Below are 72,089 nucleotides of genomic sequence, written 5' to 3'. Positions count from 1 at the left end.
TAAGAAACATAAAATCAACGGAACTTTCATGAGTCAAACAACATTTGTGTAAAAACATGCAATATCCAAAATGATCGATACAAAATAACACAAACTTTGCAACTATAGGATGTGACGACATGGGCATAAAATTACACGATCAAACACTGCAATATTCTTCGGCTGGTTGAGAAGTTTTGGTCAGGGTAGTAGAGTCGGATCAAATATAAAAGACTGAATTTTTTTTAAATTAACCTATTTCTAATGGACTGTCTTTAAATTTAGAGTTGTTGGAATTTTTAAGGTTAGAAGTGGCCGTTTTGTGCAGTTTATGGCACAACGCTGGAGTTATGCAACTATTTTGATCAAAATTTATTTCATATTATTTGTATATCAACATCTGAAGATGATTTTTTTCATTTTAACATCTCCATTGCGTATCTCCTCTCTGCATACTACTGTGCTAATTGTACGAATTACTTTCAACAAGCAAATAAATGAACAGTTCTTCTGTCAGTGCAGTCTGTTGTGGCAACATACAACGAAAGCGCATAAACCATATCAAAAAGTGAACCTTCAGTTTTTTCAAAACTTGTAATTCCCTTAGAAAATTTAATTCATTGTCATTTGATCAAATAAACATATTAATCTACTGGGTAGCGGATGAGGGAGCAAGATTTTGGGGCGACTGTAGTTTTAGCCCACACTAACCAAACAGGATAAAGTAGCTTTAGGTTGGAGAAAGATCAGGAGGGAAATGTTGGTAATTGGCTTGTGTTGAATATTTTCAATTTCAGCAAGACACATGACTATGCCTGTTCAAATATTTTATTTTATTGAACTGAAACCAAAACAAAGAACTTTATGTCGAAACGGAAGCAAATATTTTAAAATACTTCACCCGTTGAGATCTGTCACTGAGCTTACAAGTAACCTATTTAATTTGGGGAAACATGACTAGACGAAAAGTCTGTAGCATTGAAAAATATGAGAAAATATTGAACAAGGTAGCAAAGAACAAGATAACTTATTGTTTCTCGTTTTCTACCAACCCGAAATTGGAGTCGCGTTTTTCTACCAACTCTGCCAACTTTAAATCTTTCCGACTCCACAATCTTGGTTTGCTCAAGATCTACGCAACGATTGATGTGTTGGAACAGAGAAAAGCAATGCAGGGTTGTCAGAAGATGTGAAATGATTGGCGATGATTGTATTTAGAATACTTGCTTTAATTTTAAAATGACCAATTCTTTTCAATGAGATTTGATTTTGATGAGCTGATTAATTGTTTTATGTTGAAAAGCTTTTAGACCCACCACAAAATTTTATTCTATTGTGACGAAAAATAACTTGCCTTTCATTTCGACATCATAGCAATTTGGTTGCGCAATGCGCTTGAAAAAATGCTGGAGATTGTTACAATCCGTGACTACAGAAAAGGGACTTCTCTGTAGTTCCGGATTACAACGCAGAAAGCGTCAAAGTGCAAAATGATTGAGCTTGCAAGTGAATTGTGAAGTGCTTAGCTAAAATGTATGAGCACTGTTTTAAGTAAATTTAGTCACTACTATCAAAATAACCTTTACAGACTGTTTCACCCTTTGCAGTATCGTCCGAAGGTTATTCAAATAAGCACCTTCTGAGTTCTGACTATCTTCTAAGGCAGGGTTACTTAACCAATGTTAAAAAAGGTCCAGTTTGACAAGTTGAATATTTTTAGCGGTCCGGTAAATAAGTTATGTCTCACGCAACCACGAAAGTTAAATTTATACGTACCAAACCACTTTTTTAGGTAAAATGTAACTCGAATTAGATTTCTGAGAAAGTGTTGGGAGTCTCGGAGTCGAAGCCCCCCGGCAACTAGGATAATTACAGTAAAAATTGCTTCCTCCCAATAGAAATATGTTTAAAGAAGCCCTGAAACGTGGCAATGAGGTTATTCTTCCAAAAGCTCAAGTTCCACCATCAACACCAAGAAGGTCCGGACTCGGACCGCGGTTCGCCAGTTGAGTAGCCCTGCTCTAAAGGGTGAAACAGGCTGTAGATGCTACTTTGATAGTAGTGATTCAATTTACTTGAATTAGCTGATGCAAAACTAAGACTTAACTAATGAATAAACTTATGCAAAACTAAGTGAACAGCTTGCAACGAACTCCTTACCTATTTTGTTCTAAATTCTCTCATAGTACGGTAACATCTTTGGTAACACATAACAAGAACATAATATAGTTGGTTGGTTCGAAACATTAAACTATAACTAATCAAGACAAAGTGTTTATGGGCTTAAAACTGATTTTTCCTTTATATAAGTTTAGGAAGATGAGCAAAAGTAGTTTTTTTTTAAATTTTTGCTCTACTAATGACATCATTGAATATACTGCAAATTGTGCGACAAGACAATCAATCAGCAAAGTCTTACAGTGAACAAACAAACAAACATATTAAGTAATTCTTTCAAAAAATCCATAACTTTTTTATTTATCAAGAATTTTATTTATTAATCTCTGATAAACAGCGATCCATGTTGTCTACAATAACAGCCACACTTGCATCAGTTTCCTCATCTATTGACATTTGTTTCGTGATTTCCAGTGATTTTTTTAAATAATCCATGGCTTCTTTGTATTTATTTGTATTTAACAAACAGCGGTCAATCTCATGTAGAGTGATAGAAACACTTTCATCAGTTTTTTCATCTATTGACACTCGTTTCGTGATTTCCAGTGAATTTTGAAAATATTCCATGGCTTCTTTGCATTTGTTTGTGTTTAAGAAACAGCGACCAATCTCATGTAGAATGACAGCGACACTTTTATCAGTTTTTTCATCTATTGACACTCGTTTCTGGATTTTCAATGATTTTTGAAAACAATCCATAGCTTCTTTGTATTTGTTTGTGTTTAAGAGACATTGACCAATCTCATAAAGAGTGAAAGCAACACTTGCATCAGTTTTTTCATCTATTGAAATTCGTTTGTTGATTTCCAATGATGTTTGAAAATAATCCATGGCTTCTTTGTATTTGTTTGTATTTAAGAAACAACGACCAATCTCATGTAGAGTGATAGCAACACTTTCATCAGATTTATTATCTATGGAAACTCGTTTCTTGATTTCCAATGATGTTTAAAAACAATCCATGGCTTCTTTGTGTTTGTTTGTGTTTAAGAAACAGCGACCAATCTCAAATAGAGTGACAGCAACACTTTCATCAGATTTATTATCTATGGATACTCGTTTCTTGATTCCCAATGTTGTTTGAAAATAATCCATAGCTTCTTTGTGTTTGTTTGTGTTTAAGAAAGAGCTACCAATCTCATGTAGAGTGACAGCAACACTATCATCAGTTTTTTCATCTATTGAGACTCGTTTCTTGATTTCCAGTGATTTTTGAAAATAATCCATGGCTTCATTGTGTTTGTTTGTGTTTAAGAAACAGCGACCAATCTCATGTAGAGTGACAGCGACCCTTTTATCAGTTTTTTCATCTATTGACACTCGTTTCATGATTTCCAGTGATGTTTGAAAATAAACCATGGCTTCATTGTATTTGTTTGTATTTAAGAAACAGCGACCAATATCATGTAGAGTGACAGCAACACATTTATCAGTTTTTTCATCTATTGACACTCGTTTCTTGATTTCCAGTGATTTTTGAAAGTAATCCATGTCTTCATTGTGTTTGTTTGTGTTTAAGAAACAGCGACCAATCTGACCCAGAGTGACAGCAACACTTTCATCAGTTTTTTCATCTATTGACACTCGTTTCCTGATTTCCAGTGATGTTTGAAAATAAACCATGGCTTCATTGTATTTGTTTGTATTTAAGAAACAGCGACCAATCTCATGTAGAGTGACAGCAACACATTTATCAGTTTTTTCATCTATTGACACTCGTTTCCTGATTTCCAATGATGTTTGAAAATAATCCATGGCTTCTTTGTATTTGTTTGTGTCTAAGAGACATTGCCCAATCTGACACAGAGCGACAGCAACACTTTCATCAGTTTTTTCATCTATTGACACTCGTTTGTTGATTTGCAGTGATTTTTGAAAATAATTCATGGCTTCTTTGTATTTGTTTGTGTTTAAGAAACATTGACCAATCTGATCCAGAGTGACAGCAACACTTTCATCAGTTTTTTCATCTATTGACACTCGTTTCTTGATTTCCAGTGATTTTTGAAAATAATCCATAGCTTCTTTGTATTTGTTTGTGTTTAAGAAACATTGACCAATCTGACCCACAGTGACAGCAACACTTTCATCAGTTTCCTCATCTATTGACACTCGTTTCGCGATTTCCAGTGATTTTTGAAAATAATCCATAGCTTCTTTGTATTTGTTTGTGTTTAAGAAACAGCTACCAATCTCATGTAGAGTGAAAGCAACACTTTCATCAGTTTTTTCATCTATTGACACTCGTTTCGCGATTTCCAGTGATGTTTGAAAATAATCCATGGCTTTTTTGTATTTGTTTGTGTTTAAAAAACAGCAACCAATCTGATGTAGAGCGGCAGCAACACTTTCATCAGTTTTTTCATCTATTGACACTCGTTTCGCGATTTCCAGTGATTTTTGAAAAGAATCCATGGCTTTTTTGTATTGGTGTGTTTTTAAGAAACATTGACCAATCTGATCTAGAGTGTCAGCCAGAGTTTCATCAGAATTTTGACGACCTTGTTTTTCATCAATTTCTATCAGATTTTTATAGTTTTCAATCGCATCTGCGTATTGATAAACATTTCTATGACAGCTTGCCACAATTCCAATGGCTCGTCTTCTAGACGCAAGTGCGGCTTCATTTGTTGCTGATAGTTTAGTTTGATTGAGATATTTCTCTCCATACTCTAATGATTCTCGGTATTGTTTAGTGTCATATAAAATTTGACTGATTTTTAAATACGTATCCTTTGCTTCTTTATTTTGTGATTCATTGCTTTTGCTTTGAATTATTTCAATAGTTTTGTCTAATTTTTTGAAATTTTGTTCTAATTATTGCATACTTGTTTGTTTCAAAGTCCATCAGTCTTGTATCGGTAGATGGATTGTCAACAAACAATGTCATCAGATTAGAAGCTCGAAGTTCGAATCTAAGAAACTTGCAAATTTGTACATTCAGCAATGTTATGTTGGGATAAAAATGTAATTTTCTCATTTCGAATCGTTTACAGATGTCACACTGCAGAGAGTAAGCAACTTGAAAGAAACTGATGCAACATTTTTCTCCAATAATATCAACCAAAGAAACTGAATTGCCCGAAATTTTGCTCGAATTAGTGTTTTCTAAGAAATCCGCTTGTCTCTTGTTGGTCATGTAGACTTTTAATCGTATCTCACATGCAACTGCGACGGAAATTGATAACTTGTGTTTTGTGTACTTGCTAATAGATTGTTGGTCATAAAGTTTAGAGATGATGTCGAAACAAGAATTTGCTGAAATCTTGTGTAGTCTCTTCAGCGCTGATAAAAACAATGTTACACTTCGATAGGCAACTCGTTTGTGGTTGAAATTGTCTTTTTCAGAAAATGTTGAAAGGCTTGGTTTTGTTGCAAAATTTTCCAAATCTTCTTTAATTTGCTTGATAATGTAATCTTGCAAAGACTCTTCAGAAGCCGAATCTAATAATGCTTGTACTCCATCAAAAAAGTCATCATATATTGCTTGTTCTCCAGCAACAAAAATAGTTTCAGTAAGAATATCACTGAGATGATAACCATTTTTTAGTGATTCCTCTGTGTTTAGATAATGCAGCATTCCACTCACAGGCTTTATGAGCTCAGTCTTCCAAGGTTTGTCTTTGGTGAGTTGTTGGCGACCGAGAGGAGATTTGCAAGCATGTGGCATCATGCCGTCAAAACACACTCCCCTTGTCGTCAAAGCATCAAAGAACCAATACTCACCTTCTTTCGATTTACTTTTCAAACTGTCAATATCTACACTTGGTAATATTGTTTCTTGCAAGTTGATTAAAATGATTTGATACACGACCGCAAACCAACGAAAGTACTCCAGCACATCTTCATAATTGTCAAAGTTCTGGCAACCCTCCTCTAAAACAATGATATTCTCGAAATCAGAGAAAGGAGTAATCTCTTTTCTCGCCAACGATCCCATTCCAACAAGAGCATACTTGCAAGGTGGTTTTCCCATCACGGATACGCAGTAGTCATTGATCTCTTTCATGATTGATGTGTATTCATCACTTATCTTCTCTTGAATGGTTTTAATGGTTTCAATTTTTTCAACTTCCAGTTCATGCAAAATATCATCTTCAATTATGTTCGGAATTTTCTTTACTTTTGACAAAGAAATTTCAACAGATTCTCTCATTTTCCGGAAACTTGTCTTCACATCTTTTGATTTTTCAACTAAATCTGGATCTTTTTTCTCTGCATTAGCTTGATGAAGAACGTGTGAACACAATGCTTCTAAGTCTTTTTCTATTTGAGCTGCATTGTCAGGTTTTCGTGCGATGGAAGCGTTCAATAAAGCAGCACTTTTTATCAAGCTTATTTTGTCCGGAGTGCGTTTTTGATAAAGGAGTCCCATTTGATGCAAAACATTTGCTGATTTTGATACGTCTCTTTCCTTCCCATTTGCGTAGCAGGCTTCTCGAAGGTCTTCAGCAAGTTTGATTTCGTTAGCTTCTGACATGGTTTTATTTGCTCTTACTTAAAACAGAAACTTAATCTTTAAAAAAATCATCATTTTTCAAAAAAACTTGTTGTGAATTTATGTAAAATATATTGAAATCTAAAGCAAAAGTGTAAACTTTTTTGATTAGAATAATTTTCATAATGAGAAAGATAAATTACCGTATAATTCATAAATGCCATGAAAGTTTTAGAAGAAAATCTTTTTTGTTAAACAGGTTTCATACCTGTTTCTGTCTCCATCAATAACGCATTTCAGCATCGTAGAAAAATTGAGCAAAATTGAAACGCTTGCTACTCTAACTATCCTAAGAGTGATAAGAAGTAAAAAAACAACATTGTTGCGCTTTTTATATCGACAGCATTGAACTGTTCAGGCTAGAAGTAGCCTAGACCTATACACAGACAAAATTAACTTTTTATTCACTTCCACATGAAGAACAGCCTAACAAAGCAGACCTATTATACTTGTTCTAATCTGTTATTAACCCGTTCAATGTGTAATTAATTTTTCCAAACTCGAGTTAATATGCGCATTTAATCTGGAGATTCCCAGCATTTTTCGTCGCATTATTACTTTGTATAGTATTGTGGAGTCCCCAGCCCACAGCGCTTTGAGTTTTTGGTTTAGTCATCTTTGTAGTTTTTGCTTCCTTTTGTCGTTTTGACTATTCCAAAGAAGTCAATATTGGACTGTTTATTGTTTTCTGATATAATTGAATTATCGCTGCATTATATTTCTGTCAGACTGTAATAGACCTTTTCCACAGCTCTGTGCAATGAAGCGTGACGTGGAAAGCAATCACGCTGGCTGCTTCATTTGCAAGCACCAGATTGCTTGCGAATACTTAATAACTTGTTTAGCAATTAGTAAAATCTTTGTAATAACGTGGAATCACCGTTAAAAAATAAGGAACTGACTGTTACATTTTCTTCAAGTTACTTTATAAAAAAAAAAACAGGCCAAGTGTTACAAAGATAAGCCACTTATTAACAAGCTCTCGTAACTGCGCATAAACTATGGCGTTTGAAAGAACTGCTGGTAGTGTGTTACTGTGTTGGTGTGAAAGCAAAATGCTGTTAGTCTACAATTCTGATAGACTTGAAATTCCTTCCTGCGTTACAGTGTCTTTATAATAATAAGTGAGAATTATTGTCTCATTTGCTACAATAATTAAGTTTCTGTATGCAGCCTTTTTTGCTTCTTTACTTGTGAAAATAATGTACTTGGCCTAGTTTGGTAATTAATTTAAGTTTGAAATCGAAGCTACGTTTTAAATATTTTTTTTTCCGACCACAGAAAGATTTCAATAATTTGTTTGTTTACCCAGTTTCATAAACCCAGTAATGTTGACATGGAAACTCTTGAGCGATGTCGAACCGACGTTCTTTGCATACGTCGTGCAAACATTCTCACCACTCAACTATGCAGCCACTACATCACTATAAATTGTAGTTAATTAGAGTTTTATCATGTTAAAAAGTTTACTAAAATTTTAGACAACAGTTTTAGTAAGCTAATAATTTAATACAATTGTAGTAGCCTAATCAAAAACTATGGTATTGGGTGATTCCACCTGCGCTGTAGTCAAGTTCAAAATGAAAGCGTGTGTGTTGCAAACATGTGTGATTGTTTCTATTTCGACAGAAAATAATAATTGCAAAAAATACAAATTCTGTTTGATTCTGTATCAATGTATTAGTTCCATAAGAGCAACAAGAAGCCGAACCAAACAAAAACATTAAGTGACTAGAAACCTGGAGTGACCCTAAGCATAGGCCAAGCTGAGACAAATGCTGCACGAAGAGATTATAAGCGTAGATTCTAAATGAAATAATAACAAGTTTAGGCTACCTACTTTAGTTGTTAACTGAAATATTTTAAAATAAATTATCAATGCGAGGTCCTTTTATTCAGTGGCCCTGCGCAGTAAGCTATAGCGCTGTGCCGGCGGTAGTTAGCTAGGTCCATGGGCTACGGCCCTGTAGTAAATTGAAATTTTTTTAAAAATAAATGACTTAGTTGTAATACTCAGTCAATAAAGTACTTTTAGTACAAAATGTACGGCTAAAATGAGCGATTATTCGATCAAAACAACAACCAAAACGTTCAAAAACTGTGCTTCACCGCTATGAACTCAGCTTATGAAGTGCTTTGTTTTCCACGTCACGCTTCATTGGTTGGCTACGGAAAAGGTCTATTATGATCATTGGAAACATTTGTTCCTCAGTTTCTTCATAGCGCCATTCAGACAAAGGCGAATAGCACGAAGCGAAATTAAATGCGCCATACAAAGCTGCGGTATCGAAATCAACTTACTATTTAGACCGAGAGCCTACGACAGAAGATTTCACCCCATAAGGTACAAAAGGTTTGACCCCTTGAAGTTACTGGGGTCAACCATGTCACTCACAAAAAGTATGGAAGATTGACCGCACCGGGTGGATCTGGACGCTAGAGCCCCCTAAAAAGCCCAAAAAGGGGGTTAATTTCACCCCATAAGGTACATGGACCAAACTTGGTGAATACGAAGTTTTATGTCAGGACATCACAAAAATATCAAATCTAACAATATTTTCGAGTGGAAAGGTGATGTAAGACCCCCCCGAAAGTGACTCCCCGGGGGGTTAATTTCACCCCATAAAGTACATGGACCAAAGTTGGTCAAAACGAAGTCTTATGTCAGGACATCACAAAAATATCAAATCTAACAATATTTTCGGGTGGAAAGGTGATGTAAGATGCCTTCAAAGTGACTTCCCTTAATGTGACCCCCTCGGAAGGTTTATTTCACCCCATAAAGTACATGGACCAAACTTGGTCAAAATGAAGTCTTATGTCAGGACATCACAAAAATATCAAATCTAACAATATTTTCGGGTGGAAAGGTGATGTAAGATGACTTCAAAGTGACTTCCCGTAATGTGACCCCCTCGGAAGGTGTATTTCACCCCATAAAGTACATGGACCAAACTTGGTCAAAACGAAGTCTTATGTCAGGACATCACAAAAATATCAAATCTAACAATAGTTTTGGGAAGAAAGATAATGTAAGACTCCCCCAAAGTGACCCCCCAGGGGGTTAATTGCACACCATAAGGTAGGCTACATGGACTAAAGTAGGTTAAATCGAAGTCTTATTTCACGGCATAACAAAAATATCAAATCTAACAATATTTTTGGGTGGAAAGGTGATGTAAGATGTCATCAAAGTAACCCCCAGAGGGTTTATTTCATCATAGAGTACATGGACCAAACGCGGTCAAAACGAAGTCTTATAGGTCCTAGGACACCACAAAATATCAAATCTAACAATACTCTCAGTTGGGAAGATGATAAAAGACCTACCCAAAAGTGAATCTCCTCCTATAGTTTAATTTACTTCATTCCTTACTCGAACCAACCTTGGTGTAACGGAAGTGCTATGCCAGGACAGTACCAATGGATTAAATCTAAAAATATTTTTTTATAGGTTTTGGTGAAATACATTCACAAGCTGTCCCATGATGCATGAAATGGAACTATAGCCTAATTTACAAAAAGTTTTTGTATAAATCATATTCAGTCAATCGAAAAAAGGCAACAGGACATGACAATACATGGCTTTGTAACACCAAAAACAGAAAGTACATGAGAAGCATATAGGCTACAGTCATGGGCACCGATCGCTCTCTAAGATTGGTGGGGACATTTACTAGGAAAGAAAGGGCAGACGAGCGAAGCGAGCTGAAAGATTGGGGTCTGTTCAACAAACAAACAAATAGGCCTACAGTAGATAGGCTACAAGTCTAATGCGATGTATTTTAATTGTCAGTGTCAGCATTGGACAGCAGAAGTCTAAAAACTGCAACTCGGCAACAAGTCTCCGTCGAATTAAAAACGAAGTCTTGGTTGATCCTTGGCTTGTAATGAAGGTTGATCGAATTCAAAACTTTATTGTGCACACAGCAGACCATTGCATGATTTGGCCGTTTCTGTGTCATGGTAGATCGTAACAAAGTTTTGATACGTCGCAAAGTTGAAAATGAGCGTTCAGCTGAACACGAGCGGGCTGGTGATATGAGCAAAAGTTCCACTTGCGGAAACATTTGCCGAACAGCGGATGGTATCTTCTTGAATATCATTCGAAAATCTTGTGCAAGGGACTTTGTGTCAAAGAACTGAAGATAATCGTCTACCAAATGTCATTGTAGCTTTCCACTAAAGAGTGATTCTTGTAGAATTTTGTAGTGCTCAAGATCGGTCGACTTGAAATAGTCAGTAAGATTTTGCTGCGAGCTGTCAATGACTGCAAAATACTCTGACCGATCGATCTTGAAGTTTAGGAGGTTGACCATGGCCATGTCCAATTGTCCATACTGAAGACGATTTGGAACGTGACAAGTCTTTTAAAAATTGGGTAGGGTAAGAGTTTTTTCAATTGAAAAAAAGCTGCCTGCCAGCCTTCCAACTGCTAATTTTCCTATATACAATTTTTTGCCAAACCGGTAAAGACATTTCAGCAGCTCTTAACCTCAATGTAATAATAACTGAAAAAATAGCTTTTTCCTTATACAAAAGTAACACAAGCTACACTTACTGCACTACATGCTTGTACGACTCTTTCAAAGTAATTCTAAAACGTTGCACTGTGTGGCCCTGGCGTAACCAAATTAAATACAATTTGCGAGTTACACCAGGGTTTCTCTGCCTAATAAAACATTTCTACTACGGTTGGGGCTTCCTCGCATAAAACAAAAATGTTGTCCCCTCCTTTCAATATATTTTAAACGTTTGACTGGTAAAATTGTGACATTCGGGTAATATTTTCCCTTTTACGTTACAAAAATAATGTAAAAAGATGATGGGGGCATGTAAAAAGATGGTGGAGACATGTAAAAAGATGGTGGGGACATGTCCCCACTGTCCTATAGGAATCGGCGCCCGTGGCCACAGTAGCCAGAAAATTGATCCAAGATCTTGATACGACCACTAAATGTTGACTTAATTGAACAACTGACTATCCAAATAAGACGAAGAATAAGACGAAGAAAGTGAAAGCGACAGCAGTGACAATGAAGAATAAAGAAACGACCGTTTACATTTACACAAACAATCTCTTTATGAATGAACAGTTACAATAACTGATTAGAGACATGAAGCAAATAGCATTAAACAAAAATTTACTACATTGGGTTTATTGGGTTATTTATTGTAGCAGCTGGAAAATGTTCATTACTGCCTGAATTAACGTTCCAAATGGTTCACTTCGAAACGTTTTGATTTGGATAGTCAGTTGTTCGATTAATTCAACATTTAGTGGTCGTATCAAGATCTTTGATCAATTTTCTGGCTACTGTAGCCTATATGCTTCTCATGTACTTTCTGTTTTTGGTGTTACAAAGCCATGTATTGTCATGTCCTGTTGCCTTTTTTCGATTGACTGAACATGATTTATGCAAAAACTTTTTGTAAAGTAGGCTATAGTTTCATTTCATGCATCATGGGACAGCTTGTGAATGTATTTCACCAAAACCTAAATAAAAATATTTTTAGATTTAATCCATTGGTACTGTCCTGGCATAGCACTTCCGTTACACCAAGGTTGGTTCGAGTAAGGAATGAAGTAAATTAAACTATAGGAGGAGATTCACTTTTGGGTAGGTCTTTTATCATCTTCCCAACTGAGAGTATTGTTAGATTTGATATTTTGTGGTGTCCTAGGACCTATAAGACTTCGTTTTGACCACGTTTGGTCCATGTACTCTATGATGAAATAAACCCTCTGGGGGTTACTTTGATGACATCTTACATCACCTTTCCACCCAAAAATATTGTTAGATTTGATATTTTTGTTATGCCGTGAAATAAGACTTCGATTTAACCGTGATCCATGATTTAACCTACTTTAGTCCATGTAGCCTACCTTATGGTGTGCAATTAATCCCCTGGGGGGTCATTTTAGGGGGAGTCTTACATCATCTTTCCTCCCAAAACTATTGTTAGATTTGATATTTTTGTGATGTCCTGACATAAGACTTCGTTTTGACTAAGTTTGGTCCATGTACTTTATGGGGTGAAATACACCTTCCGAGGGGGTCACATTAAGGTAAGTCACTTTGAAGTCATCTTACATCACTTTTCCACCCGAAAATATTGTTAGATTTGATATTTTTGTGATGTCCTGACATAAGACTTCATTTTGACCAAGTTTGGTCCATGTACTTTATGGGGTGAAATACACCTTCCGAGGGGGTCACATTAAGGGAAGTCACTTTGAAGGCATCTTACATCACCTTTCCACCCGAAAATATTGTTAGATTTGATATTTTTGTGATGTCCTGACATAAGGCTTCGTTTTGACCAACTTTGGTTTATGTACCTTATGGGGTGAAATTAACCCCCCGGGGGGTCACTTTCGGGGGGGTCTTACATCACCTTTCCACTCGAAAATATTGTTAGATTTGATATTTTTGTGATGTCCTGACATAGAACTTCGTTTTCACCAAGTTTGGTCCATGTACCTTATGGGGTGAAATTAACCCCCTTTTTGGGCTTTTTAGGGGGCTCTAGCGTCCAGATCCACCCGGTGCGGTCAATCTTCCATACTTTTTGTGAGTGACATGGTTGACCCCAGTAACTTCAAGGGGTCAAACCTTTTGTACCTTATGGGGTGAAATCTTCTGTCGTAGGCTCCCAGACTAATTGTGGTCTTACCCACGGTGAGAGCGACAAGCTCGAACAACAATTGTGGTAATCCGCACTTAACAGCTTAAGTTTAGTTTGTAGTCTTTTATTGCGTTTTATTTTATTATTCGTTTGGTTTCACGTTTTGTTAGGTCTACTAAATCATTAATATTAATAGGCTAGTGATAATATGATAGGCTACAGCGGACACAATCGCAGAAATAAAATCTCTTGGTGTTAAGTGGTTTAACACATTTATAAAAGTAAAATGTTAATCGGTTGATTAGTTACCGGTATATTAATGTAATGACAATTATAATCGTTACTACATGGGTACCACTTACCAGCACCATAAAGGCTAAACTGAAACGATTCTAATTTCTATGTATCTTGAATACGCGAATTAAATTGTAATCCTGCATAAAACTGAACTACTAAAACACAGACTAAGTATTTCGAAAACACTTTCAAGTTTTAAGCATTACAGACTTAGAAACCTTCGCTACATCAAATCAAGCGCAACGTATCAGCCTCCTCAATCCGATACAAAACATTTTGTTTGCGATCAACTCACTGTCAGTCTGTCACCATGACCAAGCGTTTCGAAGGTTGCCTTGACAACAAGCATACGTCTCCACTGAACAATGAACACGGTATTCCTTTTAAGGCAATAAGTTCTTTCTAACCCAGGAATACATTGATGCTCTAAAAACACAAAGAGCTCCAGGACCAGACAACATCACTAATGATCTTCTAAAAGATACTGGAGAGACCATATTCAAAAGGCTAGCTAATCTCTTCACTGAATGCCTTCAGCAGGGAAAGACTCCGGAAACCTGGAATACTGCTATCATAATCTTGCTTCACAAAAAAGGAGATCACAAAGATCTGAACAATTACCGACCAATCAGTCTACTTAGTAGTGTCTACAAACTTTTCATCAAAGTCCTTTCCTATAGGCTAGCTAATCAACTAGATCAGTGGTTCTCAACCTTTTTGTTGTCACGGACCCCTTTAGACAAATTATTAATTCTCCGGACCCCTACCTACATTTTACCTGAAACTCAATTAACATACTATATTGACTATTGTAATAATTATGCTACTCAACTACTGTACTGTGTCATATTGCATTGCAGCTGTGACTCCTGCGGCAAATATCTCTGCCTTATTCCTCATATCTATTTAACTCCATCCTGATGTTTTCATTCAAATATTGACTATGACTATGCATACCACTCACCTATATGCTTACCGGTACATGTCTACTGGCCTACCAGTACGGCGTAGTCAGTGGCGTATTTAGAAAGTTTGTTAGGGGGGGGGGGGGGGGCAAGACATTGTGTCAGTCAGCCGTGTAGCGGCTGACTCGGCGGCTGGAGGCCAATGGGAGTCTGGGGGTAGTAGGCTACACACGGGGTAGTTTCAACGGTAGTACACAGAAAGCTCAAATTTGGTGAAAATTTGGCTGTTGATTTGTTCAAATTTTTTCTACTTGGGTTAAAATTAGACTTGTTTGACCCTTTAAACAGGGGGGGGGGGTATACCAAAATGTCATATGATGCGTCAGAAAGGAGGGGAGGGGATAGCTGAAATTGTCAGAATACCGTCAGATAGGGGGAGGGGTCCAGAATTAAGAGCGAATCCGCAGAAGTAAGTTAGCCTACTGTTCCAATCAATGAACCAACAAAAGATATCAAACACTTCAGAACATAAACAATAAGTTACCGGTAGTCCTTTCGACCTCGAATAACTTTTGAACATTCTTGGCGATTCGCAATGACAATTTAGGCTACAGTTTAATGCGATGGCTGCGCTTGGCAAATATATCAATGACTGCATCATACTCGAGTACAATATCCTTGTTTAAATACATCTGACCTAGACCATCCAAACGTGGCTCGGCCATGGTCGTGCGGTAATAATTTTTCAGGTACTTATTTAGTGAACTGAAACATCGCTCATTGGAGGCAGCTGTAACTGGAAGCGTAGCAAAGATTCGAAGTAATTTATGGATAATCGTATAAGTGCAGAGTTGTTCAGCAGCTTGACACGCATCTACAAGAGCCGCAGGTCGTTTATCCACAGAAACTGCAAGCCAATTCGCTCTCCATCTTCGCAATTCAATACATTACAAAAAGTATACCCTTCCCCAGGGCCGGATTAAGGGTACTGTAGGCCTAAGGCTGTTTACTACGGTAGAGAAGGGCCTAATTTTGCAAACCAAGGTACAAAAAGAAATAAAAATACATACATAAAAATTGAAACTATTTACTGGAAAATAACATAAACATAACAGAAAAATGGCTAATGATGGCGCATAATTGGTTTTGGAAACAAACACAATTTTTATTGTCAAATTTGAAGCAGATGGAAAAGATTTTGGAAAGAGAGAAATAGATAGTAGGTACCTATGGTAATACTTTACCTAATGACACTCTAAACCAGGGGTTTTCAACCTTTTTTCCACCGCGACCCCCTTAGAGCAATCAATGTAGTCTCGCGCTCTCCCATAAGAGTATTCAACAAAAGCATATTTAATGCAAAATTCAACCAAATTTGATTCATGCCGACATCCAATTATGTTTAGTTTTGCTTTACCAACGTAAACTTTCGAAAAGAAAAACGTTTTTTTTGCGATGTTATTACGGCTTTTATTACATTTCCTCCGATTGTTATTTCCATTTTCTATCAAGCTTAGCTAGATAATAGGAGAAAAAATAATGAGAATAATCTACGTTTTCGCACTTTCATCGGTTGAATTTATTGCAATCTTTTATGGATTTATTTAAATCAATTTCAGTGAGATGATTGGTGATGCATATTTTTAACTATCAAGTTTGTCAATTCCCGCACCTGTTGCTAAACGAACTTTCAAACAAAATAGCCGACACTAATTTTTTTCTATGCCATTGAAAGCGATAGCCTACTGAGAAATCTATATTTTGCATAGGATTCTACATAATTTTGCTTGTTACCACAGCGTTGTTACTGGTTAACTTTAGTCTGCACAAAGCAACGTACAAGAACTTGGTGAAATATATCGAATGCTTTCCTATAGTTAAAGCCTTGCAACGTCTGAAAGCTTAAACGATATAATAACCTCAAGTAGATGAATGCTCAATTGCGAAAAAAAACAGTTTTTATATTTTCTGGCAAAAAAGAATTGAAAACAATACACTGGAATTTCAAGCGCCTCGCGACCCTCCGAAAAATGGCTCGCCACCCTCGAAAAACGGCTCGTGGTTGAAAAGCCCTGCTCTTAACTCAATTTCGATTAAAGTGGCGCCTACGTGGTTTTGGAAATGGGCTTTTCATATGTATTGACTCAACTCAGTCATTCCTTTTTAAGCAAAAACTGTAGGGCTACTGTACTAGATCTGTATCATTACCAGCCTTACAAAAATTTAACCTTAAAAAAATTGAGGCCGAATTTTTCCAGGGCCTAAGGCTATAGTCTTATTAGCCTAATGGTTAATCTGGCCCTGCCCCTCCCGCGCTAGGATGAATCATCAAAGCAATTGTGTCTTGCGCTACTACTTTTTTTTTTTTTGCAAAATTTGAATTTTTTTCCAAAATTTGAATTTTTTTCCCTGATCATTAGGGGGGGGGGGCATCGCGCTTTATTCTCCCACCTAAATACGCTACTGAGCGTAGTCTCCAACTGCAAGCAGTGGTGTCGTTCACGCCACTATGAGGTAAACTTTGGTTGCACCGCATGCTTGCTGTTACGTAATAGACGAGCCAATCCTGATTTGACTGTAATCGACATGACTGTAATCACCACAATAGCAAAAAAAATCTGAAGTGTCCTTACTTTTGATAAAATGTCACTTTTTCTGATTGTTAGTTTTACTCAAAGATTTTCTGTATAAACCAGCATAGTTTTCTATTAAACGTGTAAGCAATCTAAGCATGCAAACACAAAAAATATTTTGCAAATATAAGCCATATATGCATCATGCAAAGATGAAAACACTTCAAAAGTGGTCACATTTGTGTGACTTGTGTCTAAAAACTGAGAAATCTTCTCGTATTACAGACCATACGTGCCCCCCTCCTTCATGTTGCAAATCCACAGCCCTTGATATTTTCTTTCCATATAAGATGAAACCTTTCACCACGTTTTCCGCTTCCACCAATCACCCATACAAGGATCAAAACAATCAAGATGGGAGTGCAGGAAATGCATTTTTATGGACATGAAACACACCATTTTTCATATTATTCCATCACATTGTTTCCAAAAGTTGGTAATTATTGCTTCGTTTAGCCTAGGCCTATTACCAAAATTCTGAATTTATGTCTGTTGGCCTATTAGGTATGTTGAATTCGTCATGAGAGAATTTTTCTATATCTTGAGACACTACCGTGTCTTATGCAGCTTTTTTGCTAGAGGGTTTGAGAAGTGGCAACTCAACTTCTGAGTGCTATGCGAAACAGGTGCAATAGAACATAATATGGAAGAATATGCAATGTCATGTCGGTTTTTTGTTTTTCTAAACCGTGAACTGTCAACCATATAGAAACAACTGTCTTCTGTATGGTTTCGGTGTTCTCTCCAAACTCTTGAAATAGCAAATAGTAGTATCAAATGTCGTCTTCCCCTTAGCCAGCCATTTACTCTTTCGCGCCCAGCGATTTTGCGCGGTTTGACCGCAAAACCCAGGCATTTTTGCTATTTTTTCTCTAACTTTAACGAGTTGACACGCATGACACCGATTGTGTATCTTAACATGGAATATTTCATTGGAAAGGTAATTTCATGTTCTAACTATAAATGTTAGAACCTACTTTCCTAATACAACATATTTGAAGATACAGTATTTTCAAAATGTGTACTTTTTTCAACATTTTTTTTGTTAAAAATTTTGTGAAAATGAAGCATCTTACAAAAAAAATACTCCCACCTTTTCTATAGAACCTAAAAAGATTTTTTTTTTCAGTTGACTTCCTAATGTTATAAAGTGCCAAGGAAAAATCAAATATGCCTTATTCCTTTAGTACATACTTTTCTTTTAACTGCTGTTGTCTACTCTAAAGTAACCAAACTTTGTCAAATTTGAGCAATTTTTTTTTTTTAAAACATGAGAATATCAATAAAATAAGCATTTTACAAGGGACCAGTAAATTTATAGATATTCTGCTACAAAGACAAAGTTTTATATCACACATCAGACAGCATCATTTTAAAATGATGCTGGGCGTTTCGCATTAAACCTCAAATCATTTTAAAATGATGCTGGGCGTTTAGCATTAAACCGCAAATCATTTTAAAATGATGCTGGCGCGAAAGAGTTAAATTGGAGAGATGTGTTCTGCAGATCACATGGGGTGCACAGCTTTTAACTTGGTCACTAATTTCCATACCAAAATACATTTCATAAGTATAAAAGCTTTGCTTCTAGCTTTGTCTCACTGCACATTTCGCTTGTTAGTCTGATGTGGTTACTGATATAGATAGACCACAGACATAGCAAAAAGTTTCAAAAACAATCAGTAGAAAGTTTGCGTTCACGTGATGATCCAATTCCCAACTTATCTGCAATTTAGGCTAGAGCTTTTTACAGAACACAGTAAGAAACAATGAATGATTGAAACATTTTAAGTTCTATATTTTCTGATTACATTGATAGTAAATAAAAACAATTAAAAATTTCTGTAAAAATAATGAAAAAGGCAATATAACGCAAGAGAACAACTGCACGCCCAGCAAGCTGATGCAAGAGAGAGGCCCAATTACGGATCCATAGGATGCACTGCCAAATAATTATAAATTCAAGACAAATGTACGACTAGTCCAATTGATGTCAAGTTATCTTGTTGTGTATCGCGATTTCGAATAATAAATCCTCTTCAGCACAACTTTATAACAGGCATAGTAAAATCTTCAGTAGGTCAGTTTAAGAATGCAGCAGTTAAGTTTAGAAAGAAATCAACAATAGTGTTTTTCGGTTGCTAAGAAACAAATAAATTTAGTCTGCGAGCAGTAGTGACAATATTATGTAAATTATGAAGGGAATTAAGTCATACATTAGTAAAACGGAGTGACAACGCCAGGGAGGGATTCTGGGGAGGCAAGCCATCCTCGCACAAAAGTGACACAAAATTGCCCTATAACGGATCAAATTGATACAGTCACTATCAATTAAATGCAAAAATAATGAAAAAGGCAATATAACGCAAGAGAACAACTGCACGCCCAGCAAGCTGATGCAAGAGAGAGGCCCAATTACGGATCCATAGGATGCACTGCCAAATAATTATAAATTCAAGACAAATGTACGACTAGTCCAATTGATGTCAAGTTATCTTGTTGTGTATCGCGATTTCGAATAATAAATTCTCTTCAGCACAACTTTATAACAGGCATAGTAAAATCTTCAGTAGGTCAGTTTAAGAATGCAGCAGTTAAGTTTAGAAAGAAATCAACAATAGTGTTTTTCGGTTGCTAAGAAACAAATAAATTTAGTCTGCGAGCAGTAGTGACAATATTATGTAAATTATGAAGGGAATTAAGTCATACATTAGTAAAACGGAGTGACAACGCCAGGGAGGGATTCTGGGGAGGCAAGCCATCCTCGCACAAAAGTGACACAAAATTGCCCTATAACGGATCAAATTGATACAGTCACTATCAATTAAATGCAAAAATAATGAAAAAGGCAATATAACGCAAGAGAACAACTGCACGCCCAGCAAGCTGATGCAAGAGAGAGGCCCAATTACGGATCCATAGGATGCACTGCCAAATAATTATAAATTCAAGACAAATGTACGACTAGTCCAATTGATGTCAAGTTATCTTGTTGTGTATCGCGATTTCGAATAATAAATTCTCTTCAGCACAACTTTATAACAGGCATAGTAAAATCTTCAGTAGGTCAGTTTAAGAATGCAGCAGTTAAGTTTAGAAAGAAATCAACAATAGTGTTTTTCGGTTGCTAAGAAACAAATAAATTTAGTCTGCGAGCAGTAGTGACAATATTATGTAAATTATGAAGGGAATTAAGTCATACATTAGTAAAACGGAGTGACAACGCCAGGGAGGGATTCTGGGGAGGCAAGCCATCCTCGCACAAAAGTGACACAAAATTGCCCTATAACGGATCAAATTGATACAGTCACTATCAATTAAATGCAAAAATAATGAAAAAGGCAATATAACGCAAGAGAACAACTGCACGCCCAGCAAGCTGATGCAAGAGAGAGGCCCAATTACGGATCCATAGGATGCACTGCCAAATAATTATAAATTCAAGACAAATGTACGACTAGTCCAATTGATGTCAAGTTATCTTGTTGTGTATCGCGATTTCGAATAATAAATTCTCTTCAGCACAACTTTATAACAGGCATAGTAAAATCTTCAGTAGGTCAGTTTAAAAATGCAGCAGTTAAGTTTAGAAAGAAATCAACAATAGTGTTTTTCGGTTGCTAAGAAACAAATAAATTTAGTCTGCGAGCAGTAGTGACAATATTATGTAAATTATGAAGGGAATTAAGTCATACATTAGTAAAACGGAGTGACAACGCCAGGGAGGGATTCTGGGGAGGCAAGCCATCCTCGCACAAAAGTGACACAAAATTGCCCTATAACGGATCAAATTGATACAGTCACTATCAATTAAATGCAAAAATAATGAAAAAGGCAATATAACGCAAGAGAACAACTGCACGCCCAGCAAGCTGATGCAAGAGAGAGGCCCAATTACGGATCCATAGGATGCAATGCCAAATAATTATAAATTCAAGACAAATGTACGACTAGTCCAATTGATGTCAAGTTATCTTGTTGTGTATCGCGATTTCGAATAATAAATTCTCTTCAGCACAACTTTATAACAGGCATAGTAAAATTTTCAGTAGAACACTAACCGAAAAACAACCGAAAAACACTATTGTTGATTTCTTTCTAAACTTAACTGCTGCATTCTTAAACTGACCTACTGAAGATTTTACTATGCCTGTTATAAAGTTGTGCTGAAGAGAATTTATTATTCGAAATCGCGATACACAACAAGATAACTTGACATCAATTGGACTAGTCGTACATTTGTCTTGAATTTATAATTATTTGGCAGTGCATCCTATGGATCCGTAATTGGGCCTCTCTCTTGCATCAGCTTGCTGGGCGTGCAGTTGTTCTCTTGCGTTATATTGCCTTTTTCATTATTTTTGCATTTAATTGATAGTGACTGTATCAATTTGATCCGTTATAGGGCAATTTTGTGTCACTTTTGTGCGAGGATGGCTTGCCTCCCCAGAATCCCTCCCTGGCGTTGTCACTCCGTTTTACTAATGTATGACTTAATTCCCTTCATAATTTACATAATATTGTCACTACTGCTCGCAGACTAAATTTATTTGTTTCTTAGCAACCGAAAAACACTATTGTTGATTTCTTTCTAAACTTAACTGCTGCATTCTTAAACTGACCTACTGAAGATTTTACTATGCCTGTTATAAAGTTGTGCTGAAGAGAATTTATTATTCGAAATCGCGATACACAACAAGATAACTTGACATCAATTGGACTAGTCGTACATTTGTCTTGAATTTATAAAATTTCTGTATTTGCTCTATTCCGCGACTATGACCAAACAAAGATCATTGTTATGATACAAGCTACAATTATGAAGCTAAAATGATAGCCACTATGACGTCACACTTTATCGACCTTATAAGGAATTTAGATTAAGAGCTTGAGAAACAGGGTACTAAAAGTTCAAAAACCTTAAATAAATATTTTTTAAACGACACTTGTGGAAAAAAATTGCTAGAAGCATGTTTTAATCAGCAATATCTTTCAAAAAATACTAAAAACTTGACACAACTAATTTTTTGTTACATGGTGTAATCAATGCATTCTCCCAACAATGACATACGGAGCAGAAACATGGAACTTAACGAAAGCACTAACACTTAAGCTACGCACTGCGCAAAGATCACATGAAAAAGTACTCTTAGGCATTACATGGAAAGATAGGAAACCAGCCAAATGGATACGACAACAAACAAAAATCAAAGATATCATTCAAAGAATAAAAAGTTTAAAGTGGAATTGGGCAGGACATATCATGCGAAGAACTGACAACAGATGGACAAGAGGAGCTACTGACTGGATACCGCTTGACAATAAACGCAAAAGAGGGAAACAGAAAACAAGATGGCGAGACGAACTCTACCAATTCGACAAACACTGGACACAAACGTGCAAAGACAGACAAAATTATAAAGATATGGGGAAGGCCTTCATCCTGCAGTGGCACAACAATGGCTGACAATGATGATGATGATTGCTTGATTTAGTTCTGAGATCAAGTGATAATAGTAGGCTACGTTTGAAAAAGTGTAGACTATGACATGTGGCTAAAAAATAACTTGAAACAGCTTTTTTTGCGGTGGTTTCATCTCATTCTCTGCAAATATTGAGACAAAGCAGACTTTTACAATTCCTCCGGCAAAACAACAAGCAAACGCAAGTCGGACGCCAATTACGATTTCATTGCGTGAAGCGTGGATGACGTCCACGCGTAAAAAATTAAAATCAAACACAAAAAAATTGGTCCGTCACACTCAATTATAAGATAATTAAGAAGCGATTTCTGAAGTCAAATAAAAAAATATGACCCACCATCAAATAATGTAATTTTTCAAGTTGTGTTGTTAAACAAATTGCAAAAGATTTTCAATGATGTGTTGTCAGATAAATTATATACAGCATGTGAAAATTTGATTGATCTATCTTGTGTAATTTTTAAGTTACACGAGCTCAAAGTGCTAGTGTGGAAACTACCCCGTCGGCTGGTCAACTGGCCAAAAAACGCCACAGTAAATAAGGATAACACACACCATTTTCCATTACATGTATGCAATTATATGCAAACTTTTACTTCAATAAGCATTTTCAGTTATTTTTGTTCTTCTACCGATTCGCTTAACAGTAGGCCTATTAGTTGACATAGAGCAGCAGACGAATTGTCCAGAAAAAATCAATCCAAAAAGTAGTCACATAGTTTGAACAAATGAAAAATTTAATGAAAATTGAGAAACAATAAACATGTTTAGAAACTCTTGAAATCTTCTCTTTTGTTGTCAAAGTAAATATCAGAGCACTCGGTAATTAGCAATCGTTTAGTAGGCTATCTTCATCAATGGGATGGTTTGTACACAGGACAGGTTTTTATAATGTGAGTTTCGTCTGCGCTTCTCCACATACACACGTAGCACCCTCTGCTCAAGACCAACGCAATATTTCAACGCCAAAAGGTTCGACATTGGTAAGCAATCGGTTGAATGTAGGCTACTGTATTTTTAAAATTGTAAAGCCTCTAAAAGTAGCCTACGCGCAACTGTCAGCAATAGGCCATGCTTTTTAATGAGAAACTCTCAGTCCACGTAAGCTAAGAAGGATTAATCAACTGGCCAGGAGTGCGTGTATGCCGTTAAAATTCTGTCTCTTCATTTTTACAGTAGTTGATATTTTAAAACGTATTTCCAAAAACATTTTCTGTAACTTATATTTAAAAACCAACAGTACAATCAAATTCAAAAAATTACCGCCATAAATTTCGATTTTACCCCATTCAAGGTAATTTACCCTGACCGACCGACCATTGCGTTAGGCCTACGTCTATTTTCTTGTTTCAAAAACTTGCAGACAAGTAAAAGTCTTGTTTTAAAACATTCGTTCTATTGTCAAAGATCTTGAGCATTCACAATTTATGAGTTAGAAAAAGTTATTACTGCAGCAGTATTGAACAATCAAAATTGTGAGCAACAGATGGAGAAAAATAATGCGCGTTAAAGTTATGTGGAGGACTGCAATCTGGATGGGATGATGAATCGATGATAGAATGTTTGTATTTTGTTAGTGCAACATTTCAATGTAATAGCTACAGTAGCCTATTCCACAAATAACAACATTCAGTGACTTTGCATTGATTTATTGTGATCATATTGAACCAATATAATAACTCGTTTTATCACTTTAACAAAACAACATTAGAAAAGTATAACAAATTAGCATCTTAAACGGACTGTATGAGGAGAAATCGGTTAATACGTCCACTTATTTTCAACAGAGGATTTCCATTGTGATAATCGGAATTCTCCCAAACTGCAACTAAATAAACTCCTATGCATTGCATTATAGATACTTTATAAACTACAACACAATCAAATATACGAAATAGAGTTTGTTTAAGTACAAATATCTTATAAAAATTACCATCTAATGATGGTTCCACACCACTAAGCAGAGTTTACTTGGTACGATTTTATGGGCTATTATTATAATGCATAAAAGCCTGAAGAAAAACTTCCCTGCTTGCCATCGAAAGTGAACGTGCCTATAAAGTGGTGGCTTGACTACTACACAGGGTTTTTATGACGAGGTATCAAAGAAAAAATTTCTGCAAGCCATTTGGATGCAATATACGATTGGTTGTGTAAGTTATGAATGTATTAACCGAATTTAAATAGAATACTGAAAACCATAAGTTCCAATCCTGACTGATCCTAGGTCATAGAGTGCATAATATTACTGAAAAATGGACAGAAAGAATTGTGTCAAAGCCAAGAATATTCAAAACGTCAATATTATAAAAACACAATCAAAAAACATTTTTTGAAAAAAGCGACTTGTCAACTGTTGTAAAAATAAAACATTAACTGCAAAACCATTCAGTTTTAAACCATAAACAGACATAACTAAGCAACAACACTACAATACACTGTAGATTGGGTTTCGCTTTTAGCAGCATGATCAGTACAATACCGACTAGGGAACTGTGTTCCGAAAGCTAGTGCTAATAGCTATTACCACAGCGAACTCGCGGCATCAGGCTAAAACAGGTCGTTAATATCTACATTGTGAATAAACAACAACACTACATTTAACATTGTAAAAACAAAAACAATAATAAGCAAACGTTTTCGGCTATTCAAATGGCCATTTTCAAGTCTATAAAAAATATTGTAAAAGAAATACTAGAGAATCATAGCAAAAACAAAAATATGGCCGAAGCTCAACATTTCAGAAACTGTTTAACTTGCTCACAAATTTATAACTGAAAGATTACGCAGCACAACGGGTCAAGTATTTGAGAGAGTAAAACTAATTGTTCAGAAAAGATTCTTTAGTATTTCTAAGTATTACTGCATGATTCTTTAGTATTTCTTAAGTATTACTGTATGATTCTTTAGTATTTCTTTTACAATATTTTTTTAGTATAGATTTGAAAAGGGCAATACGAATAGCCGAAAACGTTCGCTTATTGTTTTTACAATGTAAAAAACGTTTGATTTGCTGCCTGGGGTTTGACCATCAACATTAATATTCACTTCATGTTGCGCTTGTAGGATTGTAAATATTTACACAAGTTTGGAAATAATATCAAGTTGAAGGCTGTTTCGTTTCAGGTTTACTGACGCTCGTTTACGTTGAATCAACATTGAAAAGTATTTCAAATAACTAAGTTGCTATTTGCAGTTAGTCCTCAACACGACACGTCTTCAAAACAACTTTGAAGTTGAATAAGAACTTTTATCCCAATTTTTTATGATTTATCGTTTCTATGAAAAAACTAACTATAGAAAGCAAACGCGGATGATTGCAGCAAGCAAAAGGTGCATTTTTACGTCGTTTCAACGTCGCCAGACAACGTTTGATGGCTGGGTTAGAGACAACAAAGCAAAACCACCATTTTAAAACAATCTAACGTCAAGAAACATAAAATCAACGGAACTTTCATGAGTCAAACAACATTTGTGTAAAAACATACAATATCTAAAATGATCGATACAAAATAACACAAACTTTGCAACTAGGATGTAACGACATGAGCATAAACTTACACGATCAAACACTGCAATATTCTTCGGTTGGTGTAGAAGTTTTGGCCAGGTTAGTAGAGTCGGATCAAATATAATAGACATAAATTTTTAATTAACCTATTTCTATTGGACTGTATTTAACTTCAGAGTTGCTGAAATTTTTAAGGTTAGAAGTGGCCGTTTTGTTGCAGTTTATGGCACAACGCTGGATTTATGCAACTATTTTGATATCAAAATCTATTTCATGTTATTTGTATGACAACATACCCTCTAAAGATAAACTTTTCGTTCTAACATCCCCATTGGACATCTCCTCTCTCCATGCTACTGTGCTAATTGTAGGAATTACTTTCAACAAGCAAATAAATCAACAGTTCTTCTGTCAGTGCAGTCTGTTGTGGCAACATACAATGAAAGCGCATAAACCGTATCAAAAAATGAACCCTCTGTTTTTTCAAAACTTGTAAATCCCTTTGACAATTTAATTCATTGTCATTTGATTAAAGAAATAAGTTAATGTACTCGGTAGTGGATGAGGGAACAAGACTTTGGGACGACTGTAGTTTTGGCCCACACCAACCAAACAGGATAAAGTAATTTCAGGTTGGAGAAAGATCAAGAGGGAAATGTTGGTTGTGTTGAATATTTTCTATTTCAGCAAGACATGTCGTATCGGAAGCAAATATTTTAAAATACTTCACCCGTTCAGATCTGTCACTTAGCCTACAAGTATTTAATTTGGGAAAAACATGGCTAGACGAAAAGTCTGAGATGCAGAAAGAGTGAACAAGTTAGCAAAGAACAAAATAATTTATTGTTCCTCGTTTTTTATCAACCAGGAATTGGAGTAGAGCTTTTCTACCAACTCCGTCAACTTTAAATCTTTCAGACTCCACAGTCCTGGTTTGCTCAAGATCTACACAACGATTGATGTGTTGGAACAGAGAAAAGCAATACAGGGTTGTCAGACGATGTGAAATGATTGGCGATAAATAGAATGCACAGTAGGGCGGGTCACGAAATCACTTTTTTTTTATATCCACCTGCCTCATACGGATTTTGATAGATAGACACCTAAAATTGTTGTATACAAAATTTAAGCTCATTTGAACAATGGTTTGGGATGAGGAAATCGTGTTTAATTTTTGCCGAAAATCGCAAAATTGGGTAAAAATGCGAAATTTTAGATTATGTTCAATCTATATTTTTTCAGTGAAATTTGTTTGCTGTGGCTTTATACTTATTTTTTAGACAGGTATGGACTTGCTGAAGTAAGTTATAGCTGCAGAGATTGCATTTTATTGTTTATTGTAGTAGTATTAAAAATTAAATTTTTGCCGAAAATCGCAAAATTGGGTAAAAATGCGAACTTTTGGATTGCCTTCAATCTATACTTTTAAAGTAAAGCATGACTTTAAATTATTATTTATGGAAGATATGGACTCACTGCAGTTAGTTATAGCTGCAGGAGACTGCATTTTATTATTTATTGCAGCAATATTAAAAATTGAATTTTTTGCCGAAAATGTCAAAAACATAAACTTTGGAGTGTCAAGTGTTGGCTGTCATTGTCAGTGACATAAAATCCTGCTTTGATTCAGATGATGCATGGAGTTTTCGGGAGTTCAATTGGGAAAGAATCATTCCCTCTCTTCTTCTAAATCCAGAAACGGTTTTGCTTGCTTCTGTAACAATCTTAATAGCCCTTTCAATTGACTGGGTGTGATTCGCAATTTTACCAAACAGTAATGGAACCTTTCTGATTTTTTCCAACTGAAATGATCCAAGCTCCGTTGTTAAAACTGGTTCCGTTGGATTTTTCCAGTTTATCATTTCGGTATAATCCTCCGCTTTAAAATTGAGTGTTGGTACATTGAACTGTCTCACACTGTCATCTCCAAATCTATTTTGACCACGTATCTTTCTTATAGTATCGACCGCTTTTCCTCGTATTATTGGGTCATTGTCAGCGATCATTGCCAGAAGGAGGTTCTTGCTATTGGCACTGTATGCATTTCTTTGCATATAAGGTTTTACAATGTCTTGAATTTTTTCTGGAAGCAGTTTAACTCTTTGCAGTGATTCAAATATATGGCACGGAGCATCTTTGTAGAGTGGCTGACATTTGATCCTAAACCACAATGGAGCATAATTTGTTACAATGAAGTTAACTAAGTGTAGAAGATTCTCACTAGATTTTTCATTCAAATTGTGTTGACTTATATACAAACGACAAACCCTGGATGCAAGTGTAAGCCAGCGAGCATGATTTAGTGGCCTAATTTTTGATTTAATATGTGGTGAAATTTGTCCCGTTGTAATGGTGTGTGTGATCTCGTATAAATATTTTTGGTCGCATGATAAATCTTTAACAACATCGCCAGGTAATTCTGGAAGTGGAAGCCCAGCATCATCAGTGATTGGGGTGAAGTTATTATTGATAGACAAATCTTCAACATTTTTACAAAGACGACCAATAGGCCCTTTGAATGATTCATTTCCAGTGGTTGGCCCGTCCAGTTCAATAAACAAGTGTCGAAATGGCAGTTCGTTTGTGTGTAACTCACAAATCAACCATACTAATCTGTGACCTAATTCTTTTTCAACAAGAGCAATTACTCCACCGAATCTTCCTGTGTTCACATTAGTTGAATCACAACCAATAAAATGCATACATCGTGTCATATTCTTATTTTTGATCACATCATATATGCAATTAGCTACATCTTGACTGCGTCCACTGTCTGGAGTCACATGTGTTAGAAACTCTCCACCAGGCTGTTTTACGATTGTATAATGTTCTCTTCTTACGAGATGGTGTCCACCAGTTTCATGCCTTTTCTCCATTGTTAGATCTTTTCTCCCATCAAAAAATAAGCCCTGATGTAAAACACATTGCAATGGACTTACAGCTGATTGAACATTTTCGTTTCTTATTGCTTCTTTATCTCTTCTAATTTTGTTGTGATCAATTATTAATTGTGTGTCATCTTTCGTGACCACGCCCAAATCAACAAGGAGCGCAGTACAGATGGCTGCTGTGGCGCGATTCGAAATGCCAAATCTCTCCGATTCGATCACGGTAGTCCTTAAAATGTTTTGATGCCAGTCCGTTACAAATCTCTTTTTTTCTTCACTCTGTGATGTTGTTGGAAAATTTGCTTCATATTCTGATTCTGAATTCACAACTGATGCCAAACTTGATGAGTCAGAAAAACTATCAATAGCCTCGTTATTATATGCCTGCGTTGATTGACGTGATCCTTCCACAGCTTTAGAATAATTTTTTTTTGTAGGTGTGATGTTTCAGCACGGTGAATATTCTGTATCTGATAGCTGCTAGGTCTATCAGAATTTCTTAGTCTTTGATCCATAACAAAATGAAGGTCTACTAATGGGAGTTTAGCATCTGTTGCACATTTGCATCTTGTGTGAGCCTTGTATTTGCAACCATCGCAACCATAATCACTACAAAGCCAAATCGGACAATTACATTTGATGATATCTACAATTCTATCTAATCGTTCCATAAACAATTTCTCCTTCTTTGCGGTTAGACTTTTTCTCTTCAAACTGCTATAATCTTTAATGTGACGTACCAATTTATTCCGAATGGATTTATCATCCTTGAGAGGTATGTTGGAACCAGCCTTGATAAACATATTCTTAATGGGTTGAATGATATTTTCAATTTCCTTTATCTCATTAAAATTCCCGACACATCTCTCTTTCAAAAGATTTAAGTAATTAAAAACATCTCTTAGTGTAGGCAGTTCAGCCAGTGGAAGTGGCTTAGATGGTCCGACAATATGACAAACTTTATATCTTGTACTTCTTGGAGTTCTCGGCATTTCCGTTTATACAGTTTTGTAGGTATTATTTCATGTGGAATTACTTAATAATTAGATATTAATAAATCTGAAAAATACAAAATTATGATTAGTGAATAGTGATGTTCTACGATCATTAAAGCAGTAGATTTTCGACAAAAATCCAATGTTAATACTACTGCAATAAATAATAAAATGTAATCTCTGCAGCTACAACTATCTTCAGTAATTCTATAACTGTCTGATAAAATAAGTATAAGGCCACAGCAAACGCATTTCGCTTGAAAAATATAGATTGAACATAATTCAAAATTTTGCGTTTTTTGCAATTTTCGGAAAAAAATTCAATGTTTAATACTACTACAATGAACAATAAAATGCAATCTTTGCAGCTCTAACTTACTTCAGCAAGTCCATAACCGTTTTAGAAAGTAAGTATAAGGCCACAGCAAATAAATTTCACTTGAAAAATATAGATTGAACATAATCTAAAATTTCGCATTTTTACCCAATTTTGCGATTTTTGACAAAAATTAAACGCGATTTCCTCATCCCAAACCATTGTTCAAATGATCTTAAATTTTGTATACAACAATTTTAGGTGTCTATCTATCAAAATCCGTATGAGGCAGGTGGATATAAAAAAAAAGTGATTTCGTGACCCGCCCTAATGCACAGTAAAAAAAGATGAATTTTCAACAAAAATATATCTCGTACAAAAAGTTAAGCGAGGATCAAGAAAATATAAATTATGACGAAACATTGGGGTGTAGACAAAATCATCCACGTAAAAAGACATAATTTCTACGTTAACTTCAGAGTACACCAAAAGCCATAATGCCTCTAAATGAAGTCAGTGGACTTTGCGGTTGAGGTAGCCAACGCAAACCGTGGAAATAATTGTTGTATAGCAGAGCTTCCTTTTACATTTCACCAATGCTTTATCCAAGTGCAAGCATCTGAAACACCCAGTCCCAGGACTCCATGTTCGATTCTCTTTCATGACACAGTTTCCCACTTTTGAAATTGTTTGAATGAAAAGGCGTAAAAACAGTAGCTCACTTAGTAGTCCATTTTAATGGTTTCTTACAAGTTTTAAACATGAAATTTGTAAAATACTACTCAAACATGTTGTAGCTTAGTTAATCGACAAGCAATATTTATACCTCTAAACCAAATTACTGTTGGGATAAAAACAACCTTACCTCGATGAGGAAATATTTCATGACGGTAACTTTGCATAAAAAGTGCGTGCGCTGCACAACATAACGAGACAAAGGCACATAAAATGATGTAAAAATAATGTAATATAAAATTCTCAGAACACATCACGTCCATAAGTCCGTTGGAGCTAAGCCTTCCTTGGACAAAGCATCCGGAGACAGATCTTCATCAACAAGAAAGTTGAGGGGGAGTAACACAAGCTGACCTTTGACCTGAGGAATATAACCTTGTACGCTATTTATGATGTCATAATGGAATAGCATATACAATAAGTACAAAATTTCAGCTAGTTATCAAAAGTAAAACTAGCAAATAGATCCGACCTCAAAACGTAATAAAAATGTCATAAAATTAGGAAATTTAACTTTCACTTCACAAGGAGAAAAGTTGAAATAAATCTATGTGAAAACGAGATAAAGTTTATGAAATGTATGCTGGCAACAGGCACCCAGGCTGAAAAATCCCTCATTTTTACATTGATTCAACGTTTGCATGGATTTTGCTGTCTGGGTAGATTGATATCACCAGTTAAGCTTTTGAAATATATCGAGTAGCTGTACCTTTTCCAACTCTTTTTCGGCAGCTTCAACGTCTACTTCACAAAGAGGGTTTTTCTCGAACTTCTGAATGTCAGAAAGCTGCTGAATATAATCTGAAGGCACACACCGGAACACCTGCATGGGAATAGATGGTCGATGGTTGATATAATGAACTCCCCAATTGAGCTTTAACTCAACTTGCCTGTACCAGCGTACCTACATTTACTGCAGTGACCAAGCTTCAACATCTGTAGCCTAACACCCACTACAATGGTGATTCTGGCCAAAAAACTGATATGTTGTATTGACCAACGACTATTGTACAATTGTCTGCGTGATGATCACCATATATCATGAACAATACGTATGTCGGGTGATTTCTTAATGGCTTTGTATGCGATTTAATAAAACATGTCAAGTTATATCTTTTCAAACGAAACCAACCGCCTTCCATATCAAACCTAGGCCAATGTTTTAAAACAATTGCAATTTGAAGAAAGGCGTTCTTCCCGGCTATCAGCACAAGGCTGATTACTCACTAGCACAGCGAGCTGCAGTGACGCTTCGCTAACCAGAACGGTGTAGCTTCCACGCCAGCCATTGAGACCTCCAATTAAACGTTTAAGTTATTTTGGCAGCCGATTGTAGCATCGAATAGACAGCGATAGACACGTGTTTCGCCCATGAGGCTGGGCTCATCAGTATCGCACCGTATTCTTGCCACTTGAGTAATCGACCGCCGCTTTACCAGTCAGTTTAACTCTTATCTTTGTGGAAAGAAAGAGCCAACAAAACCAGCAGGTGCCAGGGGTAGGTGCCCCTGGCACCTGAGCAACCTACCGTAGGCACCTGCTGGTAGAGCAACCTACCCCTGGCACCTGCTGGTTTTGTTGGCTCTTTCTTTCCACAAAGATAAGAGTTAAACTGACTGGTAAAGCGGCGGTCGATTACTCAAGTGGCAAGAATACGGTGCGATACTGATGAGCCCAGCCTCATGGGCGAAACACGTGTCTATCGCTGTCTATTCGATGCTACAATCGGCTGCCAAAATAACTTAAACAATTGCAATTGTTGCTATACAGTGCGTAAGAATCTGCTTGGCAACTAAAAGCTCTTGCAAAAGCGCTTCTTAGAGATCGCTTACCTTTTCATAAACCGTTGAGTTGACAGCAGCTGTTTTTGTCCAAACCGTCTTGAAAAAGTGGTCGCTGACTACATCTTCAACTTCGGCTGCTGATTGGTGTGTTAAAGGGTCAAAGGTCGCGCGTGTGCCGTCATACTCTTCTGGCAGAAGACCGAGATGCTCACAGAAGCATCGGCGACGTAGTGCCGCACCGTACCTTCCGACTTGCACTTCTCTGCAAAGAAAACAACGAAAATTCACAACTGGAAGTCCACACCAGTCCTTATGTGATACGTGACATCATAAAATCAATTTCATTTAGTATAGGGTGTATTGCTTATCAAGCAGCAACTATGAGCAACAATTAACCAGCCTTATTTAAAATGTACATTGTACAGTCAACCGCTTCAAGCAGACAGTTTGCTTGGGTTAGTTTCCAAGCATCAGAAAGGTTTTATTAGGCAGTTTCATTAACTTTTCCACAAAGAGTACTCAATGCCAAGCAAAAAGCTAAGCATGGTGAATCAAAGTAAACAGTTATTACTCTCCAAAAAAACAAGAAGTCCGTTTTACCAATAGTGAGATCTTTAGAAGGGTCTCAAATAGAGTCTTACGATAGAAAAATACTATATTTGAAGAAGGTCCTTTTCACTATCTTTGCTTTGACACAAATCATATATGTATATTACCAAACAAGACTCAAATCGATTTTCAAAATATTTAGATACCAACTGAAGCCTACAGTTGGGACCTAGGTAAAAAAGATAACTTTTGTTTACTAGGAATGAAACTCGAATTTTGCATTACAGGATCAGAAAGAAACATTTGTAGAGCAATAGTTTTCACTCAACACATACATTATTGTTTTTAAGGAGTTTGATGCCACGTTAACGCAAAGATTGAAGCCTAATGTTGAAAAGGAACAATTCTCTCTCACAAAACAACACAGAATGTTGAAAGTCGCTTAAGGACTCACTTTCCGTCCAAAGTGGCAGTGACGAACTGCGTGTCTTCGACCAACATGGCGACCTCACTGTCTCTCTTTCCCGTCATGCTGCGGTCATTTATGTTGGCAGAACCTGGAATGAAAAACACAAATGCTAGATCGAATCTACATCGGTATCATGAAAATAACTAAACACAATCCGGTAATGAAAATATTTGGTAGCATTGCATAACTCGTGTTGAATGTTCTCGTCCTTTTAAAGCAACATCGTAGTCTTACCGTCCAAACCACGGGTCGCGACATCAGTAGATCAAACCCATCAACCGCACTTGCATTAGCGTGACAAAACGAGATTTTTAAGAAAATGCACTTCCTTGTGTTGTTTATAGATAACTGAAGGAGTGAAGGTTGGTATAAAATTGTTGAAAATATATAAAATTGTTATTGTATAAAATTGTTGTTATAATTAGATAAAGGTTGGTACCTCCTGTGTTACCCTACTGCATTTTAATGTAGAAACACAAGATTCGTTCTGTCGCATGGAAACACTCACCTATGATTGTTATCTTGTCATCAACGATGAGCATCTTGCTGTGCACATAAATCATTTCGGTAATCAGCTTTCCGTTTAATTTCGAATGCGTCCGTAGCCCACAAAACGAAATATATCGACTGGTGTTGTGACGGCCAACTGGAAAAAAAAGAAGTAGCAAACTAAGTTAATGGTATCCCAGCTCTTTTAAAGCAATGACACTTTCGGCTGCAACTGAGATCTGGTTACATAACTGTACGTTCTTTCTTTGCAAGCCAAACGTCGGCGACTTTAGCCCTAAAAGAGCCATATGATATGAAACGGTTTTCATCCAATAAAAACTTACACGAACCCATAGTATGAATGTGATCCACAATTACATTGATATACTGCATGACCAGATATCAAAATATATCAAGTAAAAGATTCCAATGTTCCACGGCACCGATTAGAACATGCTATTGACAGCATACGTCTCAGACAGCTCATGACAGCATACGTCTCAGACGGTCGACATGACACAGGAGTTCACTGAATGCCTCCCACAAGCGACTTGAGGTTCGAGTACAAGTTTAGCACTTGCTCACTACCTTGCGTTGTGACATTACAATAGGACGCGAATTTCTAGATTCAAACAGCTCCTCATACTTTTTGCATTTCTCAAAAGCAGTCGTTTAGAAACTGTTGGATACGTTCTGCAAGGATTTTCACATCCTGGCAGTTTCAATGCAGGTTCATTGAGGTAAAATTGAATGATGTTGTGAGTACAGTTTTGAGACCAATATCTTAAAATCAGCTTCTTTCTTTTTGCACGTTGAAAATAAATTTATTTATTGCAAACTATTGTATCACATTGTATAGCATCCAATCCTTACTTGCTACGTTCAGATCCTCCATCAGTGACCCTGCGCCTCTGCATATGCTCATATACTGCCAGTGCAGCACAGTGCGAATGGCCTGGCTCTTTTTCTGGTCGCTGGCAATAAACGTAAAGTCAATAGATGAACAAATACGAGTAAGGTCAAAGAGAAACCTATTTACATCACAAACTTTGCAGTTGTAACTAACAATGATAGTGAAGGGAAATGAAATACAAATCGATAGAAAGCATTGAAAGTCTAAATGTGAGTTAAATTATTACGAACCATAGCAATTATCATCTACAGTTTTGGCCACCTTTTTAACTTGCATGTGACGCAGCTTCGAAAGTAAACAAGGAAAACGTTCATTTTATGTTAAAATAAGTAATAAAAATGACATCATGAACGTAACCAGGACCCTTATGCAACAAGGGGTTGAACTAAAGAGAGGGAAACCGTTCCTTTGGCAGGCTAAAGGTGAAAGCTACATTCCACCGTTGTTTACATTTTGCATCAAAATCACGGCATTGCACAGAAAAAACAAAAACAAAAAAACAAAACAGCTAGTTGTCTTTCACCTGCTACGACACTTTACAAATTCAAAGTTATGACACTGGACAACGCATCCTGATTACATAAGCCAGATATTTCATTTTTTCAAATAAGCCTCTCGTGAGGGTACAAGTGGGCCTAACACTTTCTTGTCGCTTTTAACTGTCATAGCAAACGCGTTACGAACTATGACATACCAGAGAGGAAGAGAAGGTTAGATAAGACAAAGTTCAAGTTTTGATCGCGGATTAATCAATGCGGCTTTGTAGATGAAAAACAATTTTATGTTATCTTGCGTTAAAACAACACCTAGTGAGAATGGTAAGTTCACTGGCAACCAACCTTATGTCACCCTCAAAGCCAGGGATCAAAGGCATTATAACGTAAACCTTGAAGTTCTTTTGTTCGTCGTTAGCTCGCAATATCCGTTGGTACAAAGCTTCCACGATAGAGTTCTTGACTCTGCGGTCATGGCGGGTGACTACGCGACGAGAGATGAAGAACTGGTTCTGTTTAAAAAATAAAAATAAAACAATGTTAATTTTTTCATTTTTAGGTAAAACTTGGTAGATCTTGTTTGAAATTACCTTGAAGAGCAAGAATTAACAATGAAAATGCTAATTTATTTTTCTAGGCAAAAATGAGAGAAAAAGCTCAAGTACTAAAAGTGGCGGCAAATACAGTTGATGAAAGATCTCTTTTGTGAGTAGTTTAAGTTGAAAACTGAGTTACAGACGAATGGGATGTTGTTTTGAAACGATAAAAAAATTTGTAGAATGAATGAAACTTTTTGCTGTCAGATCATCAGAACATCACGTAGATCAACTGCACGGGTGAAGTTATTCAACCGTTCATATGACACGTCGTGGAATAATTCATAAGAACATCTCTTCTGGCCCCATGTGGATTGTGGATGCATGCATTGTAACTTCTAAAGGAATTCAAAACCGACCACCTCACCTCAATGTAAATGAAGTGCTCGGACTTCTTTATCGCGTAGATATAGGCGTTCTGTATGGACTGGTCACAATTGCTTATCCCGGCAGACCATTTGCATGCCGATCGTAGGATCTAAACCAGAGTATAACTTGCTCATGCTGATGTCCATGATTCATTCATTTATGCAGAGGATCGTTAAAAAAGCTAATTTTTTGATTGATGTGATATCTATTATCTTCAATACCGTAGAAAAACAAAAAGCGCGGTCAAAACGAGCCGACTGCTGTGTAGTAGTCGAGAAGGAGCGATCTTCCTGGCGTGAGCACTACCTGACTACTCACTATAGAACAGCGAGCATGTATAGTATAGTACTGCATGTGCTGTGTAGTACTTGCGTTACTAAGGCTTATTATAAACATATCAACAGTGAAAGTTAAATTTATACAGTTGGCATATTTCAATAATGTCGCACTGAAATGTGCTGTGGATGGACATATCTCGTACACTTGTGAAAGCTTACGCGTCACAGACATGTTACCCAGACAGTAAAATCCATCATTTTTACATTGGTAACGTTGAATCAATGCAAAAATGACGAATTTTACTGTCTGGGTAGTGACACTTTACTGGACGGTAAAGAGCGCTACAGACTTTTATGTGCAAAGTGTAAAGGAGCTTTTCACGAGCAGAGAAAGTTCTAGCTCTATGACGTACTTGAACATCGGCTTGCACAGCCTCGGGTAGTGGCATGCCAGAAGGTACAGAGGTAAATTCGTCTGAATATGTCTTTGGAAGCAGATACGTGATGTGTTTGGCCTTTTTCGCCTTCAGATTCTGCAATGTGATCACACGACATGAAACAATATTAAGCGTGTAGTGATAAAGTTTTACAAATATCAGTAGTAAAAGTAAATGGATAATGCGGTACAAGCAACACTACAGATTTCACCACTGCTTAACGCCACGGTGCCAAATTTTCTTTAAAAAGCTTCACATGTAGTGCAGCAAATAAAAAAGTGACCTCAAAAAGTTGCCAACTGCGTGCAATGTAAAAGTGCATAAAATACATTGCACATTTGAACAAAAAAAACGTCACCTTTGTAAAATTCCATCTTTGGATGAAATGTCTCGCTGTGTCTCTGGCAGCTTTTCCGTAAGTGACACATGCGATGTCGTGCCACGGCATTCGCGCCACTTTGTGGCGGTCTATCTCATCTGCAAAGTGCGAAGTTATTAAAGGGCACACGTCACTGTGTTGATATTTAATTAGACTCATTAAATTATTTAACTAGTCTCAAAATCAAACTGTTGAAGAGACTTTTGATTTGATGACGGAGGTACAGCAAGATTTACAGTGCATGGGGAGCATTGAACGTCAGCACAATTTCTACGGTGCAAAAGTTACGTTTTTTACATCGTTTCAACATCCAGCGAGAATGAAACGATGCAAAAACAGAAAATTAACTGGTTGGGTAAAACCATGACAAAAAGGGATCTCTTCACGGTCTGCTCATTCCTCAAGAGAATCGCCAAGACCATTCAAATAAATAACTTTGTGTAATACTAAAATAGTACATAGCTTAAGTCACTGTAAGTCAGTATTACTACGTGTCCTACCTTCCGACTTGCGAGCAATTCTAACAAACGACGTCAAGTGTATGTACAATTGTACAATATACCTTCAAATATACTATATTCATATCGTGTAACAACATCATGAAAGATTTTTGCTTGAAAAAAAAGCTTTAGGTTCAGCTATGTTAAAGCAATCCCAAAATATTGGTAGATTTAAAGTGTGAATAAACGCAGCTAAATGCAAAACCTGACCTTCAAAAGGGTCGTCTAGGTTGGTTAGATCTTTAAGAATGAAATTGCTGTAATCCTTCCCGATCCACATCCGGGGTTGTGAGACACGCTCCACCTGGTCGACCATGGCACGGTACTGCTCCAGAAACTTGGGACTCTGTGGACCTTTATCTTCACTCGGGTGCTCAGAGGAAGGATGGAAGTGCACTGCAGAAGATTTTATCTTTTTGCATGATCGTATAATTTTTCAACAAAGTGCAACTGTATGTAGATGATACACGTAAGGAATGTGTAAGCAGCTGATTAATATAATTATGTCAGGTAAACGTAAGCGAATTTAATATTATCGCACTAATGGTGAACCATCTAACCTTAATATCTTTAATGCAAAGTTTGGATGTTCATGAAGATTATTTACTTTTCTGGAAATCATTGCAGCCTTCATCTGATGAATAAAAAAGAAAAACAGAAAATAACTTAAAAGTTGTTTTATGACTTAACTAACGTTTCGCGCAAATCGACAATACGCATCCTCAGAGTAAATAACACAGAGAATAAACTTTTTTTCTTGCCTTCGCTCGTACTGCAGGATATCCGACATCATTGTATTTTGTTCACCATTTGCTCTAAATACGCGTATTGCCATGTTGTGTGAAACGTCAGTGAGGCAAGCAAACAACTGATGTGTGTTTCTGATTTTACTTTCACATTCATCCGATGAACGCTGCTATCACTAGCTATGCTTATACATCGCATTTTGCTTGTCACAGACAAACATCGCCAGGTCCCATCATATGGCACTTTCTACCGCACGTTGATGCTGTACCGTGACCTCTACGTTAGAATTCTGGTAAAAGATGATTTATTTTACCAGTTTTTGGACTTGGAGTTGGTTCATTGTGTTTCGAATTGTCTGAAAAATAAAAGTAAGAGTCATTGCAACCACACTTGAAACTCATCATTGACTATGAACGCATTGCCGGTTAGAAATTTAATCATTTATTACATTAATTTAACGTCTGTAAACTGAAATTTATAAACAAATTGGTTTTATATTGAACAAAAACAGAACTGATTTGGTGGGTAAGTTGTATATTGTATAATGCATAATGTGAAAATATTACTACTTTTCTTCACAATAAAACAAAAACATACACATCACATCGTCACCTCCAATCCAAACTGTCTGTATTTTAACGATTTTATGTGCATTTCCTGAATCTGGGGATCTTGCTCTATTTAATACACCAGTTCTCAAAGCTTATTGTATGTGGATTTCGAGTTAATACAATCTCATGCCCAACTTTATTATCCATTTTGCTTCAAAGAAGCCTGGTGTTCATTCAGAAACATCAGGGTTGACCAGTTGTCGGAAGCGACTGCTCCATCTCTCTCTCTTGTTGGCATCTTCAATTTTTAGGTTTGTTTTTGTCATGTCATCTGCCACGGTGTCATCTCACGTTTTCTTTGGTCTTCCTTTTCTCATTTTTTCTGCCACAATCTTATTCCAAACTCGTTTTATCCAATTGTTTTCATCCATTCGTTCAAGATTTCCAACCCATTTCAGAAGATAACCATGTAAGTACTCTTCAATATTCTCAACATCAGTCCACTCTCTCAACACATCATTTTTAATTTTGTCGAGAAGTGTCTTGCCACACATCATACGAACCATCTTCATTTGAGTTATTTGAATTCGCCTAGCCTTAATATCTACCCTCTTCATCGCCCAACATTCACTTCTAAAACATTTCATTGCAGTATTCCTGCCCAACTTATACATAAAAAAACATTTCAACAAAGACTAAATTTTGGCATTTAAAAAAAAAAAAAACTTTGCACATAATGCACTGGTTTTTATGTGATAAAACACAAAAATTAACTGAATATACTCGATACAGATGCAGGCTCATTGTCACAATCAATGTGCAAGGCCTCGCGTCGGGCTGCTTTGCGTCTTGACAGAATGTGCTGTTTTCATTATGGAATTTTGTGCGATGTGTTATTATCGGTTATGACCTGAAGTAACCTCTGATTACGAAATCTGTATTATGTAACGTGTATTTTCTGGAATCATTTTCCCTACGTGACAATCTAGAGATTTCTGTTGTTTACATTTAAATGCTGCTTGATAGAACAATGGTTCTTTATGATGTAACCTTACGTAACCTTCTCGAAGTTACTGGACTGAACAACCAACTATAAACAGTGGTGTAAATGATGAGTTGATTATTATGATGAAATTATTATGAGTTGATTATGAGAGTTGTGTTATGAGTTGTGGATTGGTAGTTGGTGCAGAAATTATTGGTGATTGAGAATTGAAGTAATTGAATACAAGTAGATGAGAATTGGTGCTGATATAAATTGTGTTCGAAGTTAGAGTTAATTGAGAAGCCGTTCGTTAAAGTCCTTCAAGAAGTCAGATTATCATTTCACTAGTAGAACCATTCGACATTTAATTGACTGCTTTTCGGTTTGACCCATTAAACTACGTCATTGAACCTTTCCAAGTCTTTTTCCTGTTAAGAGATAGAAAGAAATCGTGACACTCATGTTAACCCCAATCTTAGACAGCAAAAAAGCAAATTGCTACTGTAGCAGAACACTCCAATAAAAAATACTTGATTTTCTGCTGACAAACGTTCCTCAACGCCACAACTTAAATATTTCAAAAATATAACTTTCCAAAACGAAAGTAAAAAATATAATAAACAGAAAGCACGGAAAGGAAAACTTCAACGTAAGCCCAGGTGGGAAAATCGATTATTTCTTTATTCGAATAACAGATTTCACCAACATGTGTAGACGACCATTACAGTTTCCAGGTCCGGCATAGATGACGACCAATATCATAGTTCTACGTTGAATTAACATAACAGCATGCACAAACACAAACAAAAATCGCAGTCTTACTTGCAGCGTCATCTTCATCACCAATCAAGCGTGTCGTTCCATCCACTTCATCATAACCTACACGTAGCAACATCGCCATGCAAGTGAACATAGAATGCAATTCGTGCAGATGCATAAACAACAGGCGAGTAGAGGTTGTGAGGAGAAATGCAAAATCATGGTATGCTTAACTTCACGCGGTGCACGATGTGAAAGTAAGATATTGAGATCAATGCATTTATTTGCTACTCAAATAGTAGCAAAAGTTGCCATCGTTTAAAAAAGTTGAAAAAGTGCAAAAATGGAAAGTCTGGTTGCTGGGATACTGGCGACCCAGACAGCAAATCAGTCGTTTGTTACACTGTAAAAAAACAACTGATTTGCTGTCTGGGAAGTCACTTGTTTAAAAGTTTGTGTAAAATTACATCAATTTTATTCTTTAGTGTTTTGGATATGACTCGCAAGTGTGTTTTCATCAAAGGAGGGTAAGAAATGTAAATGCTAAAGGGAAATCTTTCAATGAAACATTATATTTGAAGTAAAAATCAGAATAACTCACAAAAAGAAGGTTTTTATTCAGGCATATGAAGTGAAAGAAAATGTAACATAAACAAAACAAAGTAATCTATTCAAAATGCAACGTAACAATAAATTAAAGCATTAGTGATATAAAGGCAGAGGTTGATCAGTCAGCAAATTGGTCTACTATTACATTGATTCAACGTCTCCAAACGTTTAGGCAATGTAAAACCACCAGTTTGCCAATTGGGAAGCAACTTACTTGCAACGCCATTTTTGGGATGAGAAGTTTTATCTCGAGACACCAACTCCATGTCGGTACTTGCCGGACGTCCCTGAAACGAATTTTAACATTTGTTTTTGGTAACATTGAAATAAAGTCTTCACGCAAATTAGTTCAACCATGCTCAGCTGGGTGGGTATCAATTTCGATTCAGGAAATCCTGTTTAGTTGAGTTGTAAATATCTAGTGGGTTGCATGCTGGGTCACAAAGTTGATGCCTGGTCTGAAGTTTGTTGGGAGCCGTTTTTCCAACACTCGAGGGGGGTCGTACCCCACTTGCAATCGAGCGCCGATGCAAACTTCATTAAATTGCCTGAGGAACCACCAATGTTGGTTGTTGGTGACAGCAAAATAAGCACAAAATTCGAAAACCAGATATACCTTCTTTCTTTTGGAGAGAAATTTCTTCAATCTATTTGTCTCCTTTGCACCTGAACATAAACAGATATACTACCGCAACGTCAGATCATCAGATGTACAGTATATTGCTTGATCTTAGCTAAATTTCGGACTCCTTCAGTGGTATCCTTCCACACGGATATAGGTAAACGTTCCCCTTTCAAAACCAGGCAGTGAATAAATACTATGGTAGAAATTCTAATTTGATTCTTGTTACAAACTAGTGTACGCAATTATGACATCAAAATTTTAATTACTAGTTCACTAATAACCTATACAGCCTGTTTCACCTCAATAGGATTATCAGAAAAAACTTATTCAAATAGATTCTACTTAAATGAGTTCCTTCTGATGATCCTATTGAGGTGAGATAGGCTGTTAAGGTTTTTAGTAAACTAGTAACCAATTTTGATGTAATTCGCTCTGCTTGGCTTTTCGCTTGGCATTGAGCTATACGTCATAAATAGTCAATTATGACGTAACTTTACCGAAGTTTTATAAATCTATGTATACTATTACCTCAGGCTATTCTTTTAGTTGTTTCGGTGGTTTGTGAGAAAAACTGCACATCCACAAAGACTTCAAAAAGTGTAAAAAAGACTGTGTTAACAGGTATGATATATACGAATGTACTAATTTGCTTCTTTGCCGGTACTTACCAGAATTCTCCTGTGGTGTTGTAAGCTTGTCCTGCAAAGGACATTGGTGTGTTGAACGTTTCATAACCGACCAGACAGCAAAGTCCGTCGTTTTTACATTTACATAACGTCCACAGACGTTGAATCAATATAAAAACGACGGATTTTGGGGTCTAGCTCATAACATAATAATAATTCGGTTACGTCTGAAAACGTTGAATAAGTGTTAAAAATTTTGATTTTTGGGCTGGGGTAAGCTGTTGGATTAAATGGGTCTAACACTTGTCTTCAGGGATTAAACCGGCAGAAAACTGTGAGCCAAACTGCCAAGTCATCTGTGAAGCATTGAGCCTTTTTGCTTGTATGTTGCGGAGAGCAGAAAAGTAGGGCCAGTTAGCTGTTTTTCCCTCTGACAGAAACTTCTAGATACGCCACTGCATTTTTGTTTCATTTTTTTTTTTTTGAATACAGTGACGTAATACGAAAAATGTTACAATAGTAAAGTTAGTAACTTAAACGTCATTGATACTGGAAGAGGAGATTTTGAAAAAACACCATTACCGCATTATTTTTACAAATTTAAACACAATTAGATTAAAGTAGAAAATTAATTAGGATTGCAAGTTAATGCCAATAAAATTGGAAGCTAACTAAGAAACCATATCGAAAACGAAATCCATACTTTATCTGGCATATTGTCTTTCGAGAATTGACTGACCACACCCACTGTCATAATCCCAAACATTCCAAACACCATGCCGGTGGTGGTTGGTTTAATGGAGGAGTCGTCACCTTTTCCCAGTTCTGAAGGACCATCTACTTCTGTGTGCTGAAACGTAAAAGGAATGGTTGAGAGCTCCAGGCAGCAAATCAGTCGTTTTTTTACATTGATTCAACGCCTGCTACAAATGACAGATTCTGCTGTCTAGGTGTAAACAGTCTTCAAAATGATACAAAAATCGATTGCCTTCCCACATAACATATTAACCAGTAACCACAAACAGTCCTTTTCACGTAAAATCCTTGTAAGGCATCGTTGAATTGATATAAACGAAATGGCAAGCAGTCTCACATCTTCAGTTGTTTCACATCCGGGTAAAACATCAGTCAGGCGATGGTCTTGATCGTCCCACCTCCCATAGCATAAGTCAATCCCTCCGACGAAGGCAACGATTTGGTCAATAACAACAATTTTCTCGTGGTGAGCCCACAACAGTGATTCTCCTGTTAATAATAATAATGGGCAGCAGAGTTAAAATTGACATATCTTTGAATTGATTTAACGTCTTATCACATTGAATACTTTAAATCATGTAAGAATGGCTGTAGCCTACTGTTTTCAGACAGAAAAATCCGTCATTTTTGCATTATATCAACGTCTACAGAATCAATGTAAAAATGACGGATTTTGCTGTCTGGGTTGTGGCGTCGGCTCAATCGTTCCCTGATACTATTGTACAACTTCAATGATTGGAAAACTAATGACGTGACATTGGTGACTATCACGTCATCAATTTACCATTAGGTTCTTTCGTTCCGGCTGAATGGTCGTATATTAGGTCTTATCATATATAAGCGCCTTTTAAAGTCTTTATTAGCTAACACAAAACTACAGTTATCATCTTTCGTCAAACACGCATTCTCCATATGCAGGCATATGTTCCAAAAATTACCAAGATGGACAATTTTGTGATATTGACATTTATTTAACGTCTGCAGACGGTTGATCCAATGTCAGAAAAATGAATTTAGCCAGCTGGGTAGAGAATCGCTTAATACAGGTAGCTGGTTTACGAAAATTGCTTCCTATACATCACCTGGCGATATGTCGGGATGCCTCATTACTCTGATGTTGGTTGGATGAAGTTTCAAGAGAGTTTGTTTCGTGTACTCGCTGTTTAAATTGACGGCGACCTCAACTTCCTTGTAGAGTTGGACATAGATTTTCACGCCTTCTTCCTGCAAGCACCAAATTCAATGATACATCAAGAAAAAATTTTACATTGGCAATCAGCACTTTGATTTAACATCAAGCAAACTCTCACACGTCGCCGACTAATCTAGAAATACATTGCGTTCATAACAGATTTTGTGCTTAACGCATTACCATTGTATGCAGACTTTCATGACAAGCAAGTTTGTAGCATAGATGGTACTAATACTTGAGAAAATGTTTACAAAAACAACCCTTCTGGGACGAGGTACATACGTCTACAGAAAAAATGTCTAAAATTGCATTGAAGTTTCAATTGAGGCTTGTTTTTTTACCGCTTTTCTTTTCAGAATCTGATCCAGTCTCCAGTAATCTCCGCGTGTGATTGGTCGTTTGAGGTAGATCTCCGGAGACAGCCACCAATCAGTGATGAAGATCTCTTCCTTTGCATTTTCCATGGCATCAGCAAGAGCATCAAAGTAACTTCTCCCATCAACAAACCTATAAAACGTTAAAATATGGCTACTTATGATGTTTGCGTCTATTTAATGCAAAAAGATGAGATCAATCAGTTATTGTGACACACAATGGTGCCAAAACGTTCCCGATTTAAACTACTAATGGAAATAAACTAACAGCATAAAACCCTGTGAAATATGTTTTTGTTAACACGCTGGAAGCTTTACAAAATTTCGCAAAATTGAAAGATCTACTCAAAGCATTTACATTTGCTATGACGGATATAACATGTCCAGGCCTGCAGCTATTGCAAGGTTTCATGGATCAAGGAGTCGATGATAAAAGTCAAAGGTTTTTAAAGTTGCTAAACTTTCCAGTGATGATTCTGTAATCGACTAAAAGCTTGCATTACGCGAAACGCTGCGTCACTGTGATAAGTTTTATGTCATGCAAGGCAACTGCTTTATGTCCTGCAAGGCAACATTCTTAATAATATTCTGTAGCAAAATTGTGATACTTCAGACTGTAACGCAGTTAAAATTTGCTCTTAGCATAAAGTGAAATAGATTTACTGGCAACAGCAGCAGTTTAAGTGATGACAAAAAGCTATGAAGTCGATAAAGTAAAGGTGGCAGTTCAAACTAGTCAACAAATAATCGTCATTCTCATCCGCTGAGCAGTGATGCCGTAAACAGCGCCAAACATCGACACTGCCATAAACAGCGCCCTAAGCACAGTGACAGGATGCCTGCGTCCCACACCATTGGACAATCTCCTCATTCTCGCTGGCATCCAACCTGCTTAGCTTCGTCGCAAAGAAGCCACTTTATCTCTCGGCTGACGTGCACTGGAGCCTAACCATCTTCTCCACTACAAGACCTCTGCTACCCCAAACGAGTACCCCCGTCGACTGAAATTGAGACGCCCATTCGTGCCAGACGCTCAACTTCTGATCAACGAAGCTGATGATACATAAATATACAACGAAGACCATCAATAGAATTCTGAATGGAAGTCAAGGGTACCACCAGACTCCGTTCGTTCATCTCCGACGCCGACACACGCATCGGCCTGACACTACAAAGACAGGCATGGGTGCGCCTCAACCGTCTTCGTACGAGCGTCGGACTTTTCCGCTTAACCATGCACCAATGGGGAATGGCCTCTTCCTGTGAATGCGGTGCCGAGGAACAGACCGCAGACCACATCATAACTGACTGTACCATCTTCAAGCCACCTTACGGAGTGGAAGGTCTACGAGTCTTGGATGATGAAACCAAAGACTGGCTGCTCTCTAGTAGGCTTCCAATGTAATTTGGGAACATCGTCAATCTGGGGTGATAAAAGGACAGACCATCGGCCCCAGAGGCTCACACGACGACGAGCAGTGATGCAGTTACCGATGGATTTAATGAACCTATCGTGTCATTCTTTTTTCACTGAAAGAACTTTGGAAAACACAAAGGATTAGTCAGCACTAAATCAGCATTTTGATTGTGAAATATCCAAAGTTAACGTAAAGGATTCGAACAATGCAGTTCATGACTTTGCAAACTGCGTGTAAACCAAACATATGAATGCAATGTGTTTTAAGTTAAACATGAAACTTGACAACTGAGATTCATATGATTTTGATAACTTCCTTCCTTGTGGTTACGCAAACACCAGTTTCAACTAAACTCGCCTGTCACATCGCACGACTCTGCGAAGAGTGAAATAATAACGCGACGCCAACATATCAAAAATAGCGCTCAACTTAGGGAGAATAAGGCAAATGAGAGCTTGAACTATTGTACGAAGGATGAATGACCCAGACGGGAAATTAGCCGTTTTTTACAATGATTTAACGTCTGCAGACGCATGACAGATGTCAATTTTTATACTTTCAAGCCTATTGTCAATCCGAAAATTAGTTTTTTTTCAACGTTAATTCAACGTCTGGTCTGCAAATGTGAATCAATGTAAAAAAGACTGATTTTTTGGCTGAGCTCATCACCATGATATGATCTTGTAACCGATTGGGGCCGTGTTCTGCTAATTGTGAATTCCACCGCACTTCTCACCTAAGTGCTGTGCAACGCTAATGAGACATAAAGCATGACATTCAACGTGGCGGTTGTGGTGCAATTCATTCCTTGCTATAAAAAAGACTAATAAAATGGTCAGTTAACAAGAAATAAATCGCTTTTAAAAACACTCACCAGTGCGCAAAAGAGTCTTTCCTTTGGGGAGCAAAAGAGTGGAGACGAATTGCTTTATCGGCTAATCCAGCGCTGTGGTTTTTAACTGAGTTCTCGATTAGTCGCTTCCACTCAAATGCTTGTCTTTCAGTCCAACAGTTCACTTTTAATCTGCGATGAAACAGGATTTTTGTCATATTCTGTTGATGCTCGCATGGCTTGGAATAACCCAAGACGACAATATCGGTTCTTTTTCCATTGATTGCACTGTGTCACAAAAATGCGGTATATCGAGAACTGAGATATGAATATCGATTCCAGATGTAGTTTTGGGCGCTAATTCCGAATTCGAGATCAGTTTTGCTCTATCACGACAGGGTTTTGAACTATTTACATAATTTGTTCTTTCCAAATTTAGCAAAAAAAGCTAAATATGGGCATTTTTTGTTTAAAAGCCCCCAAATCGCTGTGATAGGCTGATAGCAGTCTAGTTGAGCAAAGGAACTAGTTGTTAAAGTATGAATAAATTTGATCACGCTTCTAAACTAAAACTTAACTGCATCTTGACTTCATCATAATCATTCTTCGTAGTGAGACAGTTCAGGTTCCATATCCAATGTCCATTGTAGAAACAAAATAATAAACTTTTGATTTCTTCAGCAAGATGGGACGATTTTGTCAACAAATATGTTTTTTTGACGGTCTTCGATACTTTTTTGCTAATGCCTGCTTTGCTCAACTAGACTGCTGTCATAGCGATTTGGGAGCTTTTGGACAAAAAATCTGCTAATATTATAGCGTATTTTGCTAAATTTGGAATGAAGAATAAGTGCCCAAAATTACATCTGGAATGAATATTTCATATCTCAGTTCTCGACATACCCCATTTATTGTGACACAGTGTTATGATTATGTTGATTTCATCTGCAGATGTTGAATCAATGTAAAAAATAATTTTGACAGTAGAAAACAAAATAGAAAAACGTAAAGGAAAAATGTTTCTACTCAGCTTGGCTGAGCGGCGAGAGGGTTTAATTGACGTTTTACAATCACCAAGACTAAGGTTTGATATGCAAAAAATGGGGCAGGCAATTTAACGTATTAGAGAACAGCTACAAGCCCAGTCAAGCTGGTGCAAGAAAGAAACCCAATTACGGATCAAAAGATACATTGCCTGGAAATTCAATGTTCAAAATAAATATATGACAAGGTCCAATTTGGAAAGTTGCAAAGGGTTCTTGGGCACTATTAAAACTGAGAGATTATGTGAATTCAGACACATTGACAACCGTTTATTATACTTTAATTTACTCCCACCTTCAATATTGCATTACTAGCTGGGGTAAAGCTTGCAACAAAGTTCTAGACCCTCTCAGAAAAATGCAAAAAAGAATAATAAGAATAATCACAAAAAGCGATTATAGAGCCCATACCAGTCCATTATTTTTTAAAATGAATATCTTAAAGCTGGAAGACATATGTACACTGGAAGTAAAAAAACACATGTTCAGAGTCTGCATGAACTTGTACCCTTCTGCCTACTGTGCATTGTTCACAAGTTCTTCACTCATCCACAACCATAATACTAGATATCAAGCAAACAATAATTATTTTGTTAAACGCACTAATACAGAATTTGGCAAAAAATCCATACAAGTATTTGGACCAGTGGTGTGGTCAGAGGTTCCAAGCAATCTCAAAAAGTTATCTTTTTATGATTTCAAAAAACATAGCAAAGCATCAGCTTTGCAAAGTTATGATACTTGATAAGTGGGTCTTCATTTGGCCTAAGCTCTCACATTCAACAATGTCTATTGTCATGGTGTCCACTGTCCACTGATTTTCATGATTACTATTTGTTGGAAAATCTCGCACACAATTTTATGAAGCTGACAATTAATTGTAAGCTACTAGTCGAAGTATTAGTCTTGTTTGTGTTTTCTTTTTTGATTGTAACTAATTTGGTTAAATTGTTGATTAGTTTCATAATTCAAATTATTCTTTCCAGAGTGGCAACTGACTAGTTGACCGTATGGTCGTTTCGTTGTCTCCCTATCAATAACAAAACCTCAACATTGTATGTATTATTGTTTTATGTCACTTTTGTGTTTTGTTTTTTGATAAATAAACGATTGATTGATTGATTTGAAATTCTAGTGTTGCAGATTGCGATTTCAGATATTGAACTCTGTTCAGTACAACTTCATTGTACTGAACAGGGTTCAATACCCGAAATCGCGATCTGTAACGCAAGAATTTCAAATTGGACTTTGTCATATATTTATTTTGAACTTAGGTTTGACACCGGCTAAGACCACAACGCAGTGTTTTTGGCAGCACTCTTAATGACAATTGACATACTCTGAATTCAAAGTGGGTACGAGAGATCCAAGAAAGCAAATCATTTTTTGTCAACCAACGTCTGCAAACGTTGAATCAATGTAAAACTGACAAATTTTTCTGTCTGGGACACTTCATGGCAAAAATATTAACCTGCTACGACTTGGTACAAAACCACATAATTATTCAACAAAACGAAAAGTATGTTAGAGAGTTACAAACTGTTACAACGCAAACAGAGCGAGAACAGTGTCAAACATTAAGTGAAACCACTAGGTAACGTTGATTTATAGTATTCATAAAGTTTAGTAGTAGTTATATAGTATCTAGAGCTTCGGTAGAGAGTTTGTCTTGTTGAACCATAGGCATACGAAGCCGAGTAACGTGATCAAGTTTAACATCTTCAAGTTTATTACATATAGAAACACAAAACTACGCAACAAATTAAGTATCGAACGTTTTCGACATCACAAGATGTCCTTTTCAGCCTTCAGGAATAATATATATACAACTTAACTACATCTGAATAAAATACAATACAGCAGTTAACTAAATCTATAAACTGGAAAAGACAAAAACTGCACAGTACTTCTAACTAGCTCAAACTCAACGATATAGGCTCCACGAGAATCAAAGGTAACTGCATCAAAAGGTGTTGAACAGATCACATGATATGGTAGAAAGGCAAGGTGCGAAAAAACTAATTTTAAAATACAGAGAGCAAGAAAGACGAGCCGCAAGCATACAATTGTCTGTTCAAAAGTGGATTGTGACGTTTTATGTACAAGGCTTCCAAGATCTTAGTTTGATACTCAGACCTGCCTCTGGACATGATCTCAAATTGCTTGATAGAAACGTTATTTTGGCATTCTGTACATGAGAAAATGTGATCTTATTTAGTATTGTTTAGTGTTTATTGGTACAAAGTTTATGAAAAATTCCCAAACGATTGCAGCATTCGCCTACTGTAAAGTAAGTTAAACGTTTCTAAAAGAAAAACACGCATTTCCTGTTGTAAAATGATGTCATACCATAAAATCTGTGTATCGTTTCTTACACAACAGCCATGAACAAAACACGAAAAATATTCCCACATCATATTTCAATGCAATACATTACAATTTATGTATTCCCAATCACTTTAGACGAGTCGGCAACTGGGATTTTACGTTGCACTTTGCAGTCGGTTAAATTCTTGAAGTTAAATGTGAAAAGTGACCGCTGAAAAGTAAAACTGATTTTTGCAGTTAAGCACAAAATTTCTCACTACAAGATACAGGTCGCCATGCACAGCGCATACAAAACTTTAATACCTTCTTGAACTGTTGCTGATGGCCAGTTTTTTTGAAGGGTTTTGATGCTGGATGTTCATGTTGCTATCGAAGAGCAGGACTGCCCTCAATTTTGCTTGGTGGGGGTCAAGATATGCCACAAACGTATCTTTCACGACAAACCACCTGGAAAGAGCATGCTACTGTATTTGTTCGAGCATAAGTTATATCCGCAACTTAGGCTTGATAAAATGATACAAAATTTCTAAGCCACACTGTGGAAGTCGCACTCCGGCTTCGTGAGTAAACATTTGATACAAAATTCTGCGTCTTATACGCTCACCGCTCATGCTCGGATGAATATGGTAGGTAGGTCTAATGATCAAAATACACAAAAGTTAAAAAGTGGAGCATTTCTATCTAACTTCATCTGTGATCGTTTACTTTTTGCAAATTTAGTAAACTGAGCAGGGTTGTAGAGGGTAGCTGCCCGGTACTGGGGTAGCTACAGGGCTGGGTTGTTTTTTTTTATAAAAAAAAACTCAGTTTTGTTAAAAGGACATGACCAGATTTACAAAACTAGTGTTGCCAGATGAGGAATTCTGCTCCAATTTGAGAAAATTTTAAAGCTTTTCAAGAAAAATCTTGTGGCAATACCTGTGACGAAACAAACCTTTTTCTCAAAACTTTCAAAAGTGTTATTTTCAACAACTAATCAAATAAACACTGCAAGGTTTGAGTGTTCATTGGGATTGTTATCTATTCTAGCATTTGTTTTGTTGCAACTATTGCTAGAAATGAAAAAAAAACACTGAATTGTTGTTTTTCACATGAATGCATATTGCCTAGCCTAAATAGTTTTAGGAATAGTGCGCAAATCGTCAAAAGTACAAAAGTTATTGTTTTCACAAAAATAAATGAACAGTAACACAACTCCAATTTTAACTAATGTATTTTACTTTTGTCAGAAAACAAAATGTTAATTTGACAGTAAAGTTGTGATCAAGGTTGACACAGTAATGCATTGTACCAATACCTTTTATCCCATCTGGGAAATATTTCAATATGTCTCACTTTGCGCCCACCAGATCTTTTCTTGATCATTCCTTCTCTAAACAAATAAGAGTAAATATGAAATCCGGAAGTATGACACGAAAACCTTCACTTTGAAAAGTTGAATGTTTTTACCTTTCAGCGATGCCAGTTACTCAAAGGTCATAATCCAGTACACGCTACACAGTGATAATGGATAAAAAAGCTGGATATTTTTAAAAACAAACTTCCTGAGGTAAAAGTTTTCAAACTTTCAACAACTTTGCAGTATGCGACTATGCGTGTTACAGTATTTCCAAAACTTCTTACCCAAAAGAGTAAATTTGAATTGCGAAAAATTGCTTGCGGGCAACTCTGACAAATGAAACGATATAGTCAAATATTAATGCTGCACATGAAAATTTAATCACTTGAAGCGAAAATTATCAACCTGATCCTGTGATAACGTTTGCAATAAAAACAAAACAATCAATAGAGGTTGGACGAAACCACAGATATATGAAGGATAAATAGCAACAGCAGAAAGAAATCTGTGACCGGTCACGGCCGGTTTTCACAAGCAAAGAGTACTCGACTACTCGTGTAAAAGTCAAAGATTTTCGATTAATAGAATTATATCGTTTGAACCTCAAATATCAATGTCCAAATAAAAAGTTGACAAAAGGGAGATATGTGTTAGAATAGGCCTATTAAGGGTAGAGAATGATCATTGATTACTGATGTATCATACAATTTTTGTTGTTGCCTTGTAGTACTTCAACTTTCAATTTCAGCAATCAACATTATTCATGGCAGCTAGTGATGAACCGGAGGCAAGATTTTGGCCGGAGGGAGGATGGTCCGGCCAGAAAATGTCAACTCTGGCCGGAGCTTCCGGCATTTGTTAATATCTACCTCATAATCAATGTTTTAACAACTGTAACCGACACAATGTTTGTAACAACCGACAACCGCATTTTAACTATGCGGTTGCCGGCAATAGTTTAACAGGGAGGTCTAAAGGGTACTTTTGGATCCGGGATGATTTAAAGGGCCGTATTTATTCCAAGGGTCCAGGGAACTTGAAGAAACCACCTCGTATTTGTTGGATATGGTGCGTTTTTCTTGAAGTGTCTGAATTTGGGGCCTGAGAATCTGATTAATTTGAATAAGCTTAACTGAAGATGATCTCGCTTCTAGCTGATCGAAATCGATATTTAGCTATATATGATTGAACTGACTCCCGTGTGAGAATAAATTTCTTTGCATGACGACCATTCGAACGTCGAACCAGGGTTCTCACCACTTGACTATCCAGCCGTCATACATATACACACTTGCACGACTACATACCGACACTTGCACAATGCAACTATACATAAAGCGTTTTTTCATCGTAACAAAAAAACTTTACGCTTGATGCAGCGCTACCGATCAAAATTACTACGCTTTCACAGTGCGAATAGTTGGGATGCCATCAACAGAAGACAAGCAAATCAACTTCTGTTTTACGTTTCGATAGTCAGTTCTGTTTTCACAACAGCACTTTCTTCACATTCCAATTCTTCAATAATTCGATGTTCTGTTATTAGCAAGTGCAAGTTTCAACGAAGCAAAAAAAGTTTAACAACCAAAAGGCATAAAAATAATCAAAGGTGTCTTGAGCAACGAGCATTACTAGCTTGCCTCAACGTTTACAAATCAAGTCAATGAAATGCAAGCGCTTTCTATTGATCAAAGGACAAAAACAACACTAGAGCAGACAGCTGAGACAAACAGATATGTACGTAAATAATATATAGCCTATTCAATTGCATCTGAAATATTTATCCTTAAGCACTGTACAAACACTTACTTTCCCTTTAAACCAAGGTCTTGAACGAACGACAGCCGACTGACTTCCAGAAATTTTTTCTAAAAACATGTTTCAATATCTTATAAATGGCAATATTATACGTTTTGATTATCTATGGGAACAAAAAAGTAGCTGGTATATGTAGGCTAACTTTCCACAAAAGCATTATTTTATAAATCTGAAATTATTCTTTGTTATGTGTTGATAATTCGTAATACGCGACAAAGTTTGTTTTGGTAAATTGACTCTCTTGTAGCAGGAAGAAAAATCGTGTTCTTTTGCAAGTCTGTCTACTAACTGACTATAGAAACCACTTTTTGAAGTTTTGTAGATTTAAGAAGATCAAAAATTTTTAATTGAAATATGTAGGGCATGAATTTTTTTCGTACATTTATAAAGCTTTAACGCAAATCATAAAACCACCAAACAAGTTCTGTGACAGAGCTTGTTCTTACCGTTATGGTATGATTTCTATATAGTCTGCTTTCCAACATGGCGTTTAGATACCGCTCAAGCTGGTTCTGAAAGAAAACATATAAAATAAAACCTTTATTTGTACAAAACGGTAAAAACCCACAACCCACTGGATAAATTTAGAAAAATAAACAAAAAAAAAAACGTTGTTTAACGTAAGGAATAGAAGTATTACTCTAAATTGGTAAATTTAAATTTAGGGTGAAGCATTGGCCAAACAAGTTTGGCTGCATCAGAAAATTACTCATAACGTCAAATTGTTCTTAAATTTAGTTTGTGCTCAGTTAACAATATAGGATATCGCTAACTCAGAATCTAGCGACGTTATTTACTTGTTAGACGATATAATGATATGATATAACATGGCCAAATTCTGTCAACTGAGCTGTAAGACAAGATCTAAATCAACATCTTTTTTGTAGGAATGAAATAAGTTAGCAAAGGAAGTGAGGATCTTTCATGAATAGGTAAAGTTTAGGTAACTATATTAGTCCGAAAACATTTGTCATAAACTAAACGCTAAGCAATAGAAATATCAAACGCATAGACAGGTAAATTCCACTGACTGCAAAACACCATGCATTGCTGATCTTTGAAATATTCCAAAAACACCTAAAAAAATGACAGGAAAGAAGGCGTACTCTCTCATTACATGTCATTCGCGTAAAGTTAAAGTTGCGCATTTCCAGCTGTTGATAGTGATAGTTTATTGTCTAAAAAGTATAAAAAAAAAAACGATTTAACATCCAATGAACTACACTGTATCCATGACTTCGTCATGCAAAGTGTTCAGTGGGCTAATTATGATATCATTTGTGTACAACTTCCGCAACTTAACCGCCCCAGCATAAGGCGCACAAATTCAGTAAACACGAAAGTATATACAGAATAACATGAGTGTATTGAATGAACGTGCATGCAGGGCAGGCACGTGGCACTTATTTTGTATGTTTAAATCATGGCTTATATAAGTTCCTAACCGATCTACCAAGAACGCACATGTGAATTGTAACATGCAGGACGAATTAAATTAGGAAGTCGGTTGTTTGTTCTGGTTCATATACTGTAGATTTAACTTGACAGCATGCGCATATCAAAATAACAGAGATATTTGAAAGACCATTATCATCAACGTCTGTATTAGATCAGGCACTATATGGCCAGTGGCAATGGACCACCTGGATTATTGTTTGAATAATGCTTGCATTTTCTTTTTCCATTCTATTGGACTTTGTGCGTTCTTTTCTTTTCAACAAGTGAAATTCAGATCGAAAACGATAACAGAAACAACGTAATCAGTGCTGTGAGTGTGCTATATTAAGGCGGCAAAACACACTGCACCAATGGCTGATCGATACCCTCTCTGAAGTCTAATCCAGACCGCTGTCCCTGGTATGGTACACAGGTCTTGAACCCTGACTACTGGTACTGGGCCAACAATAAACACTTCGTACAACGAAAAAGTGTAATCAGGTTGTTTGTAAGAAACAATGTAGTTTTGACTTTTGTCAGATTTCTTACATTGCCTGGAGATCTGAAGACATTGAATCAATGTAAAAACAGGCACTGATTTGCTAGCTGGGTAATGATGCTGAATAAAATTCAATGCGCTTCAGAGTTGGGCTTTAGTTGCTTACTTCACAAATGTAGATACTTTCGGAACACAGTTCCCTAGTCATGTGCTATGATAAATAGCACACATGGCTAAGATTGTAACTGTGTTCCAAAAGCTGGTGCAAACCACTACCACCACAGCGAACTCGCAACATCAGGCCTAAATAGATCGTAAGTATCTTCTACATTGTGGAGTAAGCAACGATTATGCTGCCAAAAGCGAAACTCAATCTATTGCATTTAGTTGATAAGTTACTCCTTGCTAGAAAATGTTCACACATGTTTTTGTATTTCCTACCAGGGCACTGGTAGATTGACATTTTTTAATAATTCGCTTCTGGAAAAAAACGTTCCCACCATTGTGCATGGAGTAGATTATAGCCAGCCAACAAATCAATTTTGTACATTGATTCAACCTCTGCAGACGTTGAATCAATTTAAAAAAAAAAACGATTTTCTAATTGGGTTGAGACAACTTAGTCTTACTCATGATGTGTTTGACGGTATTTCTGTGATCGTCACTCACAAGTCACAATCAATGATTCTTCTGAACTATCATGAACGTTTTTGAGCTATCCCCCAGTCACTAACATATGTGAAGTGAAGTTTCGAAACTGAAACTTGGTTTCGTTTTTAACTCTACTAGGTGCGTCTGAAAGATGATTGAATGTTGTCTTATCATTGAAACTTCACCTTTTTAACAATAAATCGATTGACAGTTTGCATTTTGGGTGAAATTGATTTAGTTCAACGTGATTTACTATTTGTGCAGTTTTTAACCAGCTCAATTCTAATGGACAATATCGGTAAATTTCTTCACATGCAAAAGATATGGACCTGTGTTACTTGTTGTGTTCTTGACGTATATTCCTGATACGAAAAAAACATGAAGACTAAAGTACATGATCGGTTTCGGAACGTGAATTCAAAACGCAAATACTGTTCTTGACTGCTATCTGAGACAGAAAAAAATGTGAAAAGGATTGATTTGCTTCTGGGTTTCGATTTGTTCAAATACATTATATTAAAAAGGACTTTCATTAGATGTTTTTATGCGTGACAACACTTTTGCAAGCCTTCTATTTTGTGCTGGTAATTTGTTTTACATTATCATCTCTAAATATATGAACTATCACGCTTCCAATTGCAGGAAATTTCGGTTTGTGGCAATATCCCATAGAAATAGAGCAAGCAAAATTTTCTATTTTTGAATCGTTTCTACGTGTGGCGACGTAGAATTTGAGACGCAAATTAATATAAAGTCATCAAGCAATGATCACATTCAACGTGTCAAATCAATGTGCCTGTAAAAATTTCTCAAAAAGTTTGCAGGAATGCTGTTCTGTGGAATTTATAAAAACGCGTTGAACACAGCACGCCTGCTATTGCCCATCGTTTAAAAACCGGAAACTTTACCATGTGAAAGGCAAAGTTTGAAAGTTGATCATATCTTGGGAGTTTCCCACTTGCAAACAGTACCACAACCCAGACAACAAACTCCGTCATTTTTACATTGATTCAACGTCTGCAGACGTAAAAATGACGGATTTTTCTGTCTGGGAACAAGTCCAGTGTAACTATGGTGCGACAATGTAGCGTGCGCTAGCAGACGCATAGAATGATAGTGTGGGTTGTTGATGAGGCAATTAGTCGTGCAGCTACTGCAATGCACAAAAAAAACGAATTTTAAATCACTGGAGTTCAGAAGTAGGGTCCACGAAACGTTGACCTTGACGGCATCACTTTTCACAAATCATGAGGAAACAGATCACTTTTACACTGTGATCAACTATGAACAATCCAACCCATATATAGAAACGAATATGTGCAACATATAAAAACTGTGGAGTGTGGAATAAGGATAACATGTCTTCGCAGAGCACGACAAGCAATTAATCCATTTTCTATCAATAGATAGCATCAAAATAAGAACTTGTAAATGCAAAGCAATACCTACTTTACTTTACCTAGGTGGTGGGCATGCAAAGTCAAAAATTACTGTCAGTATGCCGGTAATTTTTAATAATAAAAAATTAAGGTATTTGATTGCGGAATGGCCCGTTTCGGTGAGTCCGATTCGGTGAGTGCGATTCGGTGAGTCCGATCCCTTAACCGGGGATTTTTTCATTTTTTTTTTTAATTATCGGGTACCGTAGCCTAATTATCATTGCCGTTTTAGGGTTAGGGGTTAGGGTTAGGGTTAGAGGTTAGGAAGTCACCGAATCGGACACAACCGAATAGTAGCAGACCCATTTGATTGTATGAATCTTCATCTCCAGAATGAAAAAAAACTTCTTTGAAAGCTTAATCACCTGTCAGTTTCGCATACTTGTAGACTTGTAGAGGCTTTGAAACACCGACACAAGTTCAATCACCGAGATTGACAGAGCAAACATTTCTCATTGACTATACCAGTCAAAACGCTAATTACAACAATAATAAAAACGATTCTGCCATGCACATCGATTCGACATTACCTTTCGTTTTTCAACATCATCACCAGATATTAAAGCTTCTGGTTTTTTCGGAAAAAAAGGAATTTTCTCTTCTTGTTTTGTGAGGCCGTGGCGAGATTTTCTCTTTTGTTTGTGTCTACAAGAATTATATATTTACAAATTGAACGAGTCTATTTGCCAGGTGTCTTAATCTTAGTTCAAAAGCTTGATACGTTCTAGTGTAAAATAAACTACCCTACAGTCTACACTACTGTATTACAAAACGTTTTAAATGTTGCATATATATTCTGAGGTTTCGGCAATCAAACAAGACTGAACACAAACGGCCTTGCATAAAACTATTAAATTCATATTTGTAAAGATCCATTATCCCTTTTAAAAAGTTTAATCAATCCAATCTCAACTGCGTTGTTATGCCATAATCATAATAGGGTAGTAGTGTCTAGTTACAAAAGGTCACCATAATTGGGGCTGGGGTATAATGGGAAGAAATAGGAATCATAATTAGGGTTTTTCAAAATAAATAAAGGTTTGTGCAAACTCTCCAAATAGGTCGTTAAAATCTACATATTGTGAAGTACTCTCCAAACAAATTTAAACAAAGTTTTTCCTATACTATAGTCATACAAAAAGTATTCAACAAACAATGTTCAATATAAAGGCTCTTGTCGTTTGGTTACAGCTTTTGCCAGGCTTCACAAGGTTACCCAGAAATTGAGTCTCCTTAATAATTAAAAAATAAAATAATCTGCAAATAAAAACGTTTTTTTTTGAGTAAAAAAATCACTGGGACCCAAACAGCAAATTAGTCGCTTTTTACGTTGATTCAATGTACACAGATGTTGAATTATTGTAACAATCCACTGCTTTACTGACTGGGAAGCAACAATGTCATGAAAGTGTCTGGTAGTGGTATCTAAAATTTATATTATACACAATACACAGATTGTCATTTTTTTACATCAGTGTGACGATTGTGACGTTAGTTCCTAGGCTGCGGTACTTCAAAAAATCTAAACTTTTGTTGACTACAAAAAATCTGCAGCAAATGCGTTTTATTTTATATTTTTAGTATTATATCTGTCACAATATCAGCCAAACTTAGCCAATGTCGATACTCCAAAAATGGCCAATATCACAGATATCGATTCGATATATCGGTACCGTACATCTCTAGTCAGAACAAACTATTAAACTAGAATTGAACAATAAAAAAATTATAGGAGTCACTACCAAGAGTTGGATCAACATTTGGAATCGTACTTTGAAAAATTCAGAACAATGTAAGTGTAAAGTAATTAAAACTTTTGATGGTATAATTGTAATGCATTTGAACTGAAACTTTTGTAATTGATCCAACTGCGGTGACTACATGCACTAACAAAATCACGAACTCACTTTTTGGAAGGGATAGGAAGTTTTAAAGAAGTGCGATACGCCCAAAGTTTTTCATGCAATTCGATGAAATGTTTGAAGCGTTTTTGAATGGTCCAAGTAAACCGGCCGTGACTGACTTCCACTGTGTACCTAATGAAAACAATCAGGAGTTGATTGGTGGTAAAAAATTGGAAAGATTGCAAGGAAATGATAATAATTCATCACTAGAAATACATTTCGTTTTGCTTCTGAAGTGAGTCAGACAAAAAAGTACCGTGAAACCTTACAACTTTGCCCGGGTGGACAACTTTGCCCAAAATTTGTGACTTGTATATCCAACCACAATGCGGTTTTCATGATTTATTGGTTTTGTTTAATGGATGATATTGTTAAATATGAATATTTTATCAATTGTTTCAGCAGAAAAAAATAACTTTGTAAGATTATTTTCATTAAGTTAATTCCAAATGAAAATACAAGGGAAAAAAATGCAAAAACTATGTGTCGGAAATTTCACATGGGGGTCAAAGGTCATTTACCCATGCAGAGTGTTTTCCATATGCAAAGCTTCTATATTTATTCATGAGTATGTGCAAATGAGTTTTTATTAAATTCAAAGAAGTTTGATATTTTTTTGGGCATTTTAGTGGTTGTGACCCCTTATTTTGTGCTTTGGGTACAACTTTGCCCACTCCTCATGATCACTCCAGCGAACACAAACTGCCTATTTCTTGCATGTAACTTTTATAAAGTTTGTACCTAAGGTCATGAACTTGATTACAGGTCACTAAGAGACACATTGCTGTGATTGGTTAAAATAGCATCATGAATATGAGGTGATACCTCATTCAGCTAAATCTCTAATTGCTAGCAGTTTTTTAATCAGCAGAAACAAGTGGGATTGATGGCTATGATTTTTTCTCTGTTGTTTAGTTATAATTTTTAGGATAAGCTTGCACACAGCTCTGGTTTCAGAGCTACAGCTGGCTCCATCACTAGTGCAGTCTACCAGGTTGACGTTCCAAATCACCACATTTTGGCACTATATGACATCTGACGACGTTGTGCAGAAAAAATACGGGAATCTATATCAATGCCGACATGCAAACAACAGCAGCTCTTTCAAAACCAAACAAAGATGAATTAATGGTGTCTAATTGGGTAGTGGTGGAATTTAATATTGGTTCAACCTCCCGAAACACAACTGGTGACAATAGCAAATTGTATGCAGGCCAAATCACAAGAAAAGTTTCCAATTCAGTTTAAGTCAAATTTTTAAGGCCCCCATACAATTTGTCTTGTGACAAGTACTCATGGCCCTTGAATAAGGATCAGACCTTTGTGGACTTTGATGCCATATCTCGCGTTCTTCCAGAACCAATCTTTGATCGACGAAACAATATTTTCTTTTCTGTGTAATTTGTCACAAACTGTAAAACATGTATTGTAATCGTTTTGCTGTTGGTATCCAAAAATTCATTTTTGTAACATCCACTGTTGCCGCTGTGTCACAGAAAGGTGCATGATTGATGATACTGTCGTTCAGTAGTTGTTCATATTTCTTTACTGTCTATGTTAGCAACTTCTATTCAATAAACAAGTTGATTTCAATATACGGTCATTAAGCCTGGTGTGGCTAATCGCGACCATGAGGGTAACCAATTGTATAAAGTCCCTACCAATTGGGCAGAAAGTTATTTTTCTACTGTAAGTTATTTTTAAAAACACTGCTTGTGGGCAAAGTTGTATAATACCATGTTAAAATTGCTTGATCCACAACTAAATGTGTAAAATATAGCCAAAAAACTAGCTGTGGGCAAAGTTGCCACTTTGGGGACAACTTTGCCCAGCAAAATAAAACAAAAAAAAAATAATGAAAAAGATTACGTCTGATAATTTAAGTTGTTGCATGCTTTAGCACATGTCTTTGCAAACCAGATAAGCCATTGCAACAAGAATTACCTCCTTTACAACAAAATTTACAACATATAATTGTCAGCTAACTCATGATATCTGGGCAAAGTTGTAAGGTTTCACGGTACTTAAAACTATGAACTATGTTCGACTTGCCATATTCAAAAGCAATCCACGGTTTAAAATCAATATATTATATATGTGTAGCTTACTTGTGCTATCTTGCAAAACTTAACTTCACAAAATACTGTTTTCTGAAATATCTTTTGTTTGATTAAAAATCACTTGAGTTTAAGCCACACAATGTCTAGAAAAAAGTAATAACAGTTTTACACTTATAAAATTTAAACAAATGTTGCATACCTCATACAAATGATCATGGTGTAGTGTCAGGTGCTCACACAACAACTACATGGCAACATCACAAATGTAATAAAACAAAATGTCAAACAAATGATACATAATTTCTTACAGGTAAGGATTCAGTGTGTGTCGAATTGTGGTGTCATGCTTCACGTCTGTAACTTTACAGTTTACTTTCGTCTTAAGCAAAAACACAGAGGACATTCCAACCACAATGCGACTTGGACTGCTGTACACCGCTGTGTATGGCATCACAGGCTTAAAATCTGAAATGTCATAGAGAAAAAACATGCTAGCTTTGATCACTGCACAAATGAGCAAGCAATGAAGATCACATGATATCAAAACATTGTTACAATTATGACTCCTAGTGCCGTTTGGATATTACATTATCCGTTATGTATACATACTATGCCTTTACGGGAAAAAGTACACAAAATTACGACTGGTAATCACAAACCCAGAATATCAGTACAACAACAAAGCTGAAAACACACTGCAACATATTAATAGTATATATAAATGACTAATGTTGTTAATCCAAAAGTAGTGCATTTTGCATATGGTACATGAACACAGGTCAGTTAAATTGTCACCATGCTGCAATAAATATCAGACAAAAATGAACATCATGGTATTATATAAGATAGGATGGTCTAGATGTTATTACACATAAATTTATAAACCTATGAACGTATTGAGCTATCAACATGCAAAGGACTGCACAATGCACATCCCTATCAATGTCACAGTGAAACTGTTGGCCGATTACAAGTTTGTACAAGTGTTGCCGGTGTCATTAATTTATTTTAAATGATATACTTGTTCTTTATACAGGGATCTATTTGCTAGCTGAGTACTGTACAATGCACATTGGTCACAAATAAACCAATACCTAAAACTGAACCTTAACGCAGTCACTCATCTAACATCAATTCTAATCTAACCTTTAAATATGCAAATCATATTTTAAAATAAAAAGATCTCATATCAATTCAGCATCCAAAACTGCTATGTATATATATTTGTGTACAAATTGTACGAACTAACTACCTGAAATTGCAAATTGTTATTATGCTTAGCTCCACTCTTTGTGATACAAATGACATATATAGTGCATATATGTGTAGAAATTGTTCACATTCGTGTATAATAACAGGCACCATTATAAGTAGATAATCCATTTTAACACTTTTAACAACATATAATTATTAAAGATAAAATGTGTAATTGTGTAACGTATCATAATAATCTATACTGACAACAAAGTCTCACTAGAAAAAAGAACTACAACCTAACGTTTCATGTGAAACAATCGTTAGGTGCCAACTTATTCAAATGACTTGTTTGCATTAAGCCATACCTTGTTTCAGAATAAATCATATCAAGATAACATATATATATATTATAATTAAAAACAATGAAAACTACTAATACTACAAAAAGTGCTCAATGCTAAGCAAAAAAGCAAAGCAGAGCGAATTAAATCAAATATAGTTATTACTATGTGAATCCTTAACAGCCTGTTTCACCTGAACGGATCATCAGAAGTTCTTATTCAAATAGAATTTTTACAGAATCAAAATTATTCTATTTGAATAAGAACTTCTGATGATCCGTATAGGTGAAACAGGCTGTTAAGGATTCAGATAGTAATAACTATTAACTATATTTGATATATATATAATATATATTTTATATACGGTACATAGAATATGTACAATATGAATACAACAGTTTCAATTTGAATTAAAGACCTTCTGATGATGCCCCTTTTAGGGTGAAACAGGCTGTAGTGTAGAGGTTTTAGAAACTAATAACTATGGTTGATACAATACATACAACTGGTGCAGATATGCTAAAATGTAATTCAAACATCAGCAAATAATATGCAGAAAATGAGCATCATTAGGAAAACTCATCAAACATGATGATTTGTAAACTATTATAATCTTTCCAAACAAAAAAAACAAACCTATTCCAGAAAATGCAACACCTCCATCTACTTCTTCACATGGAGAAGGGAGTGGCAAAACATCATATTGTCCTCCTCCAAGAGACTGCACTGTATCCATCCGAATCAATGGAGGCACAACTCCCTGTTTAAAGAAAAGTTTGTATGATATTTATCTAAAACATTGTATTTTTGTAAACCAGCGGGTTATTATATGATGGATTAGAATGTCACAAGAGCTGGGCCTACATAAAAACCACTTTCATTGATTACAGTACTTCTAGGCTGATATCTGATATTTAGTCAAATAAATAAAATGTTTCAAATGATACACTTTAATTTAATTATATATTCAATTTTAGTTTTCAAACCTACAAAACATCATTGATCAAGTATGATATACACCGGGTACATATACAACTATATATTTTACATTCATTGAATAAAATCAAATTGACACAGGTTCAAACATATCGCAATACATCACCATGCCGGTACACTAAACTTGCAAATATTTTTATTGTTTACTACTGTATTATCAAACTTTAATAAGACTTTATAATTTAAAATGGACTCTTCATTTTGCAATGAACTCAAACTTACAATCTGAGTCACACCTACCGTTCCAGAAGATGATACAGGTTGTTCACAAGCGTCCAGCTCTTCAGATTCAATTTGATCTCCTTGATCATACATCTTCTATCTCAGTTTTAATCTAAATCTTAATGATTTCAAAACATGAAAACATTACAACAAAAAGTTGTAATCACTGTGAAAACATCAATGAGTAATGCAGCACACAAAACATACTGTATCAATATTCAATAATATAAAAAAATATATATATGGGGTTTGTTACTTTTAAGCCGTCCGCGATTTTATTTTTTTCTTTATTGCATGAAAGAGCAAGAGAAGAAAACTATTTCTCTCGTATTTCTCTCTTATGTGTTTTTTTCTCTTTCTCTCATATGCAAAAAAATAAAAAATGAAAATGCAGGTGGCTTAAAAGCAACAAGCCCCAAAATTATAATTTTATCACAATTGTGTGACAAAACTGGGACCTCTCAAATCTTTAGGCTATACATTTAGGCTAGTGATATCACATTGTGTGACTGTTAATACTAAAAAAGAAGGTTGTATGCTTTCTCTGCTCACACTAAATATCATATTTAATTTTTATGTTTACTTGGCCTATCCTATATCAGACAACTCAGACCTTTTTAAAATGCCAGTTTTTTTCAAAGCTATCAAATTTAGAAGTCATATTTAAATAGAGGTTAGTTTGCAGCCTACGAATAAATTTAATACACAATCATGTTACTATCGGTATAATGAGTCAAACGAAAATAATCCTATCCACCTGGTGCACTTCAAAAACACCAATGACCACTGAAATATATGAATAAACAAGTTAACTGTGGTGGAGACACAGCTTCCACAATTTTATTTTCTATTTTGTTATCACCAAGTAGTTATCTCCTCTTATCCTTGATTTGGAACCTAATTTCTTTCCAAATTTCCTCTCGCACAATATACATACTGTTACCTAAAGAAACCCTCAACATGAGGATTAATTCATGGCCTGTATAGGTAAACCGACAAATGCGTGTAACAACTAAAATACCATCGAATGCGCGCAGGTGTAAATTATAATAAACAAACAAAAAAATTGTAGGTTCCAACTGGTTAATTTTGTAGCACTAGCACCATTCTTGCAATGATAGAAAATGTAACATCTTACCTTTTTGTTTTAGTAGAAAAATTTCTCTTCAAATCTAACTAAATCTAACTTTTTAATTTTACTGCATTAACAAGTTTGCCGTTAGGGAAATTCACTTTGCCATTGCTGGCTCTTCAGAAATCCTATTAACGCCATATTTTCTTGATTTGCAGCGAAGAGCAGATACTGTCGTCATATCAAAAGAAACAAAAGAAATCTCTTCTAGTTTCTTCATTGTAGACGAACCACGCTATCGAAGATTCAATTACGTCACCTGATCATATGAGCACAGGTGTGCTAGGGTTGCCAGATTGGACTTTTTGATGCCAGATTCCACAGATTTTTTTTTTTTTAGATTCTGTTAGCTTTAGAAATTATACATTTGGCCTTTTTCTAGATTGAGGGTTGAGGTTAGAAATTATACAATTTATAGAAATTATATTACAAAATTATAGAAATTTGAAATTATTCTATTAGACCCTTTTCTTGATTGAGAGCTGAAGTTATTGAATACGAGTTGATGAAAGTTTGTGCTATTATATATAAGTTGTGATCGAAATTAGAGTTATATCATATGAGACAATTTATGCAAAAAAATAAAATAAGGCCACAGAAGTAAAACAGTTTTAATGATAATAAATACAATACAAAAAGATCTGGCAGCACTACTTTTTTTTACAAAACAAGGAAGGTCCAGTTGCCAGCTTGGAAATCGACTGCTGCTTGAAGATGCAGCCAAAGGAGGAAGGTGTCCACGGAAGCATTCCTCCTCACCTTCAAAAAGACATCGAAGTTTTTCCATGCTCCGACATCATATCAAAAGCGGAGGTAGAAGCACTGCGTGAGGATCGTTGGTCGATTTTATCCATTCCCACTCTTCTGCTTATGTGTGCTTGTTCATTTTGTGTTTCGCTTAGTCTTGTTGATTTATCAAGTGTTCTTATTCTTTCATTGTGATGTGATTTTCACGTAGCCTACCGGTACCAATATTTTTTGAGCAACAATTTTTTAAGAGTTAAGTGAGGCTTCCTGTGACGCACCGAGTATTGAACGTGGGCCGGTAGAGTGAGGCACCACTCCACTGACCGCTACGCCACTCAATACGCTTGAGCAACGCACGTTAAGGACTGCTCTCCATTCAGCGGCATCTAATGGATGGAATTTGGAATAGTTCCCCGGCAACAAGACTTCAACAGTCGGAAACTTCACTCTGTCAATCTCGGTGACCGGGCCTGCGTCAGTGATTCAAAGCCTCTACAAGTATGCGAAACTGCCAGGATTAAGCTCTGCAAGAAGCTTTCCCAGTCCGAGGATAAAGATTCAAATCAATCAATCAATTAAGCTCTGCAAGAAGCTTTCCCAGTCCTAGGATAAAGATTCAATCAAATCAGATCAAGCGGCGCTGGTTCGACTCTTATGGTTGGTTTAAAACCATCCAATAAGTAAATGTTTTTATTTGCGCCCATTGCGATATCATGCAATATATACAGTGCGATCACAAATGCGATACAACAGACGATAGGAAGCGGCGAAAAGGAACCAACTAATCTTCTGTCGGTAGGCTCTTGTCGGTAGGTAGGCTAGTTGATGTCTGCCTGCTGTCGGTAGGCTACTTGATGTCTGCCTGCTGATTCACTGAAGTAGCCAGTCTGTAAGCAAAAAGAATGACGTAAAATGTTCAGGAGAGCAATTTTCCTTTATCCATTTAATGAAATACCAATTCTACAAGGAGTATTAATTCAATGAAATACCAATACCCTGGTCTGGGGGAAGTGCCTGTTTTTGGGGTGTGCAAACCGTGCGATTGTACAGGGCCCGTAATTTACTCAGAAAATGCAGAAAACATAAAGATAGTTAGACAGTTTCATACCCAAATTTTTGTTGAACATGCTTTTAAAATGCACCAAATTTAAAGTAATTTTTCAAATTTTTTTTCTGCGGGATGCCCCCAAGACCCCCTGCCACTGGGGGTCGCCTTTGGCGAACACGCCGTCAGGCTTCGGCCGCCGGCCCTCAAACCTCCCTCCCCTTTCAAAATACCCAGCTACGCTACTGAATTGGATGATTTGGATAATTGTCATTGGGGCCCGCAAAGCATATTCCGCACAGGGCCCGAAATACCCTAAGACCGGCACTGCTGGGGTCACAGGAAGAGAGTTCCGACGTCCCTAAGCCCTGTGAGCCGTTATTCATTCATTCGATTGTGCAATAGGTGATGTAAACCTATTTATTTAAGTGGTTTCCCCGCAATGATATTCCGCGTGCGCATATCCCTAATAGGCGTCACGCATTCATATTTTTAAAAGAAAATGAGGGTAGTGTGTCTTTAATTACCTGCGTAAAAACGCGAACCGGAAATGACGTAATTTTTTGGGAGTACGTACCCAAGATGTTAGGCTAGCCACAGGATAAAAATTAATTGAAATGTGCAAGAACTATTTAAGCTACATTAAAGTTTCTTCAAAACCTCCGCGCATTTGTCGGTTTACCTATATATGTAGTCGAAATTGATTGATGATAATAAAATTTTTAAAGTATCAATAGAGTAAACTATGGTATAGCTATCTAAAACTCAGCCTAGAAAATTTATTATCGGGGTTAACAGTTCAGATCTCTCAAAATTCCAAGAGTTCGGCCTTCAATACAAAGTCAAAAAGAATGAGCTCATGATTAACTTGCACAGCCGATAATAGTTGTTTTTTGCTTGGCTGTGGCTATATTTCCATTATATAGTGTAAGAATAGCCTCAATAGTGTTGTCAGATAAGGAATTCTGCCCTAATTTGAGCAAAGTTTAAAGCTGTTGAAAACAAAAACTTGCATTTGGAAATTTTTTTAGTCCTGGGCAAAGATCAAAAGCCTAAACTTATTCCTAACTCCAGCCCTTACCTCAGTGATTACCAAACTGTGTGCCGCCACAGATTCTCAAGTGTGCCGCGAATCTTTTTGGAATTTTGGAAAAGAACTTTATAAATATTTAAAATAAGCCATGCAGACAAGCATATGCGACTTAAAAGCGCTCTAACTGCTTCAATAGATAATAAATAAGCACATGTGACGATGAAACCAACTATGGCATTGCCGATAGAGTAGGGTAATTGCCACGTCATAATTGGGCTGCTAAAGAATACGTTCAGTTACGGGTTTATTGCTTCAGGACCCGAAGATAACCAACAACCTTTCTGCATTATCTGCAATAAAGCCTTATCTAATGAGTCGCTTGTTCCCAGTAAGCTTAGCAGACATTTGGAGAAAACTTATCCAACATTGAAGGATAAACCAAAAGTTAGCGAACCTGAAGTCCCAAACAAACAAGCAGGCAAAGATCATGAATAGCTACCTCAAGCTGCCGGAAAAAGGATTGATTGCAAGTTGCAAAGTGGCTCACTTGTTGGCGAAGCACAAAAAAGCACACACGGATGCAGAAACAGTAATTGGACCGGCATTAGCTGTTGTTGTTGAAGAAATGTTTGGTAGTGCTTCCTCTGAAAAAGTTAGAGTTCCGTTGTTAAATAACATAATTTCACGAAAGATAGAAGAGCTATCCTCAGATTTAATGGATCAAGTTCGCGAACACTTTATTGCTACAGCCAACGAGCTGTCTGTACTATGATCTTTACAAGTTAACAGATCTACTGACAGAACTGGGAAATCTCGCCTGCTGGCTTTTATTCTCTTCATTAACTCTGAAACATTGGTAAATAAATGTTTGTTTTGCAAAGAATTGAAGGACACAACCAAAGGAGAAGACATATTCTAATTGGCAGATGAAAATATTTTGCTTTTTGAGTTGAAACGCAGTAGCTGGGTGAGCGTTTGTACTGATGGTTGTCCAACAATGTGGGGGGAAAATCAAAGTCTCGAAGAAAGTCTTTGATTCGTTTCTCGCTCTTAATGAATCAACTCATAACCAAGAAATCCTTCAGAAAATCATGAGCCTATTGTCTGGACTTCAGCTTGCACTGCAACAACAGCCTACTTCCCACTATTCGGAAGCAACGAAACAATCCTTCTGCAGAAGCAGAAGAACAGCTCATTGATTTACGAAATTCTTCTTGCTATGAGCTAAACGCATCAAGACGTGTTCCCCTTAAGACCATCAGCACTCTTGATAACGCACCATGGCCGATCTTCATAGCAACTGTCCATACAAATCTTAAATATATCAGCTAAAGCTATGTGGGCTAATAAAGCTATAGCCTAAATTTATTTGTTTTTTGTTTTTTTGTTTATTAACATTTTCTTTTTTTTATTTTCTTATATCTTAAATTTTTCTGAAGGTGTTGCGACCGTGCCAAATTTTTTTTTCAACTCAATAACTTACTTCGGTCACAAGCACGTTTTTAACGTTCGCGTTTTGTCGCTTCTACCTTTTTCTCGACCTTTGCTATGTTGACGTGTATTGTTTTGATATGATGGTCAGAAATAAAAACAACTGAACTGAACTGAACTGAAATGACCCATTTTTTCAAACGCTGTTTCCACAAAAAAACTTGGATGAGTTTTGGCTGTCTGCTTCCAAATCCTATTCCATGATCGGTGCAAAAGCAATCAAAATTATATTGCCATTTGCATCTTCATGGATTGGCTATGTGAACATGGCTTTTCCGTTTTGACTGAAATTAAAAGCTGTAAACGAGAGAGACTGCTTAGAATTGACAATGAAATGCGGGTATGTTTATCAACAATGCAACCTCATTTCAGTCGTATATGTTCGTATAAACAAGCACATCCAATCATCCATCACATTAACACGTGAAAATAATTTTTTTTTAAAGCAACTTTTCTTCTCTTGTACCGTAAGTGTGCCGCAAGCGTTTCATAATTTTTCTAGTGTGCCACAAGCTGAAAAAGTTTGGGAACCACTGCCTTACCTTAAGCCTTCCTAACTTTAATCTAACTCTGGCAACACCTCATTGTGTAAAAATAGCCACTTCCTTTTTTTGCTTGGCTTCCACTTATCTCTGCATATCATACCAGTCAAAATCGCAAGCCACCCGAGCAACAAATTAGTTTAAAAACTAACTTGATAAGCAGTTTTGCTTGTATTTGAAAATCCATCAAATTCTTTTCTATTATTTTTGCAAAATAAAAAATATTTGTTTAAAAAATAAAACTAGGCCTTGCATACCATAGTACCCATGTGTTTCCAGCTACATCACGAGCAAGAATTTGCGAATTTTACGCTAAATTTCCTCTTTCAAAGTCAGATTTCCTTATACTGTATGAGGAAATTTCCTCATTCTCCTCACATATGGGAGCCCTGGATGGAGATTTCGCTTCCTGGTTTTTGCTTCTTTGGCTTGTGTTGTTGTTTATTGCTTTTGCAATGCTTCATTGAGCATAGCTCATTTTTTTTAATTTTTCTATCGAGGTGGAGTCAAAATAGTCTGGTTGGTGTGCCGGTTCCAAAGTTAACAAAAAAATTTGCATGGAGAACTCGAGACGGGAAAACTCTTAAGAATTTTTCGATGATGCTCAACCCTTTAAAAATCAACAAGATAGAAAAATCACATTAACCCATAAAAAACTAAAGACCACTGCAGGGAAAAAATGCAAGAACACAGTTCTTTTTTTTGTGTAGAGTTACCTGCGAAGTATTCAACTACACCTGCCAAGAAAAATATAGGTATTTTTTGAAAATGGATTTAAATTGTTATGCCTATTTGATAGTTCGAATCTTCACCTTAAAAGTTTTAAAAGTTGAACCGATATTAATCCTCGAACCAGGAAAACTTCTTGCTGAGCTTAATCCTGGAAAATTCGCATACGCGTAGATGGAGGCTTTAAATCACTGACGCTGGTCCGGACGTCCGGTCACCGAGCTTGACAAAGTGAATTTTCCGATTGTTGAAGTCTTGTTGCCGAGAATTATTCCATTCATCAGATGCCGCTAGATGGAGAACAGTGCTTAAGATGA

The 72,089-nt window shown here is 36.4% G+C and overlaps 2 protein-coding genes and 1 long non-coding RNA gene across 3 annotated transcripts; all 3 read right to left on the bottom strand.

Annotated features, from left to right (window-relative positions):
• Positions 1 to 2,469: 2,469 nt before the first annotated feature.
• On the bottom strand, positions 2,470 to 6,637 carry LOC145780313 (uncharacterized). Its single transcript, XM_082592015.1, has 3 exons — positions 5,618 to 6,637; positions 3,687 to 4,482; positions 2,470 to 3,071 (listed from the first exon to the last, which is right to left on the bottom strand). Exons 1-3 carry the CDS (start codon positions 6,635 to 6,637, stop codon positions 2,470 to 2,472), a joined length of 2,418 nt encoding a protein of 805 aa, XP_082448141.1.
• A 24,664-nt stretch (positions 6,638 to 31,301) lies between these two features.
• LOC145780311 (phospholipase D1-like) lies at positions 31,302 to 65,146 on the bottom strand. The gene is made up of 29 exons (XM_082592014.1): positions 65,072 to 65,146; positions 64,472 to 64,595; positions 62,606 to 62,762; positions 60,241 to 60,369; positions 58,864 to 58,978; positions 54,754 to 54,819; positions 54,299 to 54,357; positions 52,448 to 52,522; positions 51,454 to 51,597; positions 47,822 to 47,971; positions 45,497 to 45,662; positions 45,046 to 45,187; positions 44,301 to 44,452; positions 43,911 to 44,057; positions 43,250 to 43,280; positions 42,573 to 42,622; positions 42,171 to 42,243; positions 41,411 to 41,467; positions 38,516 to 38,701; positions 37,785 to 37,903; positions 37,403 to 37,522; positions 36,710 to 36,820; positions 36,092 to 36,258; positions 35,213 to 35,313; positions 34,359 to 34,496; positions 33,836 to 33,938; positions 32,881 to 33,094; positions 31,758 to 31,871; positions 31,302 to 31,409 (listed from the first exon to the last, which is right to left on the bottom strand). Exons 1-29 carry the CDS (start codon positions 65,144 to 65,146, stop codon positions 31,302 to 31,304), a joined length of 3,393 nt encoding a protein of 1,130 aa, XP_082448140.1.
• A 2,373-nt stretch (positions 65,147 to 67,519) lies between these two features.
• On the bottom strand, positions 67,520 to 71,461 carry LOC145779222 (uncharacterized). Its single transcript, XR_014290540.1, has 3 exons — positions 71,301 to 71,461; positions 69,510 to 69,654; positions 67,520 to 67,819 (listed from the first exon to the last, which is right to left on the bottom strand). It is a non-coding gene; the product is annotated as an uncharacterized LOC145779222 (long non-coding RNA).
• Between the last annotated feature and the right edge of the window lie 628 nt (positions 71,462 to 72,089).

Source organism: Aplidium turbinatum, chromosome 11, assembly GCF_918807975.1.
Source record: "Aplidium turbinatum chromosome 11, kaAplTurb1.1, whole genome shotgun sequence".
NCBI classification, from domain to species: domain Eukaryota; kingdom Metazoa; phylum Chordata; class Ascidiacea; order Aplousobranchia; family Polyclinidae; genus Aplidium; species Aplidium turbinatum.
Note: the sequence above shows the minus strand (reverse complement) of the source record. Positions and strands in the feature narration are given on the sequence as shown.

Excerpts from the sequence above, each read along its gene's own strand:
- LOC145780313 (XM_082592015.1), bottom strand. The coding sequence starts at position 6,637 with ATGTCAGAAGCTAACGAAATCAAACTTGCTGAAGACCTTCGAGAAGCC. Across the intron at positions 4,483-5,617 it reads ATGATGACTTTTTTGATGGA|ATTGGTTGCTGTTTTTTAAA; the intron begins GTACAAGCATTA and ends GCTCTACATCAG. Across the intron at positions 3,072-3,686 it reads TGTCACTCTGGGTCAGATTG|ATAATAAATCTGATGAAAGT; the intron begins GTCGCTGTTTCT and ends GAGTTTCCATAG.
- LOC145780311 (XM_082592014.1), bottom strand. The coding sequence starts at position 65,146 with ATGTATGATCAAGGAGATCAAATTGAATCTGAAGAGCTGGACGCTTGT. Across the intron at positions 47,972-51,453 it reads ATCAGCAACAGTTCAAGAAG|ATTAAAAGTGAACTGTTGGA; the intron begins GTATTAAAGTTT and ends GTTTCATCGCAG. Across the intron at positions 41,468-42,170 it reads TCCCAAAAATGGCGTTGCAA|GTTATGATGAAGTGGATGGA; the intron begins GTAAGTTGCTTC and ends TGCTACGTGTAG.